The following is a 72,089-nucleotide window of genomic DNA, read 5'->3' as shown; positions in this document are numbered from 1 at the left end:
CAGTTTACTCTAAAGTGAATTTAAATTGACTGCTTAATTTTGTCCGGCAATGTTTTCTTAGTAAAAATATTTATTTTCTTTTTCTTAAATACATTTTTGCTACATAGAATTCACTTAGTCATTTAAAATCCAAAATCAGATCTAAAGTAATACCTCTTTGTTTTTTGAAAGGAAGGCATGAAAAAGCGTTTTCTATGTTTTCACTATAGTGGCTTTGGTAAATCAGCAGTTAAAATGTAACATAAAAATTGAATAATGTAAAACCAACAAATAACTTAATAAGTAAACTTTCTAGAGACTGACCTCCATGGTCGTCTTATTTGGTACCATGATAAATTTTAATCTTTGATAACAATGTTTTCAATTTCTTCTGATAGATTTGCTAATAGAGCAATATAATCATACAAGCTGTTAATAAATAGGCATACTTGTCCACTTGACTGTCATTCTGAAAGCCTTAGTTCGGAGTCACAAAATATTGGAAAAACAACTCTGTGAGGCAAGCTTTCCAGTTTTATTTTGTTCTTTTGAATTTCTAATAACATGTTATTTCTGCATTTCTTAATTTATTTTAATAGACTAATAAAAATCTGGGCCTATTCAACTGACATGGGTCAAATCTGATTTATAAATTAACACTGGTGTGTAACTTAATAGAGCAGTAGGAATAATGTGCCTTTTCAAGATGTAAAAAATGGTTTTAAAATAATTTTCAATGAGAATATTCAGAAAATATATTTTTGAAATAAAACTTATATTGCCAATTAGATTTTCATTAAATCACTGTGTATTTATAGACTACATACACTCATTGTATCCATATTATGAATAATATGAATAAAATACAATTTAGAAGGAATTTGATTTTTATAATTAAAATCGTAATGCTATATAATAAAGAAGCAATATGCAAATTGACCATCATGCCCTCACACAAGATGACCTCACAGATGTGGTCATAAGATAGCCACTCCCATGCGGTCACAAGATGGCTGCTCTCATGTCATCACAATATGGCTGCCACAAGATGGCCAGCAGGCGAGGGCAGTTGTGGTGACCAGGCCAGCAGGGAAACAGTTAGGCGTCGATCAGGCTGTCAGGGGAGTGGTTAGGGCAGTGGTTTTCAACCTGTGGGCCGCAACCCCTTTGGGGGTCGAACGACCCTTTCACAGGGGTCGCCTAAGACCATCCTGCATATCAGATATTTACATTACAATTCGTAACAGTAGCAAGATTACAGTTATGAAGTAGCAACAAAAATAATTTTATGGTTGGGAGACCACAATATGAGGAACTGTATTAAAGGGTCGCGGCATTAGGAAGGTTGAGAACCACTGGGTTAGGGGGTGATCAGGCTGGCAGGCAGAAGTAGTTAGGGGCAATCAGGCAGGCAGGCAGGCAGGCAGGTGAGCGGTTGGGAGTCAGCAGTCCCGGATTGTGAGAGGGATATCCAACTGCCGGTTTAGGCCCGATCCCTGTGGAATGGGCCTAAACTGGCAGTTGGACATCCCCTGTGGGGTCCCAGACTGGAGAGGGTGCAGGCTTGGCTGAGGGACCCCCCCCCCCACAGTGCACAAATTTTGTACACTGGGCCTCTAGTGAAATTATAATATTTTATTGCAGAAACAGATTGGTATAATACAGTAGTTTTCAATTGATGGCGATTTTGTTCCTAGGCTGAGAAACTCTGGCATAGTAGAATGCAATTTTCCTTGCAGTTTATGTAGGGTTAGCTAATAAGCAATATGCTTCCATTCCATTACCATCAGAAGATTCTTTTCAGTCCATTATTTCAAGTACACAGATAAAATTCTAAGATATTCCTCTGCATTTAAATAAATTATAACCTCAAGTTTTGGTGAACAATGGATAATTTCATAGTAACTGTTTGAAATTTCTGCCAGTTACTTATTGGTTCTTTTTTAATGGGCATAATTAATAATTTTGTAGACTTGTAAAACTTTTTTTGGTTGTTATTATTGTCACCATATTCTAAGGCATAGAGCTTGGGGACTTCATCCCTTTCTTTTTCCATATGCTGAAAAGGATCCATTTTTTTTGTTTTGTTGCTGTTTTGTACCATGAAAACCTTTACTTACTTCTGAGTCGATGTAATAGACATTGATTCAGGTATAGCTTATCATAATAGCCTCCTCAATTTTCATAAGAGGGTGTCAATCCAAGATCGAGGTCATTTGAGCCTGGAAAACATAACATGTACTGCAGGCACAACAACATGTGTCCTCATATGAGGAAAATAAAAGAATGAAGAAATAGTCAAAGCATTTATAGTCTCTCTAAACCTCTGTACTCCAAAGCTGAATTAGACTATTTCATGAAAAGTTGCGTATCTGGAACTATATCTTGACTACTCACAGAATTATTTTCTAAACTACATTTTGGTATTATGTCATCAACCTAAATAAAGATAAAGTAATAAACAGCCCAACATCAAAACCATTAGCTATTTTACGATAATAAGGTTACACGTTTTAGGTCTCTCTGGTAACCACAAAGATTGGTTACTGGAGAGAGTTTCCAGAGAACAGGGGATTGTCAGAATTGTTTGGCAAAAGTGATTGTCCCATACCATTTTTCAGGAAGACGACTTAAATTTATTTTTTTTATCATCAGAAGAATTTATAAGAAACTAGAGGCCTGGTGCACGAAATTCTTGTGTGGGTAAGGTTCCTAAGCCTGGCCTGCAATCAGGGCCATCTTCCCCAGCTGCCCTCAGCTGGCCCCACCCTCCACCACCACCCACCCCCAGTTCCTCATTTGCCGTTGGGTGATAGGTGCTTGCTGGCCAGGGAAAGGGACCGAGAGGTTGGCTGTTCCTGCCCACTTGCCGGCCCTGCCCCCTCTGCAGTGGCCATCAGGCCATCAAAGCCTGTTGCCCAGGGGAAAGGGACCAAGAGGTGGTCAGTGTGCCTCATAGTGACTGGTCCAGTGGTCATTCTGGTCGTTCTGCACTTAGGGTCAATTTACATATTACCCTTTTATTATATAAGATAGAGGCCTGGTGCATGGGTGGGGGCCAGCTGACCTGCCCTAAAGGAGGCCCGGATCAGGGAGGGGGGTCCCTGTTGGGGGGTGAGGCCGGTCTGGACGAGGGGCCACAGGCAGTTTGCAGGCTAGTTACACCCCCAATCGGGGTGGGGGAGTCCCCTTTCAGGGGTGGGGAAGCTTGAGTGAGGGGCTGCAGGCAGTTTTCAGACCAGCCACACCCCTTACTTTGTCAGGAAGGACATCTGGAATGACATCTGGAAGACATCTGGTCTATCTGGCCTAATTAGCATATTACCCTTTTATTAGTATAGATAACTCATTACATTTTTCTTAATTTCATGAAATAAGCTAGACTTAGTTTTGCTTATATGGTCTAAATAGTTTTGTCTTCTTGGGGAATTGTAAATCTGGTACGCATTTGGTATTTAATTTTAGCCACATGATTCAGATATATTGTCCCATCCCCAACATTCTCTGTGTGTCCATGGCTGGTTAAAACTGGTGGATCCTAACTTCTCATGCATTTAAAGATGATTTTCTTTATTATTCTTAGTTAAATTTAATTAAAAATAAATTAAAAATAAAAAATGCAGAAATTTATAACTGCATAGCAGCCAAAGGCTACTTATTATCAGTATTATTTTATTGAATCTAACAGTACTTATATTTACACTAGGGGCCCAGTGCACGAAATTCGTGCACTGGGTATGTGGGGGGGGGGAGTGTCCCTCAGCCCAGCCTGCCCCCTCTCACATACTGGGAGCCCTCAGGTGTTGACCCCCATCACCCTCCAATCGCAGGATCGGCCCCTTGCCCAGGCCTGACGCCTCTGGCCTAGGCGTCCGGCCCAGGCAGCGGGGACCTGCAGTGGCAGCGGGGGGCTGCCGCGATTGCGCGGGCTCCGCCCCTGCCCCTGCAGGATGCCTCTGGCTGAGGCGTCCGGCCCGGGCAGTGGGGACCCACAGCTGCAGCGGCCCCGCGATCGTGGGCTTCGCTTTAGGCCCAGGCAAGGGACACCTAGCTCCTGGGACTGCCAGCTTCGACTGTGCCCAGCTCCCATCGCTGGCTCCACCCCCACTTCCTGCTATCACTGGCCAGGGCCCCAAAGGTGCCTGATTCTCCGATCATGGCTGGGGGGGCAGGGCAAAGGCGGCCCCAGGGCCGCCTTTGCCCTGCCCCCCAGCTCTTAGCTCCCCCCTGGGTTTCCGATTACTGTCAGTGGCAGGGGGCTTCTTCCTGCTTTCCCTTTCGCCTCCCTGCATTGTGCCTCGATATGCAAATTAACCGCCATCTTGTTGGCAGTTAACTGCCAATCTTAGCTGGCAGTTAATTTGCATATAGCCCTGATTAGCCAATGAAAAGGGTATCGTCGTACGCCAATTACCATTTTTCTCTTTTATTAGTGTTGATTATCCCTGAGGATATTACTGTTTTATAACATTGTCTGAAAATTAACAATGCATTATTAAGAAATTATAAAACTATGTTTTATATCCTTAGAGAAATAAGAGAAATACTTAATACATTTTTTCACACTTTTATCAGATATATTTAAAATAATAAAATGTGTTAAGCTTAAATACATTAGAAATAAATAATACAAGTGATTCTTCAAGACTGGTGTTTAAAAGACTTTTGCTCTAACTTGTTAACTCGGTATAATATAGAGTTATGGAGCATTTGTTTTTGCTTTTAAAAAGGCAATTTTCTTCTGAGCCAGCAAGCTGTATGAATTCAAATAATGGTATCTTAGAGAGGATTGTGATTTGGGCATATTAGGCATACTGTAGCCACTATCAAGAGAGGGAATGATAATGAACTACATAAACATTTGGCAAACCAAGCAATATAAAGTCTTAAAATGTCAGTGAGTTATTATTTCACCATGCATATTTAGTTATGGTTTTAAATTACTGTGATATAAAATATGAACCAAATGTCATTTCAGTCCTCCCCAAAAGGTATGTTGGAGAATAACAAAATAAAAATCCAGACAAAGCAAACATACAACAAATCAACTCATGGTACACACACACATGCACACACATCCTGACATGTTATAATCTTCCAACATATAAAGGAAATACTTAGACAAAAATTTATAGAAATAACATTATAGGGAATTTCTTGACTGACTTGTTTCACTTAGCTTGATGTTCTCAACATCCATCCATGTTGTTGCAAATGATTATTTCATCTTTTCTTACAGATGAGTAGTACTCCATGGTATATATGTACTGAATTTTTAAGAGCTGAAATAGTACCAAAATGTTTTAGTTCAATATTTTTTTAAATTACATATTGTATTTGTTTTTTTGAAGAAAATGGTGAAACTAGAATTCTACTTGATTCATTTATATTTTTAAATAAATATAGAATTCTTAACACTAAATATAAGGTAGAAAAATATATTCTTAAATATGTTAAATTAGATACAGAACATATTATCATTCTGAAATCACTTTTCTAATGTAAATATATATTTAGCCTCAAGATCCAGCATATTTCAGAGTAAATTTCCTTTGGATTAATATATGACACATTTCCTGTAACAATGTTGTGTTATCACTATTGTACAAATAGAACACAGTATCAAGGTTATTTCTATGTTAAGTCAAGTAATTAGAACAAATGTTTTATTGTTGAATACATAAAGAAAATATTTTTTAAAATATATTTTATTGATTTTTTACAGAGAGGAAGGGAGAGGGATAGAAAGTTAGAAGAGATGGCGGCGATATAGGCAGACGCGTCCCAGGTCATGTCCCGGAGGAAATGGAGTGAGCAGCTGAAACTAGTAACACTCACACCGAATTGGCGAAATTGCTCAGCTGGTGAGAGGTTTGCAGCCGGGAAGAGCAAAACTCCCCTGGAAAGATCCAAGCAACAGCATCCTCCTGAGCACCACATCCTCTGCTGAGGAACAGCAGCTGTACGTGAAACCTCGCCCCACCAGCCAGAAGAGCCACCACAGCTGTGAACAGCACCCACCAGAGGAGCTGCTGCCAACTCAAGAGCAGCTGCTACCGCAACCGCCCGAAGAGCAACCACAGACCAAGGAGTCACTGCCACCAAGCGAGCAACCACTGAACGACTCAACGTCTAGATATGTCAGTGAGATCAAACATGGGTAGACAAAGAAACCCCCAAAGGAAAGAGAAGGAGGACTCTCCAGAAAAGCAGCTAAGTAATACAGAGGCATGCAACATGACAGATAAAGAATTCAGAATAAGGGTCCTAGAGTGCATAAACCTGATGGAGGGAAAAATCGACAACCTCTGCAAGAAGCAAGAAGAAACAGATGAAAAAATCAACAACTTAAGTAAGACCCAAGAAGAAATGAAGAGTGATATAGCTGCAATGAAAAACTCCATTGAAAGTATCAACAGTAGACTAGGAGAAGCGGAGGACCGAATTAGTGAATTAGAAGACAAGGAAGCAAAACACACCCAAAATGTACTGCAATTGGAGAAAAAAATTAAAAGACAGGAGGAGAGCCTAAGGGAGCTTTGGGACAACATGAAATGAAACAACATACGAATAATAGGAGTACCAGAATAACAGAAGGATGAACAAGGATTAGAAAACCTACTCGAAGAAATAATCTCAGAAAACTTTCCTGAGGTGGGGAAGAAAAAAGTCACACAAGCCCAGAGAGTCCCAAACAAGGTGAACCCGAAAAGACCCACACCAAGACACATCATAATCACCATGGCAAATGTTCAGGACAAAGAGAGAATCTTACAGGCTGCAAGAGAGAGACGGAAAGTTACATACAAGGGATCTCCCATTAGACTGTCAAATGATTTCTCAACAGAAACACATCAGGCCAGAAAAGAATGGACTGAAATTTACAAAGTGATGCAAAGCAAAGGACTGAATCCAAGAATACTCTATCCAGCAAGGCTATCATTCAAACTTGAAGGGGAAATAAGAAGCTTCACAGACAAAAAAAGGCTAAGGGAGTTTGTCACCACCAAGCCAGCAATGCAAGGAATGCTAAAGGGACTGGTATAAAAAGAAGAAATAAAAAGCTCAGAAAGAAAACAGCCACACAAAAAAAGAAATGGCTACAAACAAGTACCTTTCAATAATAACTTTAAACGTAAATGGACTAAATGCTCCAAACAAAAGACATCGAGTGGCTGAATGGATAAAAAAACATGACCCATACATCTGCTGTCTACAAGAAACCCACCTCATTAGAAGGGACTCACACAGACTGAAAGTGAAAGGATGGAAAAATATCTTTCAGGCAAATGGAAAGGAAAAGAAAGCTGGGGTAGGAATACTTATATCGGACAAAATAGACCTCAAAGTGAAGGCCATAACAAGAGATAAGGAAGGCCACTTCATAATACTAAAGGGATCAATACAACAAGAAGATATAACCCTGGTAAACATATATGCACCCAATGTAGGAGCACCCAAATTCATAATAAAACTCCTGGAAGATATCAAAGGAGAGATCGACAACAATACAATCATAGTAGGAGACTTTAATACACCACTGACAGCACTGGATAAGCCCTCTAAACAAACAATCAGCAAAGATACAGCACTCCTAAATGACTCACTAGATCAGATGGACTTAATAGACATCTTCAGAACACTTCACCCCAAAGCCAGGGAATACACATTCTACTCAAATGCTCATAAGACATATTCAAAAACAGACCATATATTGGGTCACAAGCAAAGTATCCCCAAATTCAAGAAGATTGAAATCATAAAAAGCGTCTTCGCAGACCACGATGGCATAATATTAGAAATAAACTACAATAAAAACAACCCAAAATACTCAAACACCTGGAAGCTGAATAGCATGCTATTAAATATTGATTGGGTTACCAATGAGATCAAAGAAGAAATTAAAAACATCCTGGAAACTAATGACAATGAAAACACAACAATCCAAAACCTATGGGACACAATGAAAGCAGTCTTGAGAGGGAAGTTTATAGCTCTACAGGCCTATCTCAAAAAACAAGAAAAAATGGTAGTAAATCATCTAACTCTACAACTCAAAGAATTAGAAAGAGAGCAACAAGAAAACACCAGAGTGAGCAGAAGGAAGGAGATAATAAAGATTAGAGCAGAAATAAATGACATAGAGACCAAAAAAACAATACAGAAAATCAATGAAACCAAGAGCTGGTTCTTTGAAAGGATAAACAAGATTGATGAACCTCTAGCCAGACTCACCAAGAAGCAGAGAGAGAGGACCCAAATAAATAAAATCAGAAACGATAGAGGCGAAATAACAACAGACCCCACAGAAATACAAATGATTGTTAAAAAATACTATGGACAGCTCTACTCCAACAAACTAGACAACCTGGAGGAAATGGACAAATTTCTAGAAAAATACAACATTCCAAAACTCAATCAGGAAGAATCTAAAAATCTCAACAGGCCAATAACTATGGAAGAAATTGAAGCAGTCATCAAATAGCTTCCAGAAAACAAAAGCCCAGGACCAGACGGCTTCACAGGGGAGTTTTACCAAACATTCAAGGAAGAACTAAAACCTATCCTCCTCAGACTACTACAAAAAATTCAAGAGGAAGGAACACTTCCAAGCTCATTCTATGAAGCCAGCATCACCCTAATACCAAAACCAGGTAAAGACAACACAATGAAAGAGAATTACAGGCCAATATCCCTCATGAACATAGATGCCAAAATCCTAAACAAAATCTTAGCAAATCGGATCCAGCAGTACATCAGAAAGATCATACACCATGACCAAGTAGGATTTATCCCAGGGATGCAAGGATGGTACAATATCCGCAAATCAATAAACGTGATATATCACATAAAAAAACTGAAAGAAAAAAACCACATCGTCATATCAATTGATGCAGAAAAAGCATTTGACAAAATTCAACACCCATTTTTGATAAAAACTCTCAGCAAGGTGGGAGTAGAAGGATCATACCTCAACATAATAAAAGCCATATATGACAGGCCCACAGCCAACATCATACTCAATGGACAAAAACTAACATCATTTCCCCTAAGAACAGGAACAAGACAGGGATGCCCCCTCTCACCACTCCTGTTCAACATAGTACTGGAAGTGTTAGCCATTGCAATTAAGCAAGAAGAAGAAATAAAAGGCATCCAAATTGGAAAAGAGGAAGTAAAACTGTCCTTATTTGCAGACGACATGATATTATACATACAAAACCCTAGAGATTCCATCAAAAAGCTTCTAGACTTAATACATGAATTTGGCAATGTAGCAGGATACAAAATTAACCCCAAGAAATCTGAGGCATTTCTATACACCAATAGTGAACTTTCAGAAAGAGAGATTATAAAAACAATCCCGTTTACCATCGCACCGAAAAAATTAAGCTACCTAGGAATAAACTTAACTAAAGAGGTAAAAGACCTCTACTCAGAAAACTACAGGACGTTGAAAAAAGACATAGAGGAAGACATAAACAGATGGAAGAACATACCGTGTTCATGGATTGGTAGAATCAACATCATTAAAATGTCCATACTACCCAAAGCAATCTATAAATTCAACGCACTTCCCATTAAAATACCAACGGCATACTTCAGAGATTTAGAACGAACTTTCCAAAAATTCATCTGGGATAAAAAAAAAGACCCCGAATAGCTGCAGCAATCCTGAAAAAGAACAAAGTAGGTGGGATCTCAATACCAGATATCAAGTTGTATTACAAAGCCACTGTTCTCAAAACTGCCTGGTACTGGCACAAGAATAGGCATATAGATCAATGGAATAGAATAGAGAGCCCAGAAATCTGCTCGAACCAATATGCTCTATTAATATTTGACAAAGGAGGCAAGAACATACAATGGAGCCAAGATAGTCTCTTCAATAAATGGTGTTGGGAAAATTGGACAGATATATGTAAGAAAATGAAACTAGACCACCAACTTACACCATACACAAAAATAAACTCAAAATGGATAAAGGGCTTAAATATACGACAGGAAACCATAAAAATTCTAGAACAATCCAAAGGCAACAAAATCTCAGACATATGCCGAAGCAATTTCTTCACTGATACAGCTCCTAGGGCACTTGAAACTAAAGAAAATATGAACAAATGGGACTACATCAAAATAAAAAGCTTCTGCACAACAAGAGAAACCATCAACAAAACAACGAGAAAACCCACTGTGTGGGAAAACATATTTGCCAATGTCATATCTGATAAGGGCCTAATCTCCAAAATTTATAGGGAACTCATACAACTTAACAAAAGGAAGATAAACAATCCAATCAAAAAATGGGCAAAGGACCTAAATAGACACCTTTCAAAAGAGGACATTCAGAAAGCCAAGAAGACATATGAAAACATGCTCAAAGTCACTAATCATCCGTGAGATGCAAATCAAAACAACAATGAGGTACCATCTCACACCTGTCAGACTGGCTATCATCAACAAATCAACAAATGACAAGTGCTGGAGAGGATGTGGAGAAAAAGGAACACTTGTGCACTGCTGGTGGGAATGCAGACTGGTGCAGCCACTATGGAAGACAGTATGGAGTTTCCTTAAAAAACTGAAAATGGAACTCTCATTTGACCCTGTGATCCCACTTCTAGGAATGTATCCCAAGAAACCAGAAACACCAATCAGAAAGGATATATGCACCCCTATGTTCATAGCAGCACAATTCATCATAGCTAAGATCTGGAAACAGCCTAAGTGCCCATCAGTAGATGAATGGATTAGAAAACTGTGGTACATCTACACGATGGAATACTATGCTGCTGTAAAAAGGAAGGAACTCTTACCATTTGCAACGTCATGGATGGAACTGGAGAGCATTATGCTAAGTGAAATAAGCCAGTCAATAAAGGAAAAATACCACATGATCTCACTCATTCATGGACAATAGAGACCATTATAAACTTTTGAACAATAATAGATACAGAGGCAGAGCTGCCTCAAACAGATTTTCAAACTGCAGCAGGAAGGCAGGGGAGGGTTGGGGGGCAGGAGGTAGGGGGGTAAGAGATCAACTAAAGGACTTGTATGCATGCATATAAGCATAACCAATGGACATAAGACACTGGGGGATAGGGGAGGCTAGGGGACTGTCTAGGGTGGGGGGATAAAATGGATACATATGTAATACCCTTTGTAATACTTTAAGCAATAAAAAAAAAAGAAAGAAAGTTAGAAACATCGATGAGAGAGAAACATCGATCAGCTGCCTCCTGCACACCCCCTACTGGGGATGTACCGCAACCAAGGTACATGCCCTTGACTGGAATTGAACCTGGGACCCTTCAGTCCACAGGCTGATGCTGTATCCACTGAGCCAAACCGGTTAAGGCAAGAAAATATTTTTATCTTGCTATTTGAAAATTCCATAATAATCTCTCCCTTGGTGATGTAAACATGCTGTTCTATTACCTTGTTTTATTCTCTTGATACCTTTCTCTGTGGAGATTCCAGGATCCTTGATGAACAGACTGGGCCCATATGACTCTAACCCCAAGCTCAGTTCATTCAGAGGGCCAGATTCTGATTCGACTCGACCAATCTATTTTTCTGTTTATGGAGTTGGAATTTGTACTAAAGATATATCAATTCTACTTAGCCTATGAAGACTTAGACAAGAAATCAAAGAGGGAGAGTGAGAGAGAAGAATTAATGTAAGAGAAATTAATCAGTTGCCTCCCTTAAGTGCCCTGACCAGGAATCAAACCCACAACCTTTGTGTGTGTGTGTGTGTGTGTGTGTGTGTGTGTGTGTGTGTGTGTTTGTTCCCTGACCAAGGTAATGCTTATATTAAATTCCCCTTTCCTGTGTAAGCAAGTAAGAATAAATTTTAAATACTTTCAACAAAATAACTTGCCTCTGGAATAAAAAAATACTAACCTGCACAGTGCACACATTTGCTATTGAAGAAATTGATGTACAGAACCGAGGAGGTAGGTGCACAGGTCACACTTTGTCAGTGACAAAGGTGGCTTAGAACTCAGTTATTCCACTGCTGCTTCTTTGTTGAATGTCCTTTTCATATGGTTCATTCTATTGGCTTTAATATTATTTTTCTGTTTATACTCTGCTATTATCTTTATCTCCCCACCTCCACTAGATCTCATGCAGCCTAAATTTAATTGTACATTTTACCAAAGATAAATTCCTACAATTTGGTGATGAGAAAACAAACCCCAAAGATAAACACTGCAAACAGTAATTCTTCAATTACAGAAAATGCAGTTTTCAAAATACATATTTTATAATGTAGACTTTTTAGTTGACCATAGCAATAGTATTGTCTTCTTACCATTGTCCCTAGGCAGGGGATATCTTTGAAATGTAAAATAATTATGTATGAGGCATTGTTTATTATTAAGCTCTAACAGGATGAGAGAAAGTAGAGACAAGGATTCACTCCTTTATTCAGAACAGTTCTTATCAATTTTCTAGCAAGGGAAGACTATAGACTTAGGATATATAGAACAAAATCCAACCAACAAACATTTTTAGCACCTTACAATTAAGATAAAAGCCTTCTAAAAATCCAGCTGTGAATTTCTTATAATTAGCTTGCTACTCAGTAGAACACATATTGTAAGTATTGCTTCTTGAATAACATCCTTGAATAATGCAGCTGGGAGCATAGTCAGTTGAGCATCGATGCATCTGGGTAGCTGAAAAGATGAAAATCAAATGTGAATTCTGATGAAGTAATTTCATTTGGAGCCTTTCATATTCCTTCCACAATAAATTAAAAAAAAAATGAACTCTCAAGTTCAGCTGGTTCAGCCTACTCCATGCCAATTCACATTTTCATATAATAAAAGTAAATGAATAAAAAACACAAAATTCTATTTTCTCACCTAGTGGTGAGAATTTTTTTTTTAATGTATGGCGCCTTTAGTAATTTGTTCTGATAACATAATAGCTGACCTGCTTTATGAAGGGAACTGAATATGTTATTATTGCTAAAATTGTATGATGTTGCTGTAATTGCTCATTACAAGATGTAATCTTCTCTAAAAATTCACTTAAGAGTATGTTCAGTTTCAATAAGAATTCTATTGTGGAATGACTATAATGATGATCCTGGGATAATCTTTTCATTGTGAAATAATATCAGTACATTTTCTGAAACCATTTTGTCACCATGTGCTTATAATGCAATGAATGCCTTCAAGAATTTAGTCAGCTGATAACATCATAAGTTCAAATAATATATCCTTAAAATTCAATTAATATAATGGAGCTATCTCCTTGTTTTAGTTATATGTATGGAAGCTTATTTTACAGAGAGGAAGGGAGAGGGATAGAGAGTTAGAAACATCGATGAGAGAGAAACATCGATCAGCTGCCTCCTGCACACCCTCTACTAGGGATGTGCCTGCAACCAAGGTACATGCCCTTGACCAGAATTGAACCTGGGACCTTTCAGTCCGCAGGCCGATGCTCTATCCACTGAGCCAAATCGGTTAGGGCTTGGAAGTTTATTTTAATTACAGTATAAATTTAAGTTTTAGCTCTCGTTTATTTTATGTTAATATAATATTTAAATTTGTTTGACTTTAAGATTTTAGAGCATAAAAAGGAATTTATATGCATAGCCCATGGACACAGACAATGGTGAGGTGAAGGCTTCAATTTGTCCTCTCCACTTGGGGAGGGAGCCCACTGGAAGGGAACAAAGGGAGGAAAATGAGACACATCTGTAATTCTCTCAACAATTTGAAGTCAGAAATTGTGAGGCCTTTAGCTTAGTTCTTTTGTTCAGGATTACTTTAATTTTTCAGGGTATTTTTTTAAAATATATTTTATTGATTTTTTACAGAGAAGAAGGGAGAGAGATAGTTAGAAACATCGATGAGAGAGAAACATCGATCAGCTGCCTCCTGCACATCTCTTACTGGGGATGTGCCCGCAACCCAGGTACATGCCCTTGACCAGAATCAAACCTGGGACCTTTCAGTCCACAGGCCGACGCTCTATCCACTAAGCCAAACCGGTTTCAGCGATATTTATTTTGTTCCACACAAATTTTTAAATTGTCTTTTACTATTTCTGTGAAAAATGCAATTGGAATTTTGATAGGAACAACATAAACTTTGTAGGTCACTTTGGGTCAAATGGATATTTTAACAATAATAATTATTCCAATCCATGAAAAAAGGAAATCTGTCTCCTTATTTATGTCTTCTATTGGTTTATTTGTGATTTTTAAAAATAAAAATACTTTACTGATGTAGCAAAAGAAATACATTTTCTGAAAAAAAGTATTTTCATCTTTGAGTGAGCTTTTGATGTTTATAAAGCTTAACAAACTACTTGAGAAAACTGGATTAAATGTAAAGCAGATAATATAGTAATTCTGGAAAATATTTTCACAACTGTCTCTTTTGTTGACATTTTGACAGATGACATATTAGGAAACCTCTGGTCATAGAATTTAAGATTCTGCAATGAATGACAATTTCTTGTCAGCTAATTGACTACCAGTGGCAAAAAGCAATAAAAGAAAACACTCAAGGGAACACAATCTGTTAGAAAATGTTGTTTAGTTTTTCAAAATAAGTGCATTTTGAATTACAACCTTGAATAGTTCTGGTTACTCCTTGTAAAGAAAAACACGATCTGGAAAAATAATGATTATCTAAATGAAAACCTAATAGGCACTAGCAATGAGATCAGGAAAGTCCTTCCTTGAAATATTTAAAGTGTTTCTGTTAAAACAAGCAGCAGAATTTTAGGTATTATATTCAAAGAGATATTAAACTTAAAGTAAAATATCATTATATAGTTTTCTAGTTAATATTTTTATTCAAATATAACAATGACCTGATTTCAAAGTTTTGTAGATATCCCATGGGTGTCATACTTTCCACCCTATTGTTTTTCCTTACAAGCATATAACAGAGATTTAAAAATAAATTGTATTCTCTCAAATAAACATTATCTTGAGGAGATTGTATGAATGGTAATAAAGAACTCATCCTTGAGTCTCACTATGTGATATGGGAAATATAATAAGACTATAAATAAATGCTTATATCCGTGATTGTCTAAAAAGTGAGTAGGAAAATATTAATCTTTTACAAAGTGAAAAAAATGTTCTCTTAAAATTTTCTAGCTAATTACACCATTAGAAAGGAGAAATAATCAGCTCTATGGCTTATATTGTGCTGCATGTATACAACTCAGTTAATGAAAAAATGTTCCAAGTAAGTGAGAAAATCATATGTCAATTAGTGCTTTTTAAAAAGTTAAAAAAGTATGTTTTCAATGTATGATTCCATTTTATTCTTAATTTACATAATTTATTGGTGTTAAAATGGCTTCATTTTATTATAGGGCACTACATAATAGTTGTGGGGTTTGCTTTTGTTTTCATTTGTAAGAATGAAGAAACCTTACAAGAGTTTCTGGAGGTTGGGGAAGTGCTATGGTTTCATAGAATGTAAAATTGTGGAAACTGTGATTGGCCCTCATAAGATGCCTTCATAGTATTTACTATTATCTGAAAATAAACAATAATAGATTGAGACTCAAAGAAATAATGAGTTTTTCCAAGGTCATCCAAAAAATAATGAAGAAGTAATGGCAAGTTCAAAAAGAAAACAAATTGAAATCAGTTGGGGGTTGATGAATTAATCTATCAGATACCACTGATTGAACCATTTGTGTGCATTGTTCCTTATCCTGGAAAAATAAAATAATCTTTAAGGGTGAAACATAGAAAAATTATTCGTATCATATTATTTAGAATCAGTTTATAATGTTTAAATGGGACATCATGCCCTCTCTGGAAGTGCCTCTAATCATTTTCAAAGCTGGAGTTTAGTGGCCAGATTGTGAAGTAGGTGTAGGTAATGAAAGGTGCAAACAGGAATTTGAAAGAGCCTGCTGTTTGAGAAATGTGGATTAAATTGTCTCCCTGAAGAGGAAGACCAGAGATAAGTTTTATATATTGAAAACAGATGATAATAGCTAAGATTTGAAAACAGTCCACCTGCCCCTCAGTAGATGAGTGGATAAAAGACATTTACACAATGGATGGACCTGGAGAGCATTTTGATAAATGAAATAAGCTTGTCAGAGAAAGGCAAATACCATATGATTTCAGTTATATGTGTGATCTAAAGAACAAAATAAACTAACAAACAAAATAGAAATAGACTTATAGATACAGAGAACACACTGACAAGCTGTCAGAGAGGAGGAATGTCCTGGGGCTGGGTCAAATGGGTGAAGGAATTAAGCAAAAGGAACAACAAAAAACTCATAAACATAGATAACAGCATCATGACTACCGGAGGAAAAGGGAGAGTAAAGGGGGTAGACAGCAATGGAAGACTTGACTTTGGGTGGTGAACACACAGTACAATATGCAGATGGTATATTATACAATTGTACATTTGAAACCCATAAAATTTTATTAACCAATGTAAGCACCAAATTTCAATAAAAATCCTATCTAATAAAAGAATAATATGCAAATTAACCATCATTCTGTCACTCCGTCACAAAGATGGTGGCAGCCACGAAGCTAGAGCGAGCAGGAGGCTTGAGTTGCCCCTGATGATGGAGGAAGTCAAGCACCTGCATTCCCTGGCTGGCACTGGGCTCCGCTCAAGGCTACAAAGTCTCAATATAGAAGATAAATAAATCTAAGATACCTGCTGAAAAAAGAAAAAAAGGAGAGGCTGGAAGCTTGTGTAACCAGGGGATATGGCCAGCATGAAAATGGCCATCAGCCCCTCACCCAGGCTGTCCAGCACCCCAGTAGGGACCCCACCCTGAAGGGAGTGTGGCCAGCCTGAAAACAGCCCTCAGCCCCTCACCAAGGCTGGCCAGGAACCCCAGTGGGACACCCACCCTTCAGGGCAAACCAGCCAGCTCCCACCCATGCACCAGGCCTCTATCCTATATAATAAAAGGTTAATATGCAAACTGACCTTAACAGCAGAACAACAGGGAATGACAAGTCACTATGACACACACTGACCACCAGGGGCCAGACGCTCAATGCAGGAGCTGCCCCCTAGTGGTCAGTGAACTCCCACAGTGGGAGCTCTGCTCAGCCACAAGCCAGGCTGATGGCTGACAGTACAGTGGTGGTGGTGGGAGCCTCTCCTGCCTCCTCAGCAGTGCTAAGGATGTCTGACTGCAGCTTAGGCCTGCTCCCCGCTGGCAAGTGGACATCTCCCAAGGGTTCCCGGGCTGCCAGGGGAATTCTGACTGTCAGCTTAGGCCCGATCCCCTGGGGAGCGGGTCTAAGCCAATAGGTGGACATCCCTGAGGGGTCCTAGAAAATGCAAGAGGGCACAGGCCAGGCTGAGGGGCCACCCCACCCCCAAGTGCACAAATTTATGTGCACCAGGCCTCTAGTATATTTATAAAAACAGATTATGATATAAAATGAAAAAGGCTGCATTCAAGGCAATTAACTAAAATTCATGCTAAATCTAAAATCCATGGTGATCATCATAGCAGGGGGGGAAGTAGGTAATCAGCGGAAAGCCAAGGAGCAGGGAAATGTGGTGAATGAGCCAGGCACTGCATGATGGATCAGAGAGTCTTGTTTGTCTGGAAACTGCGGTCCAGGGCCAACGAATCCAGTCCTGAGAGGCTGAAGCTTGGTTTAGAATTGAGTCATGAAGACCAAAAATAGGAATCATGAGCTACTGAGGAACAGCCACTGTCCAATTCTGATCCAGGATGAGAACTATGCTGAGTTACTGACAGTGAAGAAGGCACTTTCATGAGTCTATTCGTTAGCTAATCACTTGGAGCAGTTTTTGTTTTTGTTTTTTTCTTCACCACTTTTTGCTTTAGCAACTGCTGGATCCTCTCTCTCTCTCTCTCTCTCTCTCTCTCTCTCTCTCTCTCTCTCTTTCTCTCTCTCCCTCTCTCTCTCTTTCTCACTCCCACACTCTCTCTTCAAAATGTGCATTCCTAGAGAACTTTGCATTTTCAATTAAAGTCTCTGAGTGTAGGATTTATTTATTAACCATTAGAAGCACTTCCCTGATGTACACTCATTGCTAAGAATTCTCAGAGTGTTGGAGGCACAGGGATCTAAGTAACCCTTTAAAAATTATCAAGTCTTTTCAGAGTGCAATGGATAGATTCTAACACATAAGGAATAGGTTACATTGATCATTTTTAAAAAAGTGTTTTCCTTTATTGATTTTTAGAGACAGAAGAAGGAAGAGGGATAGAGAGGTAGAAACATCAATGAGAGAAACATCAATGATGAGAGAGAGTCATTGATCGGTTGCCTCCTGCACGCCCCCCATTGTGGGTCAAGCCGGCAACTGGGGCATGTACCCTAACTAGGAGTCAAACCAGAGACCTCTTGGTTCATGGGTCAATGCTCAACCACTGAGCCACACCAGCCTGGCATTGATCATTTTATGATTACATTTTTTGGAATAAAGATTTCTGATAAACAAGATGATATACAGAGTATTTTAAAATTATTTAAGAAGAGAACGAAATTGGGAAATAATAATAATGAAATGGAGAAGGAAATTACCTAGGTAGTACTACGTTAAATATAAGTTCATCATGAATTTCCACAAATTTAAAGTAAAATAATGATCATTGTAACTGGCTTTGCTCATTAAAAAGTTCATCAGTTTGTATTATTCATGATAATTGAGAGTACACTGAAGGGTAGGAGCTAATGTTTATAAATGAAGGCATTAGGAAACATTTGATAATTTCTTGTTGGAGGAAGAACTTCTTGAACTCAGAATGACTAAGTAATAGCTGCCAAAAAGTTATGACAGTTTCTTAATCTCTAAAGGGCACTCAGTTCCGCTAAGGATCTTGTTAAAATGCAAATTGTGATTCCCTAAATTCAGGGTGAAACCCAATATTCTGTATTTCCAACAAAATTTCTAAAGACAATGTTGCTAATACTCTGTAGATAGTGTTTTGAGGAGAAATTTTCTATTCTAGCCCATCGGAAGAAGATCTGGGCTAGATTTATAGTTCAACCCAGAAAACAAAAATTATGTGTTTCATGGTTTTACTCTAACAATATTGGTGACCGATTCCTTTCCTAGATTGTTGTTAGGTGTTGGGGGCAGATTGCATAATGTCAGCCACAGATGACAATAGGGTTCCATACTCATGTACTCCATAAATCTCACTAACTTGATGAAACTATTTTGGAGGAATTTCAAGCAGCTGGCTTTCTTACAAGTGGGAGATATTGAGCCACAGAAACAGTGCTTTGTAGCTGGCATTGATATCACCAGAATGTCAGGACCTAGGAAGAAAATACACAGGGGATTTTTTAAAAGAATGCAGAGGAAAATGTACTTTCTGTACGTTTTATCATACTTTTCTCATGAAGGAACATCCCTAGAGACTGCAAATTCCTAATTGAGAAGGGAGTGGAGCATTTTATAAAGAATCTGTCAAAGTGATGAATTCCCAAATCAAGAGTATGAAAATAGCCACTTTTGGTTTGGAAATTGCTTTTTGAGAATGAAAAGTGATTGAACTTAAGGATGTATGTTTGCACAGCCAGGAGAAAAGTAAAATGTGAGTGACATGATAACAATGCACAGGTTTTGTGCCTGGGAAATATTAACAAGTAGAAATTGACTGAAGAAAGAAAGGGAGAATCTTTTTTAGCAGCCAAAGTTGGCACCTGAAGAATTAACACTATTAACATTAAAAACAACATAAGAAGTCTCCATTAGTTATATTGACTCTAATAATATGCAATTTGATATTAGTGACCCATTCCTGATAACAATTAGCTACTTGCAGAATGCTTTATTCCAGTTTTCTCAGCAACTTTAAAAAGCAATTATTAATTAACTTGCTCCCAAAGCTTTTCAATTAGAATATTCTACAAACAGAGAAAATGGGTATGGCCTTGTCATTTCTTTTATGTGTTGGTGCAAGATTCAAATATTTCTCAAGGATGTGTCAGGAGCTCAGCTGAATTTAGAGAGTGAGAGAGAAAGAAAGGGAGAGAGAGAGAGAGAGAGAGAGAGAGAGAGAGAGAGAGAGAGAGAACTGAGCTGTCAGATGACAGACCAGGAAGCCAATAGTAAGAGTTAAACTGTTCATCCCTTACTATGATGGTAGAAGCAGGAGTATAAAACTGGAGGAAACACCTTCTTCTATTCCATTTCTCACAAGGAATAGTGTACTGGAAAAGGCAGGTGGATCAGTGGTTATCATCCTGTTCAGGAACCAAAGGCTCTGGGGTCAAGGGAGGGCTAGTTGAAAAAGAAAGTTATACAAAGTACTGGGTACTGAGTCAGAGTGAGGAATGGTGTCTTCAAGATTTGTCCCTCTTCCACCAGAAAACCTCTACTCAAATCCTTATGATTTTGAATGTCTACTTCTTGACTTCCAGAGATGGAGAGTTAGAGACAGGTAAACTTATAAATTCTCTCTCAACACTCAGAATTGCTTTCTTTCCTTCATGTTTGTTTATAAATCTTCCCATCTTTCATGTTTGTATTAAAAAACAACAACAACACCTTAGACATCTGTTTAACTTCCATTTCTATGAACATCTAACCAAATATAATATAGTAGAGGCTCAATACATGAAAATTCATGCACTCAGGGGTGTCACGCAGCCCGGCCTGCACCCTCTGGCAGTTGGGATGCCCCCAGGGATGTCCACCTGCTCCCCAGGGGATCAGGCCTAAGATAGCAGTCAGACATCCTCTGGAAGCCCGAGAGCCCTCGGGAGGATGTCTGACTAATGGCCTAGGCCCATGTGGGGAGCGGGCCTCAGCCAGCAGTCAGACATCCTTAGCACTGCCGCGGAGGTGGGAGAGGCTTCCGCCACACCGCTTGCTGGCCAGCCATGAGCCGGTTTCTGGTTGAGCAGCGCTCCCCCTGTGGAAGCACACTGACCTGTGTTGAGCATCTGCCCCTTGGTGCTCCGTGTGTGTCATAGCGATCGGTCGTTCCCTGTCGTTCGGGCCGTTAGGATCAATTGCATATTACCCTTTTATTATATAGCATTCTAAAACACAATCATGCAAATTTTACTTTATTTTCTACTATAATTTTCTAGTACGTTTTGAATTTTAAAATATAATTTTTGAATAGTAGCTATTAAAAAATCACAAATAGTGAATCATTGAATATATATAGAAGTTAAATTTTTTCCTAAGATAATTTGTTTCCCATTTCAGTAATTTCTTTGTATTTCCCATAAAGAATAAATATATAAAGAGTAATGCACAGAGTAATTATATTTCTTTAGCCAAGGCAGAAATAACTAAACAGAGAGATCCAAGGTGGCTACTGACTGGTTGGCAGGCTGCAAGAGAGTGTGTGAGTGAGAGAACGAAAGGAGAGAGTGTGGACGGGCAGGGAGTGTCTGTATTTGTGAGAGAGGAGCAGCTATATTCCACAGGACTTTTGGGGACTGGTGGACCAGGCTCCTCTGGCCAGGCAGCCTCTACTGCATCTGAAATCTCTCCTGGAGTGGCCAGCTCTGCCGCAGAGGCTGAGCCATGTTGAAGGTAAGCCCAGCCTTACCTTCAACCGGGGAGACCTCAGAGACCTGCCGGGACCCTACAACCACAACGCCCAGGAACCAGGAACCAGCTGCCTCAGCTGCAAACCCATGAACACTGGGACTCCAGCCTCCCTGACTGTGGGCACCTAAAAAGTCTGTCCAGGGGGGACAAAGTAGTGCCGAATACCTGGAAGGGCCCTGCGCCTTCTCACAGAACAGATAGAAGGAACAGCCAGATGTATAGGTTTGCTTGTTTTTTGCTTTTTTGCTTTTTTTTTCAATAAAGGTGCATGCTTAAATAAACTGGCTTCCACAACGCAGTCAAATTAATGTATATGAGAAGACAAGGGTGGAGTTTGGGGAAAGCCCTCTCCCACTGACTCAGGGGGCTGTTCTGTCTGGTAACACCTCTCTGGTGTCACAAGAAGTGCCTATACCATGATGCTTAGAATTTCAATTCTGCAATGTCTACCTCTGAGAGAATTCTTCCTTTGCCATTTGTATTAATTGCTCCCTTTTCTTTGATAAAACCTGTGTAACATGGCTTTGACATCAGATCGTACGTAAGCCTACTCACTTTATAAGAGAAGAAAAATCCTGTCAGAGTGTCCTTTCTATTCCAAAAACTCTTTGAAATTGCATAGATACCTCAGACCTTAAATTATGTAAAGGTGAAATTGATATGGTCATCTACTCAGTTTTATAAAATGTTCCATCCTTTATCACTGGAGATTTATCATTATCAACCAAGGAATGCTATTTCATGTTTTGTATTGTCTATCAAGGTAAGAGTTATGGGATAATTGGAAATGTTTCTATTTTCAAATCAATATGAAAACATTCTGAGAGCAATTATTTTGGTAAGGATTTATGATATTTTAATATATACCAAACAGGGTTGTTTGTATGAAAAATAATTAATTAATTAATTAATTAATTAATAAACTGTATTGTGCATACTCACAATTATAAACCACTTTTACCCCACCCCATATATAAAATACTGAGCCATTGTTCAGCTAACTCAGACAAAAATGTAATTCTAAGGTTGCATACAAAATAATATAGACATATATGTCTGATATTCCCTACTCAAAAACTTTGAAATACTAAATAAAGCTACCATATCATTGGCACTATTTTAAGAATTGTCCTTTTAGAATTATTTTCACCAGAGATATTCTCAAGGACTCTGGTATTTGCTTACTCAGGCAAAGTGAAAGTGTAGGTGTCTGTTGCTGAAAGTAAAAAGTAAAGAAAAAAAAAAAGTTGTTCTTGAATCAGTTTTTGCTTCCATTACCCTCATGAGTATAAGTCACTCAGGAAAGGAGTCTTTGGCTCTACCCCAGCTTTTGAAAATAGCAGTATCCCTATGGTTATCTAGATCAATTAAATGAAAATATTTGTCAGTGTGCTTAAGCATCCGATTTTTAAAAACTCATCAGATGATTCAAATTTGCATCTGTCAGAGCAAGTTCCTCCTTGAACCCTGCTCTCTGTACTAACTGTTGGGAACTCAGTTCCTCTTTTGTCCTCTGCTCCACTATGCCAACAGTCGGGTCTGAGCCCCTCTGCCAAGGGTTTGGCCTTCTAGAATGCCAGGTAGTAGACAGAGAATCTATGAGAAGTTGTGGATGTATAAGAGAATCTTTATTGTAGGAGCCAGTGGTCAAGTGGCTATTGTTAACAAGGAGCCACTAGACAAAACAGTTCTTCACAGCACATAGCCGTACACCAGCTCTGTAGCAATATCTCTTTCCTACACAGTAGCAGCAGCTTTTGTACCCACAGCCATTATTTGAGCAGCTGCGCGCTGCCAGCTAGTCAATAACTCATCTTTTCCATAATGTAGCAGCACCTAACATAGGAGCTAGCCTTACCAAGCAGCCTCACTGGTTGGTCAGTACAACGTCATACTACTTAGACAAAAGAGGCCTATTTGCAAAAGGTGACCTCATTCTTTTGGGTTATAGAAGGGCATGCTTGCACAGTGTACATACAGATTACGGTGGCCTTGCTCTTGCACCTGTGTATCGTCCTTGGACACTGGTATTAATATCCCCATGCTCTGAGTGACCTTGGATATCCAGCGAACTCTGAACAAGGCTTCTACACTCCAACTGGCCTTGTGCTCTGAATAAGATCTCCTCAGCATCTATAGTTTAGAACTACTGGTTGAGAGCATGCACTGCTTACAATTGCTATGGCAGCTCCTCTGAGAACTGGCTCAAGTCCTCTCAAGATGCTCTGTCTTAAATTAGCTCCAATATTTTGATTTCCTGGAATAACATCTAATAATAGACATTATGGTTCAGATAAGGCAATCACTTTCATCTACAGAAAAATTTCCAGTAAGTGTGGCCTCAATCATTCAATTTCTTAAACCTGTATATGTAGGAACAGGAATTAGAAGGAGAAGGAAAGGCATTATATACGTTATCTCCTCATGACTGCCCCCCCCACACACAGACAGACACACACACACACACACACAGACACACACACACACACTCACACTGATTACTCTCTTTATAGTAAGAAAATTGCCTCCCCTTTTTTCAAAATTGTAATCAAGATAATACATGCATCTTATATCACTAAAACATATCTAGCTGACTGCACCTGCACCCATTTTAAAAATGACCTCACAGGATTTTTCTGAGCAGTGTGTAGGTAATCAATATATTTGTTTTACTAGGGTATCTATTTTGAGGACTTTTCTAAAAGAAAATCACTATCACAATTTATAAAAAGAAAAGCCAACATTGATATTGATCAGTTTCTATGAGCAAACACTGTTCTAAGTACTTGACATATATTGACACGTTTATTCTTCAAAGCAACACTGTGAGGTAGACATTCCAGGCTCTTTGCAGGTACTGAAAAAGAGGCATATAGATAATAATAAGTTCCCAAGGTCATAGCGGTGATGAAGGGGCAGAGTCAGCTGGCATCCTGGCTGCAAACAAAGCCCAAGCCTTACACACCTTACACAATATATACTAGTGTCTTGTGAGCTTTCATTACCCAAACTGCTGGCAACTTCCCAAAGAAGTGACTGTTGTGGCACTGAGAATCTTACTATGTGGAACTGAAATCCCAGAAAATTATATATATATACTAATTAGCCTTTCATATGCAATTTAAAAATGGAACCCTAGGCTTCAGGGTTATATCCCTCTTCTATACAACTCAGAGATAATTTGTGGTTGGTTGTTGCACAATTCTGCCATCAAAATGTCCTACATTTCTTTTTCTCCTTCTTTACAAATTGTCTTTATGTTTTATTAATACTATCTAATCTTGTTGTATTACATTTTATGAAGCATCCACTCATTTGCTTTTTGGAAGTAGATGGACTATGAATAAGCAAATACCTTGATTTATAAAATATTTTCTTGATTTATACATTACCTTGATTTATAAAATATTAACTCAATTATGTAGAAGCATTTTCTACATTATGAAAAACAACAAAGTGTAGAGAACAAAGTCCTGATGCTGGAATTTTTTATTAGTTTTTTAAGTGTCTTGGTGTCAGTTTACCATTGACTGATTTGGTTCTGTGGCAGAGTCAGGCTTTTTATATTAGCAAAGGATAGAGTTATATTTATGGTGACATTAATGTGGCAGGTTATTTTGAAAAATGTATTATTCATCTCATTTTGCTAAGGATGGAACAGAAATTTGAGAGTTTCTTTTGTGTCAGTTCCTACAGCTCCTAAGTAACAAAATCGGTGGTTGGGATAAAATATTTTTATCTTAGACCAGTGCAGTGTACTTTCCACATGAGGAGTGTGAATGAATGACTCAGCTATTTTTTCTGTGACATATACCTCCCAAAGGCTGATAGAGCACAGGGGAAATCTCAAAAAAGGTCCAGGAGATTAAATATTAGGTCAGAATCTACACAATGATAAGTACAAATGAAGCAATGGTGAATTGTAGATTGGTAGATTATATTAATGAAAGTTTAGACAAAAATACAGATGACTTATTGGGATCCAGTCACCATTGCTGAGTGCAATATCAAATGTTGATAATGACAATTCATTTTAAGGATACAAAGTCCACAAACATCTCCCTCCCTACTCCTAAATAATCAGTGTTTGAGAATTGCCAGTTTTAAGAATTTCTAGCATCTACTTAGCAAAGTGATAGCTGTATTCAGAGTCACAGCCAAAGTTAGAAACTTTGTTTTCTTTCAAAACTGATGTCTTACTCTCCTAAAAAAGTCCTTTTTAACATGATATATCATATATCATAAATGTACAAATAAAAGCTTTACACATATAATATAGTTAAAGTGTATGTCTTCCTCCAGGTTAGTCCAGGTTAGCTTCTTCTAGGTTTCTGGACATCTGCCATGTTGCTGATGTCTCACATTGTCCAGAGGTTTACCTGTAACCTCCTGAATCACATATAATTCTCTAAAATCAGGTGTGAGACAAGTAAAGACAAATGAAGTCATCACTCGGCTTCAAATTGTTTGTTTTATTACCCAAATATTTGAAAAAGTGATGGCCAATGTTGATATTTAATCCCATAATAGATGAAAGGTACATTCTCTTAGTGACTTACTCAATGATTACTTTGGATTTTATTTTGTTAGAAAAATGCTCAGGTTGGTAATCTTGGAATCAGAACAAACAATGTAACAATAAGATTACCCTTTGTGACAGCAATGATGGACTTGGAGAACATTGTGCTAAGTAAAATAAGCAGGTCAGAGAGAAACAAGTACCCTATAATTTCACTCCTATGTGAACTTCAATGAACAAACTGAACTAACAAGTGAAATAGAGACAGACTCATAGATAGCAGACAGAGAGCTCCGGAGGAGGGAGGGTGTTGGGAAGAGCAGAGGGATTGAGCAAAAAAGAAAAAAAAAAGAGAGAAAGAACTCAGGTACACAGATAACTGGGTGATGATTGGGAATGGCAGTGGAGGTGGAAGAGGGAACAGGAATAAATGATGATAGAAAAAAATTAAAAACTAAAGAAAAATAAATAAGTAAAAGTCAGTGCCAAACCATTGGTACACTCAAAATAAATAAATAAATAAATAAATAAATAAATAAATAAATAAATAAATAAATAAATAAAAAATACAAATATAACCTGTTTTATTGAGTTAAATTTCATAGTATTTTATAGTTTCCTCTAGGGGAAAATGTTTATAGCCCCATTGAATTCTACAATCCTTGAAAGACCATTTCAGTTTTCATGTTTGTATTATCACTGTCTGGCATGACATGTCATATGTGGTGGCAAGCAAAACATATGCACTGAATAAATGCCTACATTACTTACCAAGTTCTCAAAATACCATTAATCAATTATTTTTGTCTTTCATTGTTATGTTAGACATAACATAAACTAATATGTGTGTATATAGTAAACTTGCTCAGAAGTATTATTAACATTTACGATATGTCAAATGAACAAAATATAGAGTAAAAAGGGTGATCTACTGACAACAAAAGGAAATACCTTTTCAAATAAGAAAAGATCACATCACTTCTGATATTCCCAGATACTTATATTGCATCTGGTCAAATTTGCAGCAATAAAGGAAAAAATATATATTTATATAATTAAGGATGTTGTGTTGGAACTCCCTGTAATTGCCGCATACATTAATTAGTAATTAAAAGTAAGTCAATAGTTCAAATGTGTTGTTCTACATATTTTAGCATGTTATTTTAAATTTCAGTTCAATATCTTCCAAAGTTTATTAATAACTAGAGGCCTGATGCATGAAATTCAAGCCAAGGGGCTCTAGGGGCCGAGGCAGCAGCCCCGGCAGCAGTCCTGGCCCTAGCAGCAATAGCCCTGGAAAGACATCCAGAAGGGCATCCAGTCTAATTAGCATATTATGATTTTATTATTATAGATTGTATTTATTTCTGAATCTCAATTCTCTCACATGTGTATTCACCCAGAATGGTGAACACCTTATGTTGAGGCAGAAGTCTAACAATATTTAATATTACAGGATGGTTTATGCGTAATATTTTATCGAGTCAGATATTTGTTAGTGGTATACATTTACATAATTAGATTAAACTCATGTCTACTATTGAAAATAACCACTAAGAAATGTCTTGATTCATGGCATCAGATATTACACACCATGCTAATATATTTGATGAAATTAGTATGATTTAATATATGACGAGACATCCAATAATGCCAGATGGACTTGGACAGATCAACAAGTCCCAAGGGTATATAATAATCATGTAGGGGAAGCAATATAATTACAAATTATAATGATATTTAACTTGAGTTCCTCAAGGAAATGAATAAAACATAATTGCTGTTAAGTATATACTTGTACTTAATGAAAGCTGTTTCATGAGAGGAAAAAATATGAAAGGATATTTTACAATAAGAACCAAAGTCAAGAAAGTGAATTAAAATAAGAAATGGAATTTTTGGCAGCAAATAGAATGTTGGATAAAAACTACTCATAGAAATTCCAGTGATGATACAAACAATGGATTTACTTCTAGATGCTGAATAAGATCCCAAGTACATAAGTAGTTCCGTAAATGACACACAAGGCTTCAGTGGGATTGTTGCTGAGCTACAGACCAATTTTGCAAATGTTTGGCTACATCTCCATTCACACAAATTGATTATACTATCATGGAATTTCATTTTCTCATACATGTGTACAGGCTGTGATGAAACCCTCACATGGTTACATGGACTTTGATTTTTCTCAAATCAAAATATAAATATTTTTAAATGGGAAAAAAAAGATTAAAAACCTGTTATAAGAATTGTGGCTAGGGAGAATCCTGAGAATGTTTTCCTCCTGAGGCTGAACTGGAAACAGTGCAGCTCTGGACCCATCTTCTTTGTTTTTACTATTGAAAACAAGTGCTTTTGCAATATGAAGAGCAACTGTAAATTATGTTCATTTTTTTTAAAAGCTGTTCTTTTTGGCCCTAAAACAACTGCTATGGAAGCTTTGATAAACTTGGAGAAAACATTTATTCAATGCAATATTGATCACCTGTATGAAAGTACTGTTAGGATAAGATTAAAAAGAAAAGAAAAGAAAGCCATAATATTAAGGAAGAGGACAATGGTTTTTTTGCCCTTTAACAAAAACTGTTGCCCTTAAGGTACTCTGAAAACTCACTGCAGTTGTAGAAAGACTGAAAAAAATCTCTCTACCCATGAGGATGGGCAGAAATATGTGCTAAACCCAATATTATAGCTGAAGAAGAGCAAGATAATTGTGAAGGTCACATATGCTATGCTCAGGGACACAGTGTCTTTTAAACACCAAGCTTAAGCCAAATATCAGACTCACCAGCAAGCTAACATGTTCTGTGTAAAAATAACCATCAAATACAGCTGGGAGCACCGCAAGAGACAGATATTCTCTATGAGGCACAGTGCAAAGAGAAGACAAATGCCAAGGGTTGACATTGGGGAAAGAACTTCTGGCTGAGCAACCCCCATCCTAAACACACTGTGCTACTAAAGACAGTGGATGACTATAGAGCACTGAGGGTACCCATAGCAACAGTAAATCTCCAATCTCTTTGGATCTTCACTAGATGAACACAAACTCCACGCTAAAGTCCAAAATCATTTGCTTCATTCTCTCTGGCCAGATACAAGACTCTGGCATGATAAAAAAAAAAACATAAAGCCAATTAGGTAATGCCAGTGTTCATGCTGATTACCAAGTGAATTTTGGATATAAGTGTGACAAATGGTGCTGTCAAGTTCTATTATGTGAAGGACTAGTTATTGTTTATCTTGAAAACATGTATGTAATGGGTTGTATTTGCTCGGCTGTAGGAAAGGGTGAGCTTTCTGTTTTGGCAATCTCTTTGCAATTGAATGTGATGAGCATTACATTCTGGTTTAATGCTTGTTCAATAATAAAACTTTATTTTTCTTCTATCTTTTTGGAGAGGTTCTATGTTAGTTTCTGAAGTAAATAGCCTGGCTAATAGTGCTCACACAACAGTCAGGTAAAAAAAAATATATATATATATATATATATATATATATCTTTTATCTAAAGCTCCAAACTTTTGGAATACTAACCAGGTGAACCACCCTCTCCAAATCCAAGACTTTAATATTGAAAAAGCATGAGGAATATGACTCTAGAATCCAATGAAAATCATCTATGGTTGGAAACATGGGAAGCCAGGAATCTTGCCTGCTAGTGTGCCTCTTAAGGAGCTATTCACATTTGGAATGGGTATATGAAAATCCAGTATTGCAGCAGCCTAAAGACAGTTCTTTTAATTTATATAAATTAGCATTGATATCCCCTTTGGGATGGATGAGAGCACAACTCTGGTTAGAGTTAGCCGGTAATGAACTGGCTGCTCTATTTGAAGACATGGCATGTATGGCTGATGGCCTAACCCTGAGTCCACTTCATGTGAGGGCCTATATTTCATCTCTAGGAGTCTCATCATTCATACAGTTTTTAATGAAGAAGGAGACATGATGAAAGAGCACAATCCGGGAATAATTAAAAACTTGGATAAAAGACTATACCTTCATAAGAAGATAACAGGATGGAGAGTAGTTGAACTAAGGTAAATAAACAAGGTAGTAAGCTGATGAAAATGACAGTGCCATTAATTTTCATTTTTCTTGGCCCTATGCATGTAAAAGGAGCCCTTCCTATTTGGATCATGAGCAAAGCTGAGAAGCTGTCTAGGATTCCTCAGTATCCACATGCCTTTCTCAGGAATACATATTAGTCATGTAAAGGATTCTGTTGCTTTTGTTGAAGTTCTTCAAAGCAGTTATAGCTCCATTCATGGATTGCTACCTCATGGACTTCAGCTACCAGCAGACTTTGCTCTTTTGATGAGGCAAGAACATTGGGGTCCACAAGATCATGACAACAAGGGATACTGTGGCAAAGGATAGCTGATTACCTACTGCCTCCCATGACCATGGAAGGACTAAGGACATTAGAAACCCATCAGGAGGAGTTGCTAATGGCAGTACTTGAAGCCTTTTAGTAAAGCTAAGCTGGGAGAAGATGCAGTGGGGTACTGACATGATGGGTGAGTTCCCTATTGATTTCCATTAGCAGTTTGTTGCAGCTCAACATTCACTGGCATGGACCATGGGACAGATCAAAATCATTCTCTAGTTTCATCAATCTTTGTCTGAATTCTCTTGTAGACTACCCAAACCCAAGTTAACATGAAGGATGGTAAAGACAGATAATTACTCTAATCCTGGCATCAGGTACTCAGTTTTCAGGCAATCTAGAGAAAGACCAAAAATAAAAAAACTTCAAGACTGCTACACTGGCTGCTCAGACAGGATTTCTTACTAATGGGAATAATCCCTACTCTGTGCAATTTATAAAGGCAAAAAATGAAAAAAAGGGATATTGTATGTCACTGTTGCAAGAGGAAAAGATGTTAGAAGGATTATGGGGGGAAAAACTCTGTAGGATGCAGGAATTATAGAAAAAAAGAGAAACAGAAAAGCCTAGAAGGACAAAATTCTCAGCTATGAGATAATTTTCAAATGGCTCAGAATTGACAGATTGAGGAAACCGTGGAAGTGAAAGTTGTGAACCATACATGTCAATAACTTTTTCTAAATCAGGCTAATTCATCCTTGCCTCTTGTGATAAATATTTGGTATGACTCATCCTGTAATTTTCTCAGATATTTCTTCCATTCCATTTGGTAAAGATCAACACAGGTTGTTAGTAGTTTGAGTCAGCTTTCTACCTTTTGTTTTTCCACCACTATTCCTATACAAGCAGGTCCTCTTAATAACACACATTATTACTTTTTCTTGATTTTCCTGTAAATCTAGGAGAATTTACAGGAGAGACCTGTGCTGCGATTTAAAAGCTATCATATTTTGAACTCTGGGTGGAGTGTTTGTGGAACTTTTTTGGGAAAAGTCTCCTCAGTTGGTTATTGTGCGCCTTATTAAAAAACACACACAACAACAAAAAACAATAATACACCGGGAGCATGTCAAAGAGTGACAGTCTCATATTGACCAGGAAAAGCACCCTGGTCAGAAACAAATAGAAGCATCAAAACTCTAGGGAATAATGATACTGGTTTAATTTGACACGTAGAACCAATAGAAATAGCTTACCAGAAGGATAGGTTATGCCTACGTGTAAAACAGTATTATTTGTTGAGTGCCCAATTAAAAGAAATAAAACTGATTACTTCAAAAATAAAAAAAAAGGAAGAATTTAAAAAGGGGAACTTACCTTATTACCTATGCTCCCACACTTCTGGTAAAGGAGGATGATGAATTTAGTAAAGATGGTCCCGCTATATAGATTTGTAGAAGATCTTGGAAGTTAATCTCTGTAGTTCCTAACCCTGGAAATATTCTGAACTATTCTGATTTCTGACTTTGGCACTATTGTTTGCAAAGTGGATCTCTGTAACTAATCTACTCTGCAATCTCTTCCTCCATTTTTCCTTCCCTCCGTCCCTCCTCCCCTTCTTGCTCTCCTTCTTTCTTTCTCTCTTCCCTCCCCACTCCCTCCCTCTCTTCATTCCCCTCCCTTCCTTCCTTCCTTCCTTCCTTCCTTCCTTCCTTCCTTCCTTCCTTCCTTCCTTCCTTCCTTCCTTCCTTCCTTCCTTCCTTCCTTCCTTCCTTCTTCCCATCATGTTCCTCTAATGGACCACTCTAAATTCTTATTTGCTTTTGCTTATGAAGGAGTCCAGTATTTATGGCAAAGTAGACTTGCAGGTTTTGGGTCTTTCCTACTATATTGTCTAGTTATTTAAAAATATAGACAATTTTTGAGACTAGTCTAGTATTATAAATAGTGAATTCCAGCTTTCATATAAGAAAAGAAATGAATCTCTGACTGAACAACTGCATGATAATTTCCCAGACCTTCTGGTCTGGATTCTAGAATCTGAAGAGGCTTTGGAAAAACTGAAAAGTGGCTATAATGTCTTCTCCAGCTCTGCAGATCCAAGATTTTGAAAAATATGACCTTATTTGTCTGAAATTCATAATGCATATTTGATAGTGTTTACTGATGGATCATGAACTTGGGATAAAAATGGCCCACTTAAGGCTCTCTGTGTTGTGGTGAGTTTTCATAATACCTTTGAAGCTATGCTTTATCTGTACAAACAGAAGAGTTAATAGTAGTCACTACAGCCGCAGCTCTTGATTCTGCATTTAATATGAATATATACATCACAATTATATAAATATAATGTATCTTTGGTGTCTGTCATGCCACAGAGATAATTTTTAATAGGAGGTTTTCTACTATAATGAGAATTAAAATATCTCATAAAAATTTATAGCTCCTCTCTTAGAAACTTTATAATTGCCTGTTCAGATATCAGTAATGCATTATAGAGCTCACACAGGGCAGGAGGACAAAGTTTCTAAGAGCAATAATTTTGCTGATAGAGCTGCAAAAGCTGCTATAAAAACATGGCAGCCTTGAAACTTAGAAACTCCACTTTTAACACAACGAGAAACTTTTGTTCACTTTAAAAAATATGCTCAGGAAACAAAATAAACTAGAAAAATGACTATAAAGGGAACTAAAGTAATTTGACAAGATTATGGGAATTACCTAGCAAAAGAATTCCTACACCACAAACCTTATTTGCTTGATTAGTGTTGTTAGGCTGTAAAAAAAAAATCATCTGCATAAAAGAAGGATTTTAGAGACGCTAGATTGTTACTATGCCTACCAAAAACATATTTAAAATGTATTAAAGAGACTTATTAATTTTTAACAAAATTTTTACAGGCTACACCCAAGGTAAGCACAAATTCTCCCTAATCAGTTTTACTAGGAATCTGATGGCAGGTAGATTTCATTAAACTAGTGGTTGTAAAGTTAAGAGATATGAGCTACTTTTTATGTGTATGATGTCTAGATAGTCTGAGGTATTTTCTTCTTCAAAATCTAATACTCATACAAAGTTAATGGGTCTTTTCTAACAAAAAGAATAAGTGAACAAACTAAACGGGAAAAATCTGTTCTAGATACAGAGAACATTTTGACAACTGGCATATAGAGGGGTTGAGGAAATGGATGATAAGAGGGAAAGGATTAAGAAGTACAAGTGTTGCCTACTTGGGAATAAAGTCAATAATATCTTAATAACTCTGTATGATGTCAGATGGGTACTAGATTTATTGGGGCTATCACTTTGTAAATTATATAAATGTCTAATTTCTATGTTGTATGCCTGAAACTGATATAATATTATATATCAACTGTAATTTTAAAAGAAAAAAATATTTTAAAATGTACAGATTTCTACCCTAAGTAGTACCTACTAAAATTCAAATCACAGCACAAATGTCTCCAATTTGTACAGGTTTTTATACATTTAGAATAATGTATCTTTTCTTTATAACTTTACATATATGTATATAGTCTATATATGTATATATATATCAATGTTTATGCTATATGTATATAGATTATATATTATTAAAATACTAGGGGCCCAGTGCATGAAATTCGTGCACTGGGTGTGTGTGTGTGGGGGGGAGTGTCCCTCAGCCCAGCCTGCCCCCTCTCACATACTGGGAGCCCTAAGGCGTTGATCCCCATCACCCTCCAATCGCAGGATCGGCCCCTTGCCCAGGCCTGACGCCTCTGACAGAGGCGTCAGGCCTGGGCAGGGGACCCTCATTTCCCCCCATCACTGGTTCTGCCCCCAGCCCAGGCCTGATGCCTCTGGCCCAGGCATCAGGCCTGGGCAGGGGACCCCCAGACCCCTCCGATTGCTGGCTCTGTCCCTTGCCCAGGCCTGATGCCTCAGCCAGAGGCGTAGACCCCCATCACCCTCCGATCGCCTGATCGGCCCCTTGCCCAGGCCTGACGCCTCCGCCAGAGGTGTCAGGCTTGGACAGGGGACCCTCATCTCCCCCCGATCACTGGCTCTGGCCCCCGCCCAGGCCTGAGGCCTCTGGCCCAGGAATCATGCCTGGGCAGGGGACCCCCATCTCCCTCTGATCGCTTGCTCCACCCCCCGCCCAAGCCTGATGCCTCTGACCCAGGCTTCAGGCCTGGGCAAGGGGACCATCACATCCCCCTAATCCCCGGCTCCGCCCCCCACCCAGGCCTGATGCCTCGGCCAGAGGAGTTGACCCTCATCACCCTCCGATCACCAATCACCGGATCGGCCCCTTGACCAGGCCTGAGGCCTCCAGCAGAGGTGTCAGGCCTGGGCAGGGGACCCCCAGCTCCCCGTGGTTGCAGGCTCCGCCCCTGCCCCTGCAGGACGCCTCTGGCTGAGGCATCCGGCCCGGGCATCGGGGACCCGCAGCTGCAGTGGCCCCGCGATCGTGGGCTCCGCTTTAGGCCCAGGCAAGGGACCCCTAGCTCCCAGGACTGCCAGCTTCGACCGTGTCCAGCTCCCATCGCTGGCTCCACCCCTACTTCCTGCTATCGCTGGCCAGGGCGGAAAAGGCACCTGATTCTCCAATCATGGCTGGGGGGCAGGGCAAAGGCGGCCCCAGGGCCGCCTTTGCCCTGCCCCCCAGCTCTTAGCTCCCCCCTGGGTTTCCGATCACTGTCAGTGGCAGGGGGCTTCTTCCTACTTTCCCTTTCGCCTCCCTGCATTGTGCCTACGTATGCAAATTAACCGCCATCTTGTTGGCAGTTAACTGCCAATCTTAGTTGGCAGTTAACTGCCAATCTTAGTTGGCAGTTTACTGCCAATCTTAGTTGGCAGTTAACTGCCAATCATAGTTGGCAGTTAATTTGCATATAGCCCTGATTAGCCAATGAAAAGGGTATCGTCGTACGCCAATTACCATTTTTCTCTTTTATTAGTGTAGATTAATCATATCCTATATAATAAAAGGCTAATATGCAAATTGTCCCCTTGACCAGGAGTTTGACTGGGTGTACAACCAGGGGCAGGGCAGGCCAACCAACTGCTCAAGGCCCCTCCCCCCAGGCGGCCTGGCCCAATTGGCCCTGATTGGGTGGCCAGCCAGATCTCACCAATGCACAAATTCGTGCACCAGGCCTCTGCCTTAGTTATAATTTGTATGCTTCTATGCTACAACAAACTTCTATAAGAGCACATGTCAGTTTGGTTAACACAATGCCTAACAAAAATAAATGCTTTATAAATTAATATTTTTCCTGTTTTTAAAACCAAAGTTACTTATTTGACAGTGGAGCTATGACTACAGATAAAATTCCACTTCAAAATTGACATCTGGTTGTGACTGCAATTAGACATTTTAAAGAAAAATTCATTAATTTGTCAATTCATAATTTATTCTAAGAGTTATCCTTATAATATATACATTTTTAGAGATGCTGGTGAATATATCATATCTAATTTATAAATACTGATATTTAATAAAGAAGCTTTTTTGCTATTTTTGTAGTTATTATTTTACATGTATATGTATATAGATATTATACATACCTATATCAAGTGGCATATAATAATTTAGAAAGAACACTTCCAACTATTGCCTAATTTTCCTGTTCAAGCACACACGCTCTTGTTCTCACAAATGAACATGTGAAATAGAAAAAAGAAACAAAGTCCCAGCAGTGCTGCCTGACTTGTTTCTTTAGATTGGAGTTGACAGAAACGGACTTTTTAAACTTGCATTTAATAGTGAAAGCAAAGTGTTCCACTGTCAAGTTGAAGGTGGTAGAGGCTTCTATCCATATAAGTTCTGGGCCTCTTTTTTTCTGATGAAAAATTGACTACTACTGTGGGAGAAAAGGAGCAACATGAGGTTTTGTACTCCTGAGGTAGAAATACTGTCAAGGTAGAATAGGAACAGAAAGGAAAAGTGATTGGACAGTGGGTTTTTAAGGCAGCAGAAATCAGAGACCACTCTGAGATAAATTTCCGGCTGGCCCTAGGGCTGGAAATTCGGGGCCTGTGGGAAATTGAAAGTCCCAGTGTGATTCTGTGGGTCAGCTTTGTGGAAACAGAGGTGCTGCTGCCTAAGGGATCCATCGGAGCTCCCAGTGGAGGCGATCACCAGGCTTTGAGCCCTTGTCAATACTTCCCTCTGAATTCATCACAAAGCCAGGGTGTGAGGAAGCCCTTCCAAAGCTCTATGCTCTGTAGACTCCATCTATCAATCTGACTATCTTGGGAAAAGAGTGAATGGAGGGGAAAATATGAACAAATAAATCATTTAAAAATTTTCCAGATTTAATGAAATAATGAATCTTTTTAAAATACCCACCTATTTCCAGCTCCCAGAAAATTTAAGAAAGAAAAAAAAAAACAGAAGGAAAGAAAAACGTGAAGAAAGGAGTGAAGTTAAGGCACAACATCATAAAAAGTCAAAACATGTAAAAAGAGGAAAACATCCTAAATTTTCAGAAATATATACAATAAACAAAAAACAAATATCACAATAAAAGAAATCACAATGGTATCTTTAATCTCTGTATCCAACAGACAACAGAGTAATATCTCATAAATTTCACTGATAGGATATCTGATTCCAAAAAAATCTCATGAGTGGTAACACACCACACACACACACACACACACACACATGCACACACACAGGCACCTCACACAAACCCACTCATTAACACATTAGGAAGATAATAGGAAGGAGTATGTGATCACTGTAAAGAAATCTTTATCAACCCAGAATTATGATCAATACCATTTCAAAAAGTGATATAGAAATTTTTGTAAAATTATAGTATTTAAAAATAAAACTTAAATACATAAAAGTATATATAAAACAATTATTTAAACTGTCACATGATACTTATAATTTTAAAAATTATAGTAACACATACACAAAAATGAAAGTATGTCATCATTTCATAATTTGCAAAATAATCACTATTATTTATTTTATATGTTCCTGAATTTTTTGCAAACATAGTAAAGTACTATAAAATACAGTTTGCTATTGCTTCCTTTACATATTTTTGCTATTATCAGCAATAGTGAATTGAACATTTTTTAATTATCACAAGAACTTCCATTTGAAATTTTTCAAATGTAGACATGCTTATTAGATTTTGGATATGTTATATTTTGACATACAATATATTATTTAATTGTTTTAAATGGTTATAGCATATTGTATATCCTCTAAAAATGATTTTTTTCACAAACTCTGTCATAATTGTGTGAATTTTGTGTTAATGTTAATAATCCTAGAAGTTAAAATATAATCTTTTAATTATTTTAAATTAATTAGTATACTTAGATTTGTCTTTATTTATAGATTTATCTACTATTATATTTCTTTTAACATAAATGGCTCACTTTTATATGTAGTCAGTTCATTTTTTCTTGACTTGTAGCTTTTTATCCTAATGGAATTAGAAGTTTATACTTTTAAAATGTTTTCCTCAGATTTATCTTTCAGATTTATTCATAGCATCTTTTGAAGTTAAACATTTTTAAATACAATATTTTTCCTTATGTTACTATCTTCAAAATCAGGCACAGAAAGGCTTTCCAAAATTCTAATTATAGAAATGCCCTTCCATAATTTTTCTAGGAACACTTTTAGTTTGTTTTTCAGTGGATTTTGGTTTGTTAGCTGTTACAGTTGTTAGTGGATATCTAAATGTAAATAATCATTTAATCTTCAATTTAGAAATTAAAATATAGAAATAATAATACAAGGAATAGATCTAATTTCCCTTTCTCCTATATTGTAATAATTCTAACTAATGTAAAACTCAATTTAAACTGGTTAGTAATATAAAGAACATTTTTAGTTTACATCACTTAACAATCCAGGGGTGGGTCTGACCTGCATCTCAGAGTTTAAATGAGTTTCAACCTCAGGATTCAAACAATGAAATCAGAACCTGGTCTTTTTAAAATGTTTATCCCTTAGGTTTGTCTTAGTGTCATTTTCAGACTCATGTCAACTTGGCTAATGAATCTTAAATCCCAGCTCCCGGTTTCAACTCCCGAGAGAAACAGGTGATTGTTTTTATCATTTGAACAAAAGCCCTGGGATTAATTCTCATTGATTGGTATCGGGTATAAAGCTCCTTCCCAAAGCCAACATGGTCAGGTCAAGAGTTACTGATGAGTGGGCTTCTCCTCCCACCTTAAACTGCAGGCACTACCCCTGGAGCTGCATGAGAGTAAAATCAGAAAGAAAAAACAAAAAGAGTAATTTTACAACAGGAAGGAAAATGGATTTGAACAGCAAGAAAAACACTTATCCACTATTAGGAACTAATTATCCTATCACCCTTTTAGAATGTAATGAACCATTTCTAGCACTGATTTAAAATGTTATTTAGCACAAAAGCTAAACTTCTATGTGTTGAATTTCTTTCTCCAAACTCGGGGAATCTGCTCTCCTTGGTGAGAATGTTGTTGAATCTGTTGGTGATAATGACTGACAGGTCTGCATTGTTTGAATTGTAAACATCAACAAAATAACTTTATATTGTGTCGAGATTGGATGCTGTCAACGTGCTGCCCATTTTCTTTAGCAGACACTGATCTTTTACATGTTGTTCTTTACATGTCATGAAATATCATGTTTCTTAAATGTCAATGGCTTCTGCTTAAAGCACAAACACCTCTTGCCTAAGATCTTTTTACTGACTACAAAATCGCTCTCAGTCCTTGAATCCAAAGATGACAGGGAATTAATGACCTGAGCAGCATCCGCAAAAATCACTGATGAGAGTTAGTGGAGAAGCACTTCAGATTCCTTGCCCTAGAGTGGGAAAACTCAGAGTCAGATTAATATACTTTCCCAGAAGTCCCAGTGAGGTTGAGTCTCAGTTGCCCACAGCGGGGATTTGCTCATTAACCACATGTACTGGCTTCCTTCCCTCCTCTCCGAATCACTCCCCCACTATCTCAAGAGTGTTTTAGGAGTTACCTCTCAGATAAATTGTGTGCCCTCAAATAAAAATCAGCTTCTCTGGGAATCCATCCTAAAACTGCAAGATTTTACCTAATGAAATCAGTCAAGATTGCACTACACAGTTAGTTGCACAAACCTGAACGTGTTGCATAACCCATAACACATACATTTATATTTACATGCTAGTGACTTCTCTTTCCCATGCATATCCTACAAGTCTGCAACAAATATTGACATCAATGGATCCACACGGTGTAATATCTTCCATTTCACTTTAGATTTCCTTTAGAAGAATATCAAAAGGGCATGTACATAATTTGGAAGTTGATAAAGCAGCTCTAAATAGTGAGGTTTATAATCTCAGATGTGTGACATATGAATGCCAACTCCCATACAAAATGCATTCATAATGGCTCCTGTCTCAATATCCTGCTTTTTGAAGCACGAGTCCGTTTTAACATTTTAAAATGAACTTTAACACATTGTATGCATCTATAGGGTGTCTCCCAACAATGTATACACATTTTTTTTCAGATAGCTCAATTGATGCTTCTTTCTTTCCAGATTTAACTCATTATGGAATGAACAATTATTAAAGTGAATATATATTTTTTGTTACACTTTGTATTCTTTCTTTTCAGTAATTGCGGCTATTTTAAACATCTATTAATCTATATTAATCTAATAATAAATTCATCAAGTTAAACATTTAAAAAGTAAGCCTATAAAGATTCTCATTGGAACTCTATCAATCTTTTTTTATTAATATATTTTTTTATTGATTAAGATATTACATATGTGTCCTTGTCCCCACGTTACCCTCTATCCCCCCCCCACTCATGCCCTCACCCTCCCCCCATTGTCCATGTCCATTGGTTAGGCCTATATGCCTGCATGTAAGTCCTTTGGTTGATCTTTCCCCCTTACCCCCACCTTCCCCTCCCCTCCCTCCAAAGCCCGACAATCCAATCAATGCCTCTCCATCTCTGGATCAGTCCTTTTTCATCAGTTTATGTTGTTCATTATATTCCACAAATGAGTGAGATCATGTGGTATTTATCCGCTCTCCAGTTCCATCCATGCTGTGGCAAATGGTAAGAGTTCCTTTTTCTTCTTCCTCTTCTTAAAGAATCCCTTTCAGCATTTCATATAATGCTGGTTTGGTGGTGATGAACTCCTTTAGCTTTTTCTTATCTGTGAAGCTCTTTATCTGTCCTATTCTGAATGATAGCTTTGCTGGATAAAGTAATCTTGGTTGTTGGTTCTTGCTATTCATCGCTTTGAATATTTCTTGCCACTCTCTTCTGGCCTGCATGGTTTCTGTTGAGAAATCAACTGACAGTCGTATGGGTACTCCCTTGTAGGTAACTGACTGTCTTTCTCTTGCTGCTTTTAAGAGTCTCTCTTTGTCTTTTGCTCTTGGCATTTTAATGATGATGTGTCTTGGTGTGGTCCTCTTTGGATTCCTTTTGTTTGGGGTTCTCTGTGCTTCCTGGACTTGTAAGTCTATTTCTTTGACCAGGTAGGGGAAGTTTTCTGTCATTATTTCTTCAAATAGGTTTTCAATATCTTGCCCTCTCTCTTCTTCTGGTACCCCTATAATTCTAATGTTGGTACACTTGAAGTTGTCCCAGAGGCTCCTTACACTATCTTCATATTTTTGGAATCTCCTTTCTTTTTTCTTTTTCGGTTGGGTATTTTTTGTTTCTTTGTATTTCAAATCTTTGACTTGATTCTTGGGATCCTCTTGTCTGCTGTTGGATCTCTGTAAATTATTCTTTATTTCAGTCAGTGTATGCTTAATTTCTAGTTGGTCCTTTTTCATGTCCTCCATGGTCTCACTATACTTATTGAGGGACTCATTAAATTTATCGGCGGTTTCCATAAAATTCTTGAAAAACCTTATAAACGTGGCCTTGAACTCTATATCCAGTCATTTGCTTTCCTCCGCTTCTGCCATTTGTGACCTGTTTCTTTGTCTCCACATTTTGGCTGCTTCCCCTGTGTTGATAGAGTGGCTTTGTGTGCTAGGTGTCCTGTAGGGCCCAGTGGCTCAGCCTCCCCAGTTACCTGAGGTGGACACTCTTGGTGCACCCCCTTGTGGGCTTTGTGCACAGTCTTGTTGTAGCTATGCCTTGGTTGTTGTAGGATCACTGGGAGGAATTGATCTCCAGGCCAATTGGCAGTGAGAATCAGCTGTGTCTGCAGTGGGAGAACTTCTGTGCTGGAGACACCCTTCTGGGGCAAGACTTGCTTCATTGGGGCTTTGGTGCTCACTGAGACTGCACCCTGAGTGTGTCCCTTATGGATCTGAGGAGTTGTGATCTGGATGGTTCCCCTCTGACCACTGGGTACACTGGCTCTTGGATCTAAGGAGGTGCTATGAAGAGAACTGCAGATTCCCCTTCCTTTTTTTGGAGTTTGGAAGTGCCCTGATGCTGCTCAGCTGTGTAGCAATGCAAGCCGCTGTGGGGCCTTGGGCCTTCTCTTGGAAGCTCTGGGTCTATCTGGCCTGGCTGCAGTTAGGTAATTACAGGTTGCAAATGGCCGGGGCATTCATATGCAAAAGCCTCTGCCACAGCCTGGGTGGGGCGAGGTCTCAAGGAATCAAAGGGCGGAGCAAGCAGCTATGGCGGAGCCTCAGCCCCGCCCTAAGGAGTCAAGAGTCCCAGTGTCCGGGCAATGGCTGCAAGCACCTCTGAGGGAAAGCCGCCCTCAAGCTCGCCTGCTGCCCGACAGACCAGTTTCTCCCTGTATGAGTTCTGGGTCCTCAGAGACTTCCCGGAACCGGATTTCAGAGCCCTCGGGAGCTTGTGTCTCCCTCGGAATTCAAAAAGACAGCCGCGTCCTCAGGTGCCAGACCCTTTCCGAGTGCGCGGGCCCCGTACCTCTGCACTCCACCTCCCCAGCTCCTCTGGCTCTCAGTGTGCTTTTCTTTCCTTCTAGTTGTAGAATTTACACTCAGCCAGCCTTCCTGAAGTTCTGGATGATGTCCGTTTTGTGTTTTTGATGTAATTTTCAATTATTGTGGGAGGCAGCAATTTCCCAGTGTTTATCTATGCCGCCATCTTAGTTTCTCCCCGGAACTCTATCAATCTTATGTAATAAATATGAATAATGAAAATATTTACTTTTAAAATTTCCTATCCAGCCTTATGCTATATTTTTTTCTTTTGTTCACATTTTGTTTTATGTCATTTAATAACATTCTTTGTATATGTCTTATGCACGTTAGTTCTTGCTAAGTACTTTAGATTTTTTTTTTAATACCATGGCCTTTTTCTCCCATTTTTCTAACAGAAAGGTAGTTATATTAAACAATCTAAGCTATTACTCTTGGAATCCTTTCCTCTTCAAATCACCAAAGAATTGATTTGAAACACAAAGAAGAGAAATGCTAACATTTTATTTCTAATTTTGTTACCTCTTGTTATATATGCACAGTTCCTTTTATCACAGGAGAAGGTTCCAGGGGTTTGAAGATACATACACACTTTCTTTTGGTTCATTTATTCCAGTTAAGAATTCACCCTTATAAGCATGCTAGCGGCCATCAACCATAATAAGCATGTGTTATGCAATAGTATCAGCGAGTCAGACAGAGAAAGGAATTTGAGCAATTTGAGGGAAGCATTTGGTTTCTAATTTTTACTGTGCGCTGGAGTCTCCCTATAGAAAAACAAATGTCAGCTGCTGAAATGTCATGTTGCTTTGGTTTTATGATATTCAGGGAGTGAGAACCATGATTAAAGCTGTGAGTGATCAAGAGTTTAACCAGCTAAGGGCAGGTACCTCAGGGTTAATGCAACCATGTTTCTTTAACTGTTTGGAGGGGTCTGCTGATAAAGAAAGTAGCTTTCTAAAGAATAAAATCAGTGACTGCTTGTTTCAGAGTGCAGTCCTTTGACTTGGGAATTTTATAAACTTTCAGTCTTAAGTGAGCATCTGAAAGAGATGTCCAAATAAGACCAAATGTGTCAAAGATATGATACCCAAGCAACCACAGAAAAGCTCCATCAACACTTTGTAGCTGATGCTGCGGTTATTTGGATGCAAACTCGAGCACTCTTCTACCTTGCTCCTTGAAATAAGAGGTTCTTTGAAAATCAACTCTCAGTAATTTTAAGAACCCTGCATTAAACACGTAAGATGCACTATTTTAAACACATTAAGCAAACAGCTCTGTGTTGGATCTAATTAGATTCATTCAAATATAGTCTTAGGATATATCATCTCAGGTCCAGGTCTTATGCCTGCCCCTCTCTCTCCTTCCATTCTGTTATCATCCACTCTGGATATGGGTTTGTGTTCCCTCACTGCACTATTTCTGCCAGCATCACTGCCCTGCTCCCACAGTTCTTCTAGGAGTCTATTGACACAGTAGGATGCACAACACTCTCCTACCAGGAGATACATTTTCATGGCAAAAGAGGTGATGCAATGATTGTATAAGCATAGGACCCATTGGCTTTTTAAATATGTTTCAACACTTAAATGCAACTGATCTCATCTAGGGCATGAGGTCCAAGATTAGATCTTCCTCTTCAAGGGAATGCAGCGAAAGTTTCACTGAACTTGAAGCCGCAACTGTTACCTAGTTACGTTCTCAATGCCAACAACGTGGCAGGCACACAAAAGTGTTACTACATTGACAGGAACAATAGAACATGGTTTTCATCAGGAGCCTGGATTGTTGGTAGACAGCAGAAGCATGGAAAAATATGAAACCTCTCTTGTGCATTAAGATGCACTTGTCCTCACAGCTTTCTTATTTCATCTGCTGATTCTACAACCAGTTCCACAGCTCACATAGCAAGATACTGTTGCTTCTACCCTGGGTTTTGCTGTTCGTGTTGAAGTGGAGACACTGGGAAGAACAGTTTATGCATTTCTTAAATGGGTGATGCTTTTGCCCCATGAGGACAACTTTGAGGAATAGTGTATAATTTTATCTTTTATTTCCCTGAGTGTCAGTCCTGAGATGCATTTTATTTGACTCTTCAGGAGATCCTGATATAATGAAGAAGCAGACTTGGCCAGCTGCACTATGCATCCTTTTATTGGCTCCCCCTCCTTTCTTGCTTCACACATCTTCCTCGCTCTTGCTCTCTGGATCACATTTTACAATAAAGTCCTGTCAAACTCTGGGGAACTCAGGGTCCCGCAGTCTCCAGGACTCATTCGTTGGGAGTAGTTTTTAAGGCTACTCTTTGTTCTTTAGACCATGAAAGGAAGAAAGTGTGAGGTGCTTACTGCCTAGGTCTTCATGGTGAATAGGGTTTAAGTGGTTCTACCACTCAAAGAATCCACTTATTTCTCATGCCAAGCTCACAACCACCATTTTCTTTACACTTTTCAGGGTGCTTATTGGCAATCATAATCTCTAACTCAACTTTCAGGGCACTGGGGTGTGATAGTCCCAGCCATTTGTTGCCAATGTACCCTTGTCTACAAGAATTCAGCTTTCTCGGAGATCCGGGTACCTGCTCTTCATGCAACTGTTGGCAGCACTCAAGTCTAACTTAGCATAATTGCTATGAGCGTAGCCTTTAAAGATATAAGAACTCTTTAATCTTGGGATAATAAAGCCTTAGCTTTCTGTATTCATTCCTAAAGAGCTTGATCTGAGAAAAAAATGACAGCTAAATAATCATCTTTCTTATTTCACAAAAGTTTGAAGAAAAGCATTTATTTTTGGTGAGGTGAGAAGACTGGACTTGGAAACGAGAAAGGATGTTGACTTTCACATTTATTTCTTACTGGGTGTATATCTTTGTGCAGGTGTGAGTCCTAGTCTTCTCACCATTAATTTGGAAATAATAATAATAATATCTATAATACTGCCCTGGTTGGAATGTTGTCCTGTACACTAGAAGGTTTCAGGTTTGATTCCCGGTCAGGGGACATACTAGGTTGTGTGTTTGATTTCTAGTCAGCAAGCTTATTTGAGGCAACCAATCATGTTTCTCTCTCACATTGATGTTTCTCTTTTACTCTCTCTTTCTCTGTCTCCCTTCCTTCCTCTCTCTCTAACATCAATAAAACATATCCTTCATTGAGGATTAAAAATAATAATATCTACAATGCAAAGTTGCTGTGAAAATAACAGGCAATAATATTTGTAATAAATATTTGTTGAATATTTATAGAAATAATTTTATCAAAGAACAAATGTGACCTGCTGAAATATATTTTGATGTAACACAGAATCTATTTCTGACTCATCTGAAATGACAAAAAAATGGGCATCTATATCTCATAGAACCAAGGTCAGAAGAAAGAGGTGCTCCTGACAGAGTTAGGTTTGAATTTTCTATTCCTCATAAAGATTATCTAACTATAAACGTGCATCATGACACCTAAATTTAATATGTAGTCCTATAATGTCAAAATAAAAATGATAGTATGTACACATTAAAATAAAAAATAGATATATTATTATCTATATTAAAATCATTATTTTCCTATATGATTAGACTTTAATTTTTATCCTTAGCTTTATTTATCTATAAAATGGGGATGGGAACACCTATCTTAGAAGGGATAAGTTCTTCCAAATAATGTTTCAAAGTTTGAAAGGTAATGAATATTTAAGGAATGTTTACTGAAGAAATGTCTAAGAAAATGTTTAAAGACTGTGAAGTACTAAGAAAATGTAAAGTACAATTAACTTTAAAAATATGCCTTAATTCATTGTTCAGGGTCAAAAATCCCTTTAGTTGAGTTCTTAAATAATTGAACAATATAAAACACATTTCAAACACTACAATTTTATTTCCACATTTATTTCTCTGATATATCATATTTTCCTTACATTTTGATGAATAAAGAGTATACAGAAATAATATTAGTAAAAGGGATTCATCTCATTTTGTTACTACCCACTACTTGAATGTAGGCTTTTATTCCCATTTCCTTTAAAAGCTTTAAGGGCAATTTGGATATTCATGGATGAAAAATGAAGTAGGCTGCACTTTTGAACTCTATGAAAGTGTTTGGAATTCCAGATGATTTGTAGGTTGTAGGAAACAAAGCTGGAAAGGCAACTTTATCCAGCAATTAGAAAAGAAACAATATACCTTGCTTTCTATCATCTGCATAAATAAATATGGCATTTATTTATAACTAGAGGCCTGGTGTACAAAAATTGTGCACTGAGGGGGTGTCCCTCAGCCTGGCCTGTGCCCTCTCACAGTCTGGGACCCCTTGGGGGATGACCACCTGCTGTCTTAGGCCCTCTCCCTGGGGGATTGGGCCTAAGCTGGCAGTCAGACATCCCTCTGGCAGCCTGGGAGCCCTCAGGGGATGTTCACTTGCCAGCGGGGAGCAGGCCCAAGCTGCAGTCGGACATCCTTAGCGCTGCTGAAGAGGCGGGAGAGGCTCCCACTACCACCACTGTACTGGCAGCCATCAGCCTGGCTTGTGGCTGAGAAGAGCTCCCCCATGTGGAAGCGCACTGACCACCAGAGGGCAGCACCTGCATTGAGCATCTGGTCCCGGGTGGTCAGTGTGTGTCATAGTGACCAGTCATTCCCAGTCGTTCTGCTGTTAGGGTCAATTTACATATTTCCCTTTTATTATATAGGAGTGCCTGGCCAGCCTGGGTGAGGGGCTGATGGCTTTTTGCAGGCTAGCCACACCCCCTTCAGTGTGGAGGCCCCCCCAGGGGTACCTGGTCAGCCTGAGTGAGGGGTTGAGGGCTGTTTTCAGGCTGGCCACACCCCCTTCAGGGTGGGAGGGTCCTGCTGGGGTACCTGTCCAGTCTGGGTGAGTGGCTGATGGCTGTTTGCAGGCTGGCCATAGCCCCTTCAAGGTGGGGGTCCCTGCTGGCCAGTCTGGGTGAGGGGCTGAGGGTCATTTTCAGACTGGTTAAGCCCCCCAGCGGGGACCCTCACCCCATGAGGGTGTGTCCAGCCTGGGTGAGGGGCTGATGGCTGTTTGCAGGCTGGCCACAACCACCAGCCACCCAAGCTCCCAGTGGAGGCTGACTGGAAGCAGGTATCTGGGATTTATTTGTCTTCTATAATTGAAACTTTGTTGCCATGAGCAGAGGCCACAGCCAGCCAGGGCAGGCGGGAAGCTTGACTTCCTCCATCGCCCGGGCATCCAAGTCTCCTGCTTGCTCCAGCTCCGTGGCTGCCAGTTGCCATCTTGGTTGGGTTAATTTGAATATAGTTCCTCTGATTGGCTGGTGGGCGTGGCTTAGGGCATAGCGAATGTATGATCAAATAGCATCTTTGTCTTTTATTAGTGTAGACTAGGGGCCGGGTGCATGTAATTCATGCATCTTAAAAGGAACTGTGGGCCGAGAGGCTTTGGTGGGTACAGGGGTTTGTCTCGACCCATCCTCGGCACCCCTGACCAGCCCCTCTTGCCTTGGCCACCAGACCCCTGTCTGCCAGCAGCCCTGCTCCTGCTGCCACCACTCCCATGCACTGACGGCACAGAGCGATTGGTCCCGGCACCAGCAATGGGTCTGAACGGGACCGACGTCATCAGTGGGTGCGAGTGGTGGCTGCTGCCCCAATCACCCCTCAGGAACAGGAGAAGGTGGAGAAGCCCTCAGGGTCAATCGAGGCCAGCAGCCACTGCTCGCAGCCACTGACAGTGCCAAGCAATCGGGGCTGGCGCTGGGCACAGGCAACCGGTGCAAACGGTGGCTTTGGGACCAGCAGAGGGTGCGAGTGGGGCCTGGCCGGAAGCAGGTGCAAGTGCTGGGCAGGACCAAGGCAAGCAGGAGCAAAGAATTTTTAGTAACCACCAGAGTCTCGCCCCAATGACAGCGACCAGCGTCCTGCCTTGGTGTAGAGCCCCTGCTCACCTGCTCCAACATCCCACCACAGCCAATGCCTGCCATGTTCCAAGCTCTGCTGCCTGCTGCCCTCGCTCGCCATGTTCCGCAGGCACTCCCTGGTGGTCAGCACACGTCATAGTGACTGGTTGTTCCTCCATTGGGTCTATTTGCATATTAGCTCTTTATTATTTAGGATGTTCACACCAATGTAGAGAAAAAGCAGATTTTTTAAAAGCACCTATCAGCACTTTTTGAATGCCATCATTCTATGTATTCTAAGTAGATTATATTTTCCCTTTTATCAGTGATTTTTTTAAAAGGCAAAAGCTTTCAATAAGCCCAGAGAAATTTAACATTGCGTTGGTGCCCTGGAAGTCAAAAGAGACTGTTTTCCCTGGGGATTTACTGGTATATATTGTATCTGTGGGGTATTTTTGGAAATAAAACTGTCAAAATCATTTTAGAAAAGGAAGTTGCACTGTTTAAAATATTAGTGCTTTTACCTTTTTTATATTATGCTCCATTTTGCAAAAAAAAAACACCCAAAACCTTTTTATTTTGAAAATCTAACAAACACAGAAATGTATCAGGAATAATAAATAACTCCCTTAGAACCTTTATCGAGATTCACCAATTGTTATTATTTTGCTACATTTGTTTTATCATTGTCTGTCCTACACACACACACACACACACACACACACACACACACACACGCTAATTTTTATGAACTGAGGATTGGTTGCCATGATCAAAATTTTAGCAAAAAAATTTCTCTTTTGCATGACTTTTTTTTACTTCTGTGTCTCTATCTTTATTTCTTTTTTAATTTAATTTTATTTTTTGATTAAGGTATGACATATGTGTCCTTATGCCCCCATTGCCCCCCACCTCCCCTCTTATGCCCTCACATCCTGGTGTCTGTGTCCATTGGTTAGGCTTATATGCATGTATAAGTCCTTTGGTTGATCTCTCTCCCTTACTCTCACCCTCCTCTATCTTCCCTCTGAGGTTTGATGGTCTGATTGATGCTTTTCTGTCTCTGGATCTGTTTTTGTTCATCAGTTTATGTTGCTCATTATATTCCACAAATGAATGAGATCATGTGATATTTATCTTTCTCTGACTGGCTTATTTCGCTTAGCATGATTCTCTCCAGTTCCATCCATGTTGTTGTAAATGATAAAAGTTCCTTCTTTTTTACAGCAGTGTAGTATTCCATTGTGTAGATGTACCACATTTTTTTAATCCACTCATCTGCTGATGGGCACTTCAGCTGTTTCCAGATATTAGCTATGGTGAATTGTGCTGCTCTTTGATGAACTCTCCAGCTCTGTTCCTCTAGGTCAATGGTTGGCAAACTGCGGCTCGTGAGTCACATGAGGCTCTTTGGCCCCTTGAGTGTGGCTCTTCCACAAAATACTGACTTCTGCGCATGGGCCACGAAGTTTCAATCGCACTGTATGTGTACGCCCACATGTGGTATTTTTTGGAAGAGCCACACTCAAGGGGCCAAAGAGGGGCATGTGGCTCACAAGCTGCAGTTTGCCTACCACAGCTTTAGGTTATTTGATAAGTATTGGAATGTCAGCTGTGTTACTAAATGCTTATGGTAAGAAATATTTCTAATTAGCATACTGTATGAATACTTTTTAGTAAATATACTTCAGCTCCCCTGAATGTGATGACTGTAATAACTGGCATATCCTTTGAGGGGACCCTGGAAGCACTTTTGATGGAGTTGTTATTAGAGATATCGGGTCCTGTGGAGCCTGAGACTTTTAAGCTAGACCAGTTCTTACAACCTTCTGATTTGAATCATGTCTCAGAGCCTTTGAGATGTCAGATTGCAGCAAGGAATTTGGCAAAGAACAATTCTTGACCAACTCCAACACCCTTTTCTGACAAGTTGCAATTCCCACCCTGTTGCTTCTGTATGGAGTGGTGCCAAGTGTGGCCAATGAGGTCTTGTGAGTCTGAATGACTAGTTGTGTCTAAGAAGAGTCTCAGGTTACATCTCAGGTTGAGGACCATGCCCCTTGATCCTTACATTTTTCAGTGTCTATTTCTTAAAACGAAGGATAGAATATCGTATAACCATAGAAACGTAGCAAATTCAGAAAATTTTAAATAAATACAATAGCTTTTTAACTAACATACAGTTTACATTTCAATTTATTCTGTTGGCCCAATAATATCCTTTTTATAACTGTTTCCCCTCGAGTACAGGATCCAGTTCAGGATCATATGCTGCATTTGATTCTCATCTTTATTTATTTATTTTTCCTCTGGAAGAGTAACTCAGTTTTCTTTGTCTTTCTTGACATTGACACGTTGAGGATGCCCCTCGCATTTGGATTGTCTGATTCTCCCTCAGGGTTAGATTCAGGAATACATCCTCAGCCGGAATATTAGAGAAGCAATGTGTCTTTCTCAGGATATCACATCTGGGAGCATGTGATGTCCCTGGGCTCTGCATTAGTGATATTAACTCAGATCATCTAGTCCAGTGATTGTCTGGTATCTCCAATGTATAGTTACTATTTTTTTTTCTTTCAACTAATAAGCAATATGTAATGATATAAAAATTCAATTTTGTTTGTCTGTTTTTCTTATTTGTTCTTCAGTTGCTTTCAGTTTTATACCACGCATATAAGTGAAATCATATGGTTCTCAACTTTTCTGTATGACTTGTTTCACTTAGCATGATATTTTCAAGGCCCATCCATGTTGTTGTAAATGGCAGTATTTTATCTTTTCTTATGTCTGAGTAGGTTTCCCTATAGACACAGACAATAGTATGGTGGTTGCTAGAGGGAAGGAGGTTGGTAGTTGGGGGTTTAGTAAATGATAAAAGGGGTCAAATATATGGTGATGAAAGATGATTTGACTTTGAGTGATGGGCAGGCAATACAATATACAGATCATGTATCAGAAGTGTACATTTGTAACCTATATAATCTTTTAACTAATATCTCTCCGATAAATTTAATAATGAGTAAAAAATTAAAAAATAGGTCAAAAGAATATCATTTTTGTTATCTCTGTTGAGCTTTACATTCTTAAGTTTGAGAAAAACAAATATTACAAAAAATATGATAAGTAGATTAATTTTGAGGAATTTTCACGTATTTTCCATAAAGAAAAATAATAAATTCCCAATTAGGCAAATACCTAGTGTAATTTTAAGAAATCATCCTTTATTTCTTCAGATTTAAGTTAAAGCAAAGATGCCCTAAAGAAATTGATGGAATATAAATTCCCAGTGGAAACAGTATGACCAAGAAGTAGATTTTTAGTCTGAGTTTCCTTTAGGCATTATTTTCTTAATTTAAACCTGGAATAATGAAGGATGGTTTGCACATTGATAGTGTAGGTTTCTTGTTTTAACATGAGCATTTCAGAAATTACAAATGACACCTGCCTAGTCAGCACAAGTTTAGATAAATACTGTGGGGTGCTGAAGATCTGAATAGCCCATTTATTTAAATCTGCTAAGGAAAAGATGTAGGTACAGGAATAGACTATACACAAATAATCTTTTGATAGCAAGGTGCCTTGGTGGTTTATAATTATGAGATTAGAAATTATCATAGACACACTGGATAGAGAGCTTATTAATTTATAGAATCAATAAATAGTACTTGCAAAAATTTACTCTTACTTATGTTATGGATTTTTGTAGAATAAAAGGGCCTGGACCTTATTTTAAAATATTAGTTAATCTTTTAGATAACGTGTGCTAACCTTATCTGATCCACCTACGTGGAGACTACTATAAATAACATTTAGAAAACGTGTCAAGCTTACATCAATTAATATTTTATAAATTTCATGATAAACATATTTTTAATGCACTATTTCTTCAAGACATAGGTGAGAGTTTGATGTAGCTGCTTAATATAATAGGGCCAAGGTCACCCTAGTTTAATTTTTGAAGAAAGGTACCAAAGACCTACAACTTTCTTAAAGAAAAGAAATCACCTCAGAAAATTTCTCATATTGTTGATTGGTACATTAGTGTAGTGTTAAGCAAAAGGTTTTAAAACAAACAAACAAACAAACAACAAAACAAAACAAACAAAAAACACCAAGAAAACTATTTTGTTCAGAGGCTTTACAAATACTGAAAGAGCTCAGTTTGTAAAACACACACACACACACACACACACACACACAAACTGAAAGAACATGTAACTGGAGTATTTATGGAAGCGTTATTTTGGTAGTACTTGGGTTTTTTTTTTTAACTACATACTCATAAATCTGATACAATAACATTTTTTGAAAGCATAACCAGTAAGACTAAGAGTTTTTATTTTTACTCCCTCATTCAATATGTTGCTTTTGTCTGCTTTAAGTTTGGAGTAGCAAGGCAGTGTAAAAGTAAGAAAGTAGATTGTTTATTAACTGCTACGATCATAAACTGATTTCTGTGCTTCTTGGGCTTGGCTAGAGTTTAAAGCCATACCTTTTCTCTCCTATCTGATGCTATCTTTTTTTTTAATGACACCCATTACTGGTCATTTTTCACCTGTAGTTTTTATACTTTTAGGTGGAAATATGCAAGCAAATCTTGGTTAAAAACATTTTAAAATTAATAAGGTGTTAATTTTTAGATATGGCATATGGACCGGAAACTTATCTATTAAATCCAAAGCCTGGTAAGTTCAGGTCCACAAAATCACGGGTTTACTGTAAAATTCTATCCATAGATCTAGAGTGCTAAGTCTCAAGACTTCTAAACTGACCAATTTCCTTGAAGTTTTCCATTATTCCAAATTAGTCCCCTTTTTAACCCTATGAATATTCATATTTTGTAATAAGTTATGTGACAAAAAGTAAAGAAATAAATTTAGATGTCTCCATATGTTACTTTTTTTTTACTTTTGGCTTTAATATTCTTTTTTTATGTTTTTTATTGATTTCAGAGAGGAAGGTAGAGGGAGAGAGAGATAGAAACATCAATGATGAGAGAGAATCACTGATTGGCTGCTTCCTGCATCACCCCTGTTGGAGACCCAGCCTGCAATCCAGGCATGTGCCCTTGACTGGAATCAAACCCAGGGCCATTCAGTCCGCAGGCCAACACTCTATCCACTGAGCCAAACAGGCTAGGGCGGCTTTAATATTCTTTAAGAAGCAGCCTAACCAATGAGTTGCAACACTGGTATATTGTTCAAGTACTGTCCAAATACTTTCAGAAGCAATACATCAAAGCTAACCATGATATTCTGTTTATGAGCATTTAGTATAGTAAGTAGAATGTGACAAATTTCTATCTAAGCCTTTCTAAAATTAGAGATATTCCAAAGGGGTATACAATCAAGGGGTATACAGATGTCTAAGAGAATAATGTTAATTTTATTAAACATCACAGAACACCCTATTGATAAGGCAAATATAATAATGTAAATAAAAAGGACTATAGGCCCAAATCATAAAGCCACTTTTAGTTACCAACTTCAAGTTCTTCAAGGACTGGTGAATCCCTACTGACATCACCACTTGAAACAATCCCCAGGCTCAGTAAATAAAAACACTACCATTATTTAAAGATAAAGTATAATACTATTGTCAACAGTGAGAAAAAAATAAGGCAATTATTCCATTAATTGAGCCATGAAACATGTGGAATAACCCAATGTTAATCTGAGGTCAATAATTGATGGTTTAGTTTATATTTTTTTAATCTAAATATTCAAGAGTCATTATATTCAGTTCCCCTTTAAATAGTGGGCTTCAGCTTTGAAATAGCATTATTTCTTAGAAAATTTAAAAATAAAGTAACATATCAAGAACAGAAATGATTTAAAATAAATATAATAAAGCCATATATATTCATTACATTATGGTTATTTAAAATATTGCAATGAAATAAAACCATAGTATAATTAATTTTGAAATCTGGGTTTACAAAAAATTGCTTAATCACTCTTACCGATTCTGTAAGGTAAACCCAGTCTCCGCTCTTAATTTCACAATGAGCAATGTCTCATGTCTGGGAAAGCTCATGAAACATACTATTCCACTCCCAAGGAAGCAAGGCGTTCAGTTAAATTTGAGAGGCAGCATGACACACATTGCAGGTTATATTCAGACCAGACATATATGTCAAAATGAATCAAAATTCATTATTCTTTTAAACTGTGCGATTCCAAATGACTTGATGCAGTCTGACATTGGGAACAGCAAGCTTTATTTCCACTCAGTCCAGCTACTGTCCTAGCACTTCCATTTCCCAAATGGTTGTTCTGTTCACAATCCAAACAAATAGAAATACAATAATTTCTATTTCTGAGTAGTTATAAAGTTATAAAGTAGTTATAGGCATGAAAGGAACTAGACTTTGTTTTTAAAACTAACAGCTCCACCATAAACTAATCCTTTTTAAAAATATATTTTATTGATTTTTCACAGAGAGAAAGGGAGAGGGATAGAGAGCTAGAAACATCGATGAGAGAGAAACATCGATCAGCTGCCTCCTGCACACTCCCCACTGGGTATATGCCCGCAACGAAGGTACATGCCTTTGACCAGAATTGAACGTGGGACCCTTGAGTCCGCAGGCCGATGCTCTATCCACTGAGCCAAACCGGTTAGGGCTAAACTAAATCTTATATCAGAAATAATTATAGAAATACACATGTATAACTATAGTTTTAAAATTTACTTAATATTGTCATGAACATTAATTTAATAATATTCATTCAATAAGAAGAGATAAAAGCATTTTAAAAATAAATAAAAGCACATATTAAATGTCATTGTACCTTGATTTTTTTTTACCAAGGCAATCAAGAGTGAAATGTTTTAAGTGCTATTTACCAATAAAACCTTCTTCATTCTTTTTGGAATCATACTTATCCAGGTTAGTATTATTCTTTAACCAAACATTCTCTATACAATCAGATCCATTGCACCCAAGTGCTCACTTTATTTAAAACATACACATGCATTTACAGTAATAGATCAATATATAAAGACATGATATTCTATAAGATAAAACAAGTGAGTCAGTCAGGACTACATTCTAAATTCATCTGAAAACCTAATTTTGGAATGTCACAGATAATTTTTTATAGTGACTTGTTCTACTAGAACGTGTTCTCACATAATAACAAATTCAACTAAAATATGAACTCGATTTTCCAATAAAATTAACATACACTTTTAGGAAAATCTATCTCATAGACCCAGAGAAATACTGAGTCCCTATTCAAATCTGCTTATTAAAGGTAAACCTCCAGGTCTTTCTTTGCACAGATTCCTGGAGTAGAGTCTCCCTACAGGATAGTAATGGTTGGAAAAAAATGGACAAGTTGGTGTCTCAGGAAAAACAAGAAGCTTCCATGATAATAATGGCTTTTCTATACTTCTCGGTAAAGTTAGGAACTGTATCAGTTTGTCAAATAAGTTTCATAGTAGAATGTCTATAAATCCTTTCTGTTGCTATACAATTTAGTAGAAAATGGAGTTTAAGAAATAATCTTTGATCAATTGAGAAGGGGTATGGTGCAATAAATCATTTTGTAATTAAAAATGAAAATATAAGAAAACTATACCATTAGGAAATTTTATAACAAATTTGATTGTTACTTAATCATATATATATATATACATACACACACACACACACACACACACACACACACACACACACACACACATATATATATATATATATATATATATATATATATATATATATATATAGAGAGAGAGAGAGAGAGAGAGAGAGAGAGAGAGAGAGAGACTGCTTCCATTCATTATTTGCTGTTAGGAAAATTCTGCAGCGAAGGTGTATAACCCTGACCAAAAGAGTCAACCCTTTGCCCTTGACCTCTAGGAGGTAATTTCAAAGCCTTTGGCGTGTCCTCCCTGATAAGACTGTCTGCTTACCTGGTGACCTCTAGCCATGCCTGGAAATAATTGTTCCCAACACAGGCATTTAATTCATGATTTAGTATAGTTACAAAGAAAAGAACAATGATCTCTGATGGTACAGAGTTTGGGAATCTCAAGATCGCCTTCACATCTGACAGGAATTGCAGGTTTCAGGGTCCCGAAGACCACACTCAGGTTCAATCCTTTGCTAGAAAGACTAACAAAACTCAGAGAATCTGTTTTACTCATGGTTTGGACTTATTACAGTGAAAGAATACAAACTAAAATCAACAGAAAAATTAGTCCATAGGGCGGAGTCCAGGAGACAGCAAATGTAGAGTTTCCAGATGTCCTCTCTCAATGAAGTACTGCAGACAGCACCCATTTCTCCCAGCACTGATGTGTGACAACATGCATGGAGTACTGACAAACCCATCTGAGCTTTGGCATACAGATTTATATTGGGTCTCGATCACATAGACATGGTTGGCCACCCACATGGCTGACCTTAGTCTCCAAGCCTTGCAGAGGGTAAGCTGAGTCTGAGTGGTCCAAAGTTCCCCACCGTAAACCACATTGTTAAGGGGAAGGGGTTTGTGAAGAAAGAAAGAAGCTGCTTAGCTTCTGTCAATTTTCTTCTCTATGTAATGAGAATAAAAAAAATGTCAATTACATAAAATACCTATGACAATTAAGATTTTATAAATACTATCAGATAAGACTGGCATGTGTTATGGACTTAGTAAATGATAAAATCTACCTCTCCTTTTTTATTGAAATGGCATATGTCATAATTTATTGAATTTTATCATCAATTCACTTCAGTTTGTACAAAAAAAAGAAACTTTTTTTTTCTTCTCATATTATTTAGTTGTATTCATTTCACCTAAAGTATTTTCTGTCATTGAAGTTGAAAATCAGTGTGTGTGTGTGTGTGTGTGTGTGTGTGTGTGTGTGATAAATTATATAGAAATATAACCAAAACACTTTTGGGGTTAGGATATGCTATTTCCATAATGCTGTGGAGTCTATCTACCTGCATAACAGCATTCTGTTGATTTTTCCTTTGAAAGGCTTCGGAGTTATAATATATATATGACTCTGTGCAGTGCTGAAACCTGCCATGATTGTGCCGGGAGTTATTTACAGAAGATCTATTTGTTCTGTTGAGAATACACAGCACAAGTTTTTCTTATTGTTCTGGACATCTCACCCACTAAAGCATTCGTTCTCTCTGAGGACAGAAGTAAATAGCACAATTTGTTCTCAGAGATGACTAGCTGTTTCTGAAATGTGAGGAAGCTCATGGTAAATGGGCTGAATGTTAGAAATAAATAAGAAAAATGGGGCAGCAGAAATAAATCTTTTATGAGGCCTTCTCTCATTCATTTATGGGGAAGCAGTCTTTTGCCATAGCTACAGGTGACAACAAACAACAGAGATTGCTAGTTTGAAATATTCCTTAGAAAACAACTTTAGCATCAAAGTAATTTCATCATCAGTTCAAAAGGAACTTATGTCAACCTTTTTAAAAAGTGAAAACTAAAAATTGATTTACAGAGAACAATGATTTATTTACTTACAATTTTGAGAATGTTATTTTATTGCTATTAAATTTAATTTTTATGATTCTTTTTTTTACAATAAATGTTATATGATTCAGACATCAGAGATGAAGGGAAGAAATATTGGAATTTCCAAAAAATGTAATCATAGTTTTCTCCAGCTGTGTGTACCCATTTATAAATTGTTCCTTTACTACTTGATAGACAACAAGTAGTTATTGTTTTATTATTTTCTTAGAAAATACTTTCTTCTCATTCAAAATGATTGGAACAAGATAAACTGTTCTTATACCTGCTGAATAATAAAAAATAAGGCATACTAAAGCCACAACAACATAAGACAGAGGGGTAGAATTAGTTTAGGTCTGTACTTACTTAAAGAGATTGTGATAAAGTACATTTTCCAAACATGGCCATCTCCATATATATTTCATCTATTATTCTCTTCTCATGTGAAGTTTAATTCCTCTCCTGTTGAATGTGAGCTAGCCTTAGTAGCTTTCTCTACTAAATAGAAACAGAGCCTGGCCAGCAGGGCTCAATGGTTGAGTGTTGACCTATGAACCCAGAGGTCAGAGTTTGATTTCTGGTCAGGACACATGCCCGGGTTGTGGGACTGATCCCCAGTGTGGGGCATGCAGGAGGCAGGCAGTCAATGATTCTCTCTCATTACTGATGTTTCTATCTCTCTCTCCCTCTCCCTTCCTCTTTGAAATCAACAAAAATAAATTTAAAATAAAATACAGAATTGACACTTCCTTACTTTTGAGAATCGGCCCCAAAAGATAATACATCTTCCTCATGGTTATCTTCTTCTGTGAGGCTTACCATTGGATCTCAGGCACTGAGCTGCGAAGAAGCCAGGCTGGGTTTTTTGGTGGCACCTCACACACGGTTATCTGCTTCAATCCCAGACATGTGACTGAGCCAGCCATGGAAGATGCCAGCCCTAGTTTCTGAGTCTCTGATGTCAAGTGAAACAGAAATAAGCTGTCCCCACTGAGGCCTATCCAAATTGCAGATTCTTGAACAACAAAAAAAGTGTTATCATGGTTTCAATCTGGATTTTAAAAAAATCTAACAATAGGTAACAGAAACACTAAATTTAAGACAAAAATTTTGAGAAAAAGTTAGTCTTGTATGTTGTTCAATAGTAAAGGGAATATAATTAAAGTGGAAACACTGCAAATTATGATCATCTCTGCTGACTTTTAGTCATGATCTTTGTCCACATTTGAACATAACCAGTATTAAATCTACAAAGCTCCATATAAGCAAACAACAAATACATATGTAACTAAAAATAAAATAGTTACATTTTTAAATAATTATGAGATAACCAGTACTTTTTAAAAAAAATCCTCATCTGAGGATATTTTTCCATTGATTTTTAGAGAGAGAGTGGAATAAAGAGGGAAAGACAAAGAGAAATATAAATGTGAGAGAAACACATCAATTGGTCGCCTCCTGAACAAGCCTTAATCAACGCCATGGGCTAGGGAGGAGCCTGCAACTAAGGTGTGGGCCCTTGACTAGAATCGATCCTGGGACCCTTTAGTCTGCAGGCCGACGCTCTGTCCACTTAGCTAACCAGCTAGGGCCATAACCAGTACTTTAAAATAAATATTGCATAATTCTAATATCTATAAATACCCTCAGTCATGTAATAAACATATTCTTCTGTATGATTAGAAGCTTGCTTTATTATAATAACTTGTTTTGAAACAAGTAACACACCTAATTCCTTTGTGTTCTTGAGACTATAGGAGATATTGTCTTCTACTCTTCTTTATAATCATAGTATTTATTCTAAAGTGAAGGCCAGCCCGATTGCAGAAGTAATTTTAAACATTTAAATGTATCATCTGTTTTTGCATAAATTACGTGAACATAAAGTTATGATATATATAGAAGATAATATGACTTTTTTTTTCATTTTTAAAATACTTACATGCAAATAAAAATAACCTTGCCCTAACTGGTTTGGCTCAGTGGATAGAGCATCGGCCTGCAGACTCAAGGGACCCAGGTTCGATTCCAGTCAAGGGCATGTACCTTGGTTGCGGGCATATACCCAGTGCAGGGTGTGCAGGAGGCAGCTGATTGATGTTTCTCTTTCATTGATGTTTCTAACTCTCTATCCCTCTCCCTTCCTCTCTGTAAAAAATCAATAAAATATATTTTTAAAAAATAATCTTGTATTTTATTAAAAGTAACCTTGATAGTACTATAGTCATGACATAAAATTGAGAGAAATATGGTAAGTATAGGAAGTATGTCCTAAATAAATGGAGGTAAATCTTCTCTCTTTACCCATTTATCCACAGACTATCACCTTTTTTGTCACTATTTTTTGGGTTATTTCCTCTTTTTATGATCTTAATATGACAGTTGAACAACAGGGACTTTCACTAATCTTAATCTAGCCTTCAGGAATGAGGAATGAGGAGAGAGAATCAGTCCAGTACCTTGCACATTAATGTTAAATCTTGTACAAAGTTAATATTTCTCAGGGAGGGAGCCTTAAAAGGGAACAGTCTAACTCAGGCCAGAGAACCAGCAGAAAACTTGCCTCTGTATTCAGAAAAGGGTATACCCTGGTGCCAGTAATGGGAGGGGGCTGCTTATGGGTCAAGGTATAACCCGGAGACCAATTCCAACATGACAGCAGGGCTGCATCTGGGAATGGCTGAAAGCATTTCCCCAAACCTGAATAGGATACATTAAATTGATTCTTGGCTGCCAGACAGCTAAAGGGCATCTTAATTTACATGTTATTGCCTCCTACTGGCCAAACACCTGAACAGCCATAGGCTAATTCCCCCATTCTGACAATAGACCCTGTACCAAACCCTGACCCTTTGAAGTGTATATCTCTGCCTAGCCTCCTGACAATTTGTGTTAATGAAAAGCATGAGGTCCTGAGTCAAGGAGACCTTAGACCTGCGGTTCTCAACCTGTGGGTCGCAACCATCGGAAAACACATATAGCATATCAGATATTTACATTACGATTCATAACAGTAGCAAAATTACAGTTATGAAGTAGCAACGAAAATAATCTTATGGTTGGGGGTCACCACAACATGAGGAACTGTATGAAAGGGTTGTGGCATTAGGAAGGTAGAGAACCACTGCCTTAGACCTGCTTAGACCTTAGAACTTAGATCTTAATTTCCTTTAAAGTAGGCTCCTCTTACCCCCAAATGCCTTTCAAAATTATATTTTGTCTCTGAACTCTTAATCTACGCACAGCCTTCTCCAGATTGTTGAACCCTTCTAGAGGTTCTTGTTCCGGCAGGTATAACATTGAAAGGTATGTTACTATTTTCCTTTCCAATTCAAGAAGGCTCATTTTCTATGCCATTCTGGTTACAAATGAAACATTTTCATTACATTTGTTCTATCTCAAGCAAAATGAACAAATCCAGAAGTTCTTACTTATATAGTCTTGTAAGTCCTCTTAGCAAAAATAATTAGAATACACTAATATCTTTAGCCTCAAATTTAGGTAAAACCTTCTAATGAAGTAAAACTATTTAATTTTCTACTTGATTATCTTTAGATATTCCTGAAAAATAAATAAAAATATTATTGTTATTATTTTTGCAAAGATATAATAAAGGAAATAAGAATTCAAATGAATTCCTAGAGACTGTTATGCCCAGATTTCAAGATCCCCAAGAGCCCACCAGGGAGCCAGAGAGTCTGATGCAAAAGCAGAGAGTCCTTTATTCGAACTAGTTCGGCTCCCCGGCCACACTCACCAATGCAACGATACAACGGTAAGCCCAGTGGCAGAGAGCCCGCCCGTGGGAAAAAATGGGGTTTTAATAGGGGGGTGGAGTGAGGGGAGGGGAGATGACTGTGGGCCCTGCCGATTGGCTAGGTGCAAGTCGGGTATGTGGTCATCTCCATGGCGTGCACGTCCCCTGATTGTCATTGGTTAGTTTAAAAAGATTCCGGGCATGGCCAGCAGAGGCCTGGGCTTCCGGGAAGAAGGTACTTTCCTGAGCACATGGCTGCTGCCCCAACATGGATGATACGGGGCAAGATGGAGGGCATAGCCCTCGCCCTTTCAGAGACCACATTATGATATAGCAGTAAAACAGAAATTTGTTAACAGTTGTGTGTTAATGAATTATTAAGAATTAATTGCTCATTTTGAAGTATGGTACCTATTTGCTTTGTTTAACAATGGGCAGGTTACTTTGATTTTCTAAATTGTATAAGTCATCCCATTCGATTGAATGCCTTATTGATTGTAACGTGAATATCCCACTGATTGTGATCTTACTAGTTATCGAAGCACATTCTTCTGTACCTGGGAAACAGGACAGAACAATTATCCTAAATTGTTTTAGTGGCCACAGATAATGTGTTCCAGTTGACTCAGTGGTCCCAAGACCAGGACAGTGCAATTACTCTAAATTGCCTCGATGGCAGATAATGAATTCCTGGCAACTCAGTGGTCTCAAGACCTGAGGGCTCTAGATAATGTGTTTCTGTCAATTCAGTGATCCAGAGACCCAAAACTGTAATTTAGATAACATGCTGCTTCTGCTTCTATAAACTGCTTTTTTGCGAACCAGGTTCCTCATTCCAAACCTTGAGATGTAATCAATACCTTTGTGATCTTTGCCTATAGAAGTCTGGCTTTGCCACCATCTTATCACTATGAGATTTGGGGAATGGCCCCTCATAGTCCTGGATTGCAATAAATGTGACTCTTTAATTCGACTTCTTGAGGCGTCCTTCTGTGATTCGCAGGGTACATTACAACAATTTTTCAATCCTAACTTATATCCTATATCTCTTTTCCTCCCTTCCAACCACAGATGTTAAATGAATACCTTCTAAGTGCCAAACAGTTAGATTCTGGCAATATCAAAATTGCTTATCCATGATCTATGCTTTCAAAGTGATCACTGTATTTTTGGATAAAAATAAATCAATAGTAAATTAAGTGTTATACTCACACGTGTGAATGAAGTGTGTGAGGACATGTAGGAAAGACTGGCTAACCCTGTAAGGTTTTGTTTCTTGAAACAAAACTTACATAAATACAGCTTTTTTTTTAAAAAAAAAAACCAACCTATTTAACTTTCCTCCCAATAGAATTAAAACTTCGTAAGCGCAGGAAATGCATCCATTTAAATTACTGAAGTATTAACAGTGCCTAGAATATTTCCTGATACAGTTAGCATTCAGAAAGTATAAGTTGAATAAATTAATTATGCCTCTTTAATGTTAAGTTATGCATGTATATAATTTCAGATTATATGTATATATAATTTATATACTATAAATATATTAAATAAACATAATTTCACCAATAACCAGAAGTTTAATGTCTAAGTCTTAGCCCTCATAAAACTTAATTTTCCCAATTGGCTGAATGTATTGTAAGGCTGTGATTTGGGGGGAAGCTATGCCAAAATATTATTTAAAAGATAAATTCAATCCCCTACAAATTAAAAAACAAAAACAAGCAACTCATTGTCAGTACTTGTCTTAAATAAGAGTTATTCTTTGCTGACAAATATTTTTAAATATGCAAGCTTAGAATATGGTTAATACACTTCAACAGAAAGATAAGACTTTTCAAATAAGCTGGTGTTACTATATGGCAATTTAAAGAAAGTATTTTTTTTTTATTCTTTAATCTTATTCAATTGCTATCTTTGGTAATGTTGCAAACTAGATGGTGAGGATAATTAAAGACAGTCAGTATCTTGAACAGTAACAAAGGGCATATTCAATGAGAGAATATTATAGCCTAAAAGAATCAAAGAAATTAACATTCAAATCCTTAGCACAGCTTTAATGAAAATGGAAAGGAATAAAGCAATTCACTCACAAAATAAGCATAATAATATGGATTTTGTAGTTTCCTTATTGTTATTCTCCCCAGCCCCCCCCCCCCCACCCCGGGGTTGAGTAGTTTTGATGATATATGCTCATCAGATCAATATCAATTTATTTCAGCATACTATATTTGCACAAATTTATTTCCTCTATTTGTTTTCATTTATGTACTGATTGTCTAACCAAAATAGTTTGCATGAGTCTGAGTGTCCTTAACAATCATGATGGAAATGGTCAATTACACCTCAAAAAGTGTATTTTTTGTCAAAAACTCTTCTAAGGCAATCATACAATAATTCTCAAGTGAAATTACTTAAAAATTTTTGTGATTAGATGACTACATCAAAATAAAATATTTAAATGACACTCACTTTGCAAATTGCAGCAAAGATAAAATAATACAAATGTCTAATCAAACTGATTAAATGGGTAAAAGAGCTGGTAGAAAGATGAAGGGCAGCAGTCCCCCCCCCCCAAATATGTCTTTTGGAATATTGATTATTTTAAGCAAATAAATAAGGAACAAGACTCAGAAAGAAATTTTGACTCTCCTCCTTTACTTGCCTAAAAGAATTTAGATAGAGGACCTGCTCCAGGAAGGGAGATATCATCACAGATAGCTAACCTATATAATAAAAGGCCAGCCACCATAAGTGCAACAACCAGAATGACCAGAGGCCAGAACCACAACAGTCCCTTGCTGGGCTGGCCCTGCCCTCAAGCAAGCGGCTAGGGGTGATCAGACACGCAGACAGAGTGGTTAGGGGTGATCAGATAGGCAGGCAAGTAGTTAGGGCTGATCAGGTAGGCAGGTGAGCAGTTAGGGGCAATCAGGTAGGCAGACAGCCCCTCACAGGGCTGGCCCCACCCCCCAGAAAAGAAGGAGGGAGGCCCAGGCCACCAGCAGCAACTCTGTGGCATGTGTGTGGTCAGCCAGCGATCTCCCTGCAGAGGGAGGCCCAGGCCAACCAAGCCATCGCACCCCATGCCTGTCCCCTGCAGAGGGAGGCCACTGGTGGCAGGGGAGGAGGGTGCAGCGCTGCGCAGATGGCAAGCAGTGGCAGTGGCAGGGGTAGGGCCCGCTGCCTGCAGCTGGGGGAAGGGAAACCCTGATAGGCTCTGATCTCAGGCCAGGCCAAGGGAGCCTACCTGAGGGGTCTCGGTTGTGAGAGGGTACAGGCTGGGCTGAGGGACCGCCCCCCCACCGAGTGCACAAATTTTTGTGCACCAGGCCTGTAGTAGTATAATCTATGCTCCTGTGTAATAGAGGGGAGCCCAATAAACCCATTTATCCAACGTCCTCTCTGTGTCTCTAGCGCAACCAATATTTATTTATCAAGCATTTGCTTTTTCATCCTTATGTGAATTGACTTCCTGCTCTTTGAAGAACAAAGTCCACCCCCCCCCCAACACACACACACACACACACACACACACATACACATACACACTGCCCCTTCTCCTTAGCTCCTAAGTGGCATATAAACCCCAATTGCCAATTGCATCTTTGGATTTCATATTGTTAGTGTCAAAAGGGCATTAGAATGTCACCCTCAATTGGACCTCAGTTCAGCAAACTCAGTACTTGAGTTCTAACTACAAAAGAATTCAGAGCCAAGACTCAAATAGAGGCAAAAATATTTTTTAAAAATATTTTTATTGATATTTTACAGAGAGGAAAGGAGAAGGACAGAGAGCTAGAAACATCGATGAGAGAGAAACATCGATCAGCTGCCTCCTGCACACCCCCCACTGGGGATATGCCCGCAACCAAGGTACATGCCCTTGACCGGAATTGAACCTGGGACCCTTCAGTCCGCAGGCCGATGCTCTATCCACTGCGCCAAACAGGTTAGGGCCAAAAATATTTTTTTTAGAAAGTCACAGTGGTAGAAGTGGCCCTGGAGGAAATGAGGCAGCTGAGCTGTGTGGGCTCAGTTAACAAGTTACAGAGGCAAAAGACGGACCCTGGAGCTTAGGAAAAAGAAAGCGAGGAAGGATATTCAGGCCTGAGGGAACAAGAGGGGGGAAGACTCAGGCATGCTTCAGAGAGAGAAAGAGAGAGACAAAAGGGGATGGGGGAGAGAGAGAGAGAGAGAGAGAGAGAGAGAGAGAGAGAGAGAGGAGGAGGAGAAAGAGAGAGAGAGGACTTAAGAAAGAAGTGGGTGGGGAAAGGCACAGGTGTAGTGACATTCCATACCTGACCTATTGTTCCTGCTCTGTTCATGCCTGTCTAATTCCCTACTACAATATTTTATGGCACCCCAAATGTACATTGGTAATATATTTTGGATATTTTCTCCTGTTATTCTGTCTTATGCTCATTGATTATTAGCCTAGTTAGAAGAATTTAGGAAGTGGAAGAAATGTTAGTTTTTGCACCCCTGCCAGAGAAAGAAGGTCTTCTACACACTTCCTTTCCCTGAAATATTTCAAGCTGGTTCCAAAAAGCTGCAAAATAGAATAAAGTAGTGCTAGAAAATATTGTTCCAGATGGTCCTCCTGTATTAGAAATTATCCCTTTATTAAAACTTATTTTATTATAGATATTGAACATAAGAATTTACTTAGTTAATACACAATTGTGTAAATAATTTCTTAGCCTCCTTTTCCTTTTATAAAAAAACAAACAAAACAATAATAATAGCAGCAACAATAAAACGCTACTGCTATAGAAAATTTCCATTTGCAATTGTGAAAACATATTAGACTTTGACTTATGCAATCCATTTTAAAACTTGGTTTAATAAATATTTATTTCAAAATTGTAGCTTCTATCCTCAAGAAACCTAAAATAAAAGCGTGATATGCAAATTGACTGAACGGCCGAACAGCAGAATGACCGTCCAGACACCACGCTATGACACGCACTAGCACCAGGCCAGCCAAGGTGGGTGTGATGCAATTGGTTGGGGGGGCCCTGCCATCACCCCATGATCGCCCTGCAGAGGGAGGCCCAGGCTACCTGGCTGGCGGTGGCACTGCGGTGGGTGGGTGGAGCCTCCCTCTGTGGGGTGATGGATTATGGGGCTCCCAGACTGAGAGAGGACACAGGCCTGGCTGAGGGAACCCCCCCACTCCTGCCCTGAGTGCAACAATTTCATGCACCAGGCCTCTAATCCTATCTAATAAAAGACAAAAAGGGTAATTGAATGTACCTTCAGTACGCTTCTCATTGGCTAATCAGGGCGATATGCAAATTAACCGCCAACAAAGATGGCGGCCGGCAGCCACAAAGCTGAAGCCAGCAGGAAGCTTGCTTGCTCCAGTGATGGAGGAAGCCAAGGTACCTGGCTCTAAGCTCCGAAAGCAACAAAGTTTCAATTAGAGAAGCTAAACAAACCCCAGATACCTGCTTTATAATAAACCAATTATACCAATGGATAATTTATCAAGTGAGGACACCCAGAAGGAATATACTGAAACTTGTTTTGTAGGTTATGTTACGCATGCCCAATCAGAAAATGGCAGTCAAGGCCATATTGATGAGAGTGGGGGAAATGAGAAAGAAGCAGTTCCTGAGAAGTCTGTGGAAATTTGTGAAGATAACTGGAGCAGGGGAAATGCACTCAAAAATTCAATGGGAGAAAACATTGAATCTGTGAAAATCCTAGTACCTCCAGGAAGTTCAGCATGTTAAAGAAGTGAGAGGAGTCCTCCAAGCCCTGAACAGAAGAATCTCAGTGATGGATCCTGTAACAAAAAGTCAAACGTGGTGGATAACAAATCAGGACAGTTGACCATTTATGATTTAATCAGCCATCGTGTCATCAAGAAACCCATGTCAACAAGCGCCCTTTTTGTTCAAGACCATCGTGTTCAGTTTCTCACAGAAAATCCTTAGACCAGTTTGGAGGCTGCAACAATACATATTGAAGAACTGTGGAAGACATTGAGTGAAGAGGAAAAACTGAAATATGAAGAGAGGGCTACTAAAGACTTGGAACAATACAATAAGCAAATCAAGAGAGCCATTGAACAGGAGTCACAAACCTCACTACAAGATGGCAGAAAAAAGATAAAAGCCACAAGCTCATGGAGTTTGGCACAGGAGCACAAGTTGAAAACACCATTATCTAATCAGCCAAAACTTGATGAGCTTTTCCAGTCCCAAGTTGAAAAAAAAAAAAAAAGAGTCAAACCATTAAAATAGTTCAAATTCACTTTCTATGGAAAACTTTAAAAAAAAAAATGTAGGGAAACACAAGAAATTTGAACCAGAAGAAAAGGATGAACTTTGCTTAATCCACAATCTCAAGTTTCCTGATGGATAGCTAATTACATCCAAAACAGAGTTAAGGTTGTTAAATGCATATAGAGTGGAAGAAGCCCCGCTATTTAAAAGACTTCTTGAGAATCATAAACTTCCTGCAGAACCATTGGAAAAACCAATTGTATTAACAGAGAGACTTTTTAATGGATCTCATTATTTAGAGATTTTATATAAAACTAGAGACCTGGTGCACAAAAATTTGTGCACTCAGGGGGGAGAGGGCGTCCCTCAGCTCGGCCTGTGCCCTCTCGCAGTCTGGGACCTCTCAGGAGATAACGACCTGCTGGCTTAGGCCTGCTCCCGGGTGGCAGAGGGCAGGCCCAATCCCTAGGTGCAGCCCCTGGTAGGGCTCAGAGCAGGGCCGATTGGGGACTTGGGGCACCACCCCCTGTCACACTCAAGGCAGGGTCAATGGGGAGGTTGCGGCACCACTCCCTGTCACCCACAGAGCAGGGCCGATCAGAGGGTTGTGTCCCCGCCCCCTGTCACACACAGAGCCGCAGGGCGATCTGGGGGTTTGGGCACTGCCCCCTGTCAGGCTGATCCCAGTGCCGGGAGGCATATTACCCTTTTACTATAAAGGATAGAGGCCTGGTGCATGGGTGGGGGCCGGCTGGTTTGCCCTGAATGGTGTCCTGGATCAGGGTGGGGGTCCCCACTGGGGTTCCTGGCCAGTCTGGGTGAGGGGCTGAGAGCTGTTTTCAGGCTGGCGGGTGACTGAAGCTTCCAACTGCTCCTTTTTTTTTTTTTTTATTCTGGGCTAGCTTTAGCTCTGGCTCCAGCTCTGAGGTCTCTGCTGCTGAAAGCAGGTACCTGGTTTGTTTGGGTTCTATAATCGAAACTCTGTATCAACTCCAGTTCTGAGATCCCGGCAGGCTGAAAGCAGGTTTCTGGGGTTTTGTTTAGCTTCTATATTTGTAACAATGTTTCAAACTGCAAGCTCAGAGGCTGGCAGAGGCAGGCGGGGAACGTTGGAGTCCTCCATCACTGAAGCAAGCAAGCCTCATGTTAACTTCAAGCTGCCTGGCTGCCAGCCGCCATCTTGGCTGGCAGTTAATTTGCACATCTCCCTGATTAGCCAATGGGAAGGGTAGCAGATGTACGGCCAATTACCATGTTTCTCTTTTATTAGATAAGATGACAGCAGGTGACCAAAGCTACAGTGGATCAACTTACCTGTCCGATCCTCATCTTACAGCAAATGGTTTCAGGATAAAATTGATACCAGGCGTTTCCATTACTGAAAACTACTTAGAAATAGAGGGAATGGCTAACTGTCTTCTGTTCTATGGCGTGATGTATTTAAAAGAAATTCTCAATACTATAGTCAACAAAAATGCAAAAGAAGTTTATGAATGTAGACCTCGCAAAGTGATAAGTTATTTAGAGGGAGAAGCGGTGCATCTATCTAGACAATTACCCATGTACTTATCAAAGGAGGACATCCAAGACATCATCTACAGAATGAAGCACCAATTTGGAACTGAAATTGAAGGGTGTGTTCATGGTCGCCCATTTTTTCATCATTTAATTCATCTTCCAGAAGCTACATGATTAAACATATTTAAGACAATTAGTTACTTTTGAAATTGATTTGGTCATAAATAATATGAATCAGTATTTGAACTATCTCTGAACAGTGTCATTGGTTCACTTATTTTAAGTGAAGATTTACTAGCTTGTTTGTACATTGAAAACTGTTTTAAACTGTAGAAAACTTAAATAAACTAATATAGACTATTCATTTTATTTATTTATTTTTAAAATTTTATTTCTTCTTGTTAATTAGCACTTAAGATAATAATAAAAACAACAGTAAAATGAGTCCAGAGTAGCACAAGCCAAAGAATTAGAACTCCTACGGTGAAAGAAAGATGAACTTGTTCCACCTTAAGGACTGCCATTGGATCACAATTTTCTAATTTAGTTTAAAAATGACTGTTCTCTACACTTGATTTTTTAAAAAAGCAGTTTCGCTGTGGGTTTTCCTTCTGGCACAGGCCCTTGCACCATTGCAGCTTTTCCCTTTTGTTATTAAAAGATAAAGTGACTAAAAGAATAACTTGTCTCTGAGGAGGGTTATCTTCTTAACAATGAAACATTCCAAAAATACCCCCAACAACCCAGGAAGAACAGACTTTCCCACTCCGTGTGTCTTAGTTGCCTGCAAAAATAAGAAACACTCAACTCAAAGTGCCCACCCTGAGCCCCTGGTCAGCTGCACTCCATTCCTGCAGGGGAGGTGCAGGTGGGCGAAAAGAGAGGCGGGCAGGGGGAGGGCAGTTTGTTTCAGTGAAGAAATCAGAAAAAAAGTTTTTGCCATCTCTGTAGAGACTGGTACATGAAGAGGTTCAGAATGAATCTAAGAAGTTTAGATGGTGTTCTCTTGTGTTCCTATGCATGTATCTACACACCACCACATATTATATGCGAGAGAGACGTGTGTGATAACTTTTGTTTCAGCTGATTGCTGCAGGAAGTACAAAATAGCCCTCAAACAATGAAGGAAGGCCCCAGCAGTAGTAAACACGTGTGAGGATAATACAAATAATGTCATTATAAGTGCACGTGCTGTAAGAAGGAAACTTTTTTTTTTTTTGCATCATTAGAAGCTAGTCCTTTCCATCCCTGGGCTATCACATCCACACACAGATTAAACCAAGTGGGGTGGTGAGTGGGAAAAGGAGGAAGGACAGGGAGCCAGCAGTTTCTGAACTCCGTTAGAGACAAAGAAGCTTCCAGGGCCCGCTTTCAGGAGAGCAGAAGTTTGTATTGGGGCTGTTTATTGGGATAATAAACTTCTCTCCATGTTGCTGATAGTAGTTACATGCTTTGATTGCCCTTACAACTTTTTTCCTGAAAAATAACAGTTTGGCAAAGTCTCAGAAATACTGATTGGGACATCTGGTTTCATGTGTTCATTAATAAACCAATTATAAACCAATTATTATGAATTAGGGTTAGAGTAATAAATAGCAATGGGCAACTGATTGCATTGTGATCTATAATGGTAATGAAGAAAAGATTCTCAAGTGAAACATGTTTTAAACATTTTTGCATATATTCTCTTAATGAAGGTGAGAGATTATGGTAAATCTCATTTTACATATAGAATGGTACAGGAAATAACTTTTTGAAAACATATATTAATTGCATACATATTATTTATATATTATTTATATATATATTTAGACTGGGTATTTTATTTTATTTTATTTTATTTTATTTTATATATTTTATTGATTTTTCACAGAGAGGAAGGGAGAGGGACAGAGAGTCAGAAACATCGATGAGAGAAACATTGATCAGCTGCCTCCAGCACACCCTCCACTGGAGATGTGCCTGCTACCAAGGCATATGCCCCTGACCGGAATCGAACCCAAGACCCCTGAGTCCGCAGGCCGACACTCTATCCACTGAGCCAAACCAGCCAGAGCTAGACTGGGTCTTTTAGATAAAAAAATATCCTGTTCATACAACTCAGTACACCCTCTTATGCTGTAATTACTGTTGTACCTCTGTTTTTCCCCCCTTACATCTTTCTAAGAGTGGACTGATGATATTTATCCACCTTTCTGTTTCCCAAACGACTTAGCTCTTTCTTTTGCACATCACAGATATCATAACATATGAATGAATGTAGGAAATGATAAATACTTACTGAGTAACACAACTAGATAATTTTGAATACTGATGTTTTCAGAGTTAAGAATCTGGATAACTGAGAATGAACCCGAGCTTAAAATTGTATCTGAAGAAAAGAAAGAAAAAAAAATTGTGTCAGGAAAATTGAAAAAGGACCATCTAATTTTTGGCATCTCTGTTTTGATGACCCTAAGTGTTTTTGCCTGGATTTTTTCTTCTTCTTTGTTCATCCAATTCAGCTTGCTGGAAGCTTGGCTCACACTGAAGCAGAGATAGAAGAGGGCTAATGGTAAAGTGACTCAAAATAGCTAAGTCAGAGATTCTGAGCATCACCACTCATAGGAGACATTAGAAAATGAGGCAACTTCTGGCAGTGCCTAATAAGTGTGATAAATCCTTGACCTGGAGCCTGGAGAGGAAATGTGATGTTGAGACCACTTTTCTGCAACTAAAAAGTTTCTAGTTCTCCTTGTTTTGTGCTAGCTTCACCTGATGTTAGAACCAGACAGAACAGAAGGACTATGACCAATCATGAAAATGAGGTGGTACACAGCAAAGAAAACGGAGTGGTTAACGTGACTAAGAAACTATCAGGAAGCCTGAGAGAGAGAAAATGGACCTAAATAGAAAATGTCCTGCCAACCATTAGAGATTTGGCCTTTTAGGGATGCTACAAAAAATGACATAATGTTTAAGAAAGCTGGATCTGGAACCAA

At 38.5% G+C, this 72,089-nt stretch overlaps 1 pseudogene; it reads left to right on the top strand.

Annotated features, from left to right (window-relative positions):
* The first annotated feature begins 29,988 nt into the window (after positions 1-29,988).
* LOC132229149 (PMS1 protein homolog 1-like) lies at positions 29,989-67,900 on the top strand (annotated as a pseudogene).
* Positions 67,901-72,089: the final 4,189 nt, after the last annotated feature.

Source organism: Myotis daubentonii, chromosome 3 (genome assembly GCF_963259705.1).
Source record: "Myotis daubentonii chromosome 3, mMyoDau2.1, whole genome shotgun sequence".
Classification (NCBI taxonomy): domain Eukaryota; kingdom Metazoa; phylum Chordata; class Mammalia; order Chiroptera; family Vespertilionidae; genus Myotis; species Myotis daubentonii.
This window is presented reverse-complemented; position numbering and strand designations above follow the sequence as displayed.